At 35.6% G+C, this 72,089-nt stretch overlaps 1 non-coding gene across 1 annotated transcript; it reads left to right on the top strand.

Annotated features, from left to right (window-relative positions):
- The first annotated feature begins 40,590 nt into the window (after positions 1-40,590).
- LOC122119005 lies at positions 40,591-40,697 on the top strand. The gene has a single exon (XR_006149493.1). It is a non-coding gene; the product is annotated as a U6 spliceosomal RNA (small nuclear RNA).
- Positions 40,698-72,089: the final 31,392 nt, after the last annotated feature.

Here is a 72,089-nt window from a genome sequence, read left to right as displayed (position 1 = left end):
GGACATAATGAGGTTAGAACCATCAAAGACATGTAAAGATGCTACATTAGAAAATAAAACAACAACAACCCAGATTCTGAATTTCTGGAAAGAAGAAAAGCAAGTAAATGCTCTTTCCACTAAAATTATTTGAAAAATATTTTAGTTCTGTAGGTGGCTCGATTTTAATCTAGTGAGACTTCTTTTAAATTTCTGTCCTTTAGAACTGAAAAATGATAAATACAGATTATTCAAGCCAACTAACGTGTAGAAATATTTTACAGCAGATTTAGCTTAGTAAACTAATTCAACTACAGCCTTTTCCTGAAGAAACTACAGGGACACAACATTTCCTAGTTTTTGAGAATAAGAAAATGTTGCCACTGTGTATGTACACATGTATGATGTGCATAATGCTTACGGGCCTTACATAGAGAAGTCTTGAAATTCTAAATAATATTTAAATAAGAAGTTTCCTATCTTTATTTTCTCATTTGGAGATCACTAAATACCAAAATTATGTAGAAGGCTAGGGTAAGAATGTGGAAATGAAATGTCTCCTTATATTATAGAGATAATATATGTCATTTTGAGTTACAGTTTCTAAAGTAATAAAAATAAGATAAAACAGATTCAAAACTCACTTTTCTATCCTTCCTAACTTTCCAACAGCAATTAGAGAATCCAGTAAATGTCCAGCCATCCCAGGATGGTATAGGATGGTATAGGATCACTAGACGGTGAAAAAGAAGATAACAAAAATGGTTCCCCTGAAACAATGGGAAACAAAATCTACATCTACAGAGTGTGATATAGCTAGAAAATAGTTTCCACTATTCTAAGTCTTTGATATTTTAGGTTTGTTTACACAGCATCTTTCTACTCTTAGGAAATGACCCATTATTAATACCCAAGTGTTTGCAGCTTATAACCCAGAAACAAACAATGCTTCTAAATGTAAAGAAGAATGATATTAAGAGTAATCAAGGCTACTTTCATAGCTATAACTGATAAATAAGAATGATATTGGGGAATAGTCCAATAATCTTGAACTTTTTCACACCATTCTCTTCTCCAACACGAGAAGTCCTAGTCAAAATATGATAAACATTAATAAAGGATTTTTATATTTTTTATTGTTCACACCAAAGCAAATACACTTTCCTCTTTGCAAGCCTGACTTTAAAAGAGTCAGCCCCTCAAAATTATTTTATAGACAAAAGTTTACTGCTTTGACTTAGGTGTTTTCCTGCCTTTGGGTGTTGTTCTCTATTATTTTGACAACTGCATAGAAAAACAAGATAATTCCATTATGCTTGTGTTGAATTGTTCAAAGTCAAGCTGTCTTCAAACAAAGTTTTCTGTTCCCTTCTTCACTGCTAATTAAAGTTTAATTATTGCTCTTTAAATGCAACAAAAAGTGATACTTTAACGTACATTCTCATTGAAATTGATGAAAACAGGAGTGTCTGTGATTGCTTTTTTAATAGTTTTCAAGTATTTTCCTTGGCTGTTTTCATTATTGCCTTTGTTCCGGTCTTCTAATCAGGAACAGAAAGTTACCCAAAAATATCTTCTAAGATATAGGATGTTAGGTAGAAAAAATTAGACGTATAATTAAAGATTTTCATCTTCTTAAAGACTGAAAAGCTCAGAAGACATTTTGCTATTACTGGCATTGTTAAGGTGATTTGAATAATTTGGTTCTTAAACTAAGTGAAACGTTACTTGTTCCAACAATGATTATGGCTTATACTTTTCTGCTCCAATGAGATGAAAGGTCTGACTATGTTGGAGGGCATATTGATTTTAGGGTAGGAGGGTTAAATATAGAAACCAAGGAAGATTCCAAAAACATTATTGGCTTTCATGTATCACTTAATTATACTTAAGGTATATAAGTATAGAAATATATAAAAACGAATTGAGTGACAAATGTGTGATTTACAAAATTCATTCAATGACAACTAATCCAGAAAGCAATTCTCTATATTTATATAAACTAGTATACCAAGTAAGGATTTAAAAATTTTTAGAGTATAGTTTTTAACATTTATGTCAAAATATCTGTTTATTTCTAACTGTTTATTTTTTAATTTTTGTTGGTCGTGGGGCTTGAAATCTGGGCCTGAACACTGTCACTCAGCTCTTCAGCGCAAGACTAGTGCTCTACCACTTGAGCCATTGCCAGTTTTCTGGTGGCTCATTGGAAATAAGAGTCTCATGGACTTTCCTGCCTAGGCTGGCTTTGAACCATGAGTCTCAGCTCTCAGCCTTCTTAGTAGCTAGGGTTATAAGCATGAGCCACTGGCTTCTAGCTACACAATTATTTTTTACATAGCTATGAGATATTGATTGATAATCGCATTCATTTATATGTTGTGTAATGATAAAGCTACATCATATCCATTAATTTCTTCATGTAACATTTCTTTTTAGTGAGAATGCTCAAAAACATCTTCTGGCTAGGATGAAATATCTATTTTTAACTATAATCACTTTGCTTCTTGTAGTATACAATTAATATATTTAGTTTTAGTCCTGGAAGTCTGCTAAGTAAAGTTACATAAAACATGAATTGTAAAGTGAAAGAAATTCATGACTCCATTACTTGTTTTAAGAAACAATTATGCCTTTTGTTACCAATTATATTTTTGTGGGAATGTGGAATATTAATTGATTTACTGGTTAAAATTTATAACAGTTACATTATATCAAGTTGATTCCAACTTGTTTGGTCCCCGTGGCTTGAACTCAGGGTCCCTGAGATTTGTTGCAATTTTTTAACAATTTACCATTTCAGTCATGCCTCACTTCTTGCTTTTTTTCTGATTAATCAGAGATAAGATTATCAGGGAGTTTATTTGTGGGCTGCCTTCAAACAGCAATACTCAAATCACAGCCTCCCAAGTAGCTAGGATGAGATACATGAGCCACCTGCTCCCAACTTCTATTCACCACTTATATATGAGCTTTCATAGACTAAATTGTTTTACATTTTTATTGAGTTCAACTCTTTCATTTTCTTTTCCTATAGTTTTAATGCCAAATTTGACTGCTTCATCTCAAAATTGTCAAAACATCTTCCTTTGCTTTACATTTACATCTCTTTTTTGTTTTATATGCCACGTTTTAATCCTGCTTGAAGTTAACATTTGAATAAATTGCTATGTTTAAGTCAATGTTCACTTTTTAATTTTCCCAAATACTGCCTATACTATCACCTCTTATTAAGCATAACGTCATTCCACAAATGTTTGGATTTACCCCTTATTAAATATTCCTTGATAATATTTATGTGGATCTAATCTGGTACCCTACAGACCCATTGAGGTGTATAATCTTTCCTCTACAAATATAACAATTTTACACTAAAAACTTTAATATTTTACAGAGAAATATATTCCAGTTTATTTTTCTTTGTCAATGACTCAAAGAGTGCTAGTCAGGTGTTTTTAGAAATTGTCATAAACATAAATAAAACTGTGAAGCCGAGCGCTGTTGGCTCATGCTTGTAATCCTAGCTGCATAGAGGCTGAGATCTGAGGAGTGTGGTTAAAATCTAGCTGGAATGGGAATGTCCCTAAGACACTTATGTCTAATTAACCACCCGAAAACAGAAAGTTGCACAGTTGCTCAATGAGTAGAGCATTCACTTTGAACTGAAGAACAGAAGGAGAGCACTAGGACTAAAGATTTCAAGCCCCATGAATGACAAAGAAAAAAGGGGAAGAGACAATTTATATCTTTTCTCAATTGTATCCTCCAATCAACAAAAATTATGACTCCATTTATTTAGATTTTTGCTTTTATATTCAACATTGTATAATTTTCAATGATGGTGAGTAAATAGCACTTTAATACATTTTGACATTGTGTGAAGGTAGCACAAAGAAATTCACAGAAAACAGTTGAAATATAAAGGACAATATGCCTCGGACCGGCTCTGTAGGGACGAAGGAGGACACCAGTGGAGGTAAATAGAACAGGTGGGGAGATGGCAAACAGACAACTCACACACAAGAGGAGTGAATGTTGAGTGTGGTTATTGCAGAAGATAACAAGCTTTTATAGAAAAAGGCTCCAAGAGAAAGGGCAAAGGGTTACACAATCTTGGTGCAAGGCTTCGTTTTGGGTGGTCACCAGCTGGTCGCCTGATCTTGTTTTTTGGATGACAAGCTAGGATGATAGGCGCTTGTTTTCGGCTTTACCTCTATTTTTAAGAAATACAATTGGTTTAGATATTTATCACCTATTAACCATTAACCAGAGCATATGGGCAAGGTGCTGGACAGGAAGGCATGAACTCTAGTACATTATTGTTACTTTTGTTTAGTTTTGTACTTTATGCGTTTCAAATCTTTTCTAAGCAATTGTGCTTCTTTGCCATTCTTTCAAGGGTCCCCAATTTGTGGCCAAAAATCATGATATTCAGTATACTTAGTTAAATCTGGCCATATATCAAATTCAAGCTCATAGTGTCTTCTCTGTAACCCTTTCACAATCGATTACTCTTCTCCATAGAGGCCTTAACTCTCTCATAAGATCTTTCTTGTTCCTTCTTTGATAGTAAGCACCAAGGAGACCTAGATCTAGCAAGTCTCTCAGTAAATGGAAGAGAGTAATAGGAAGTTCTTTTTCATAAGTAGTTTTCCCAATGGTTGCCCTCCTTATCATACACACCTGTAAAAGGCTATGGATCTGGGAGAAGTCTTTGGGGTCCTCTAGATATTGGAGTATCCCACAATTTTCCTCTGATAAGCCATTGCCACCTTCCATCTACCAACCTTTAGGAATCTTATTTAGCTTTTGGTCTAAATATCCCTCTACATCTTTCTTATCTACAGGATATCTATATGAGTCTATTGTATATTCTTCAGGATTAAAGGGAAATCTCCAATAACCATACACACTTTCTCCTCTATCCGTGCCTACAGCTTCTTGTAAATCTCTTACAAACAATTCCTTCTGCTGAAGTGACGTCATGAAACTCCCAATACTTTTATATTTACTTATGACTTGTCTCATGGCCTCCATAAGAGGGACTTTTAGGGTAGCACTTAACTCTGGTGAGTTAGTCATATTCTCAGGACACTCATCGGATGTTGGAGTCGTCAACACTTCCAAGAAAGAGCCCTGAATAAGGGAACGTTGAGCATGAGTAAGTAGAACAAGCAGCAGGAACAGTAAAAGATTAATAGGCACTCCTATACAGCGAAGAAAAGAAAAACAGGAACACATCTTTCCCAGGGGCTTGCCCAGCCTTTCCAAGAGGTAGGCCTCTTTGAAGCCCCATTCTCAGATCTGAAAGCAGGTGTCCCAAGCTAAGCAGACTCCAATAGAGTAGGCGTGGCAGCAATGGGAATGGAGAAAGCCAGAAACAGGTTAATCAGGCCCTTCGTCCATATGTGAGAGTGTAAGATATTTCAATAAGATATCTTCATATAATGAATATACACAAATTAATAACTATCTTCCATAGGCTTTGGTATTCAAGTATGACATAAAGGATATAAAAATACACATTCTGTCGTGAAATGAAAATAAAGATGGATGAAAAAATGCATACTTATAATGATTGTGTAAATAAACTAAGAAATTCAGTCAACATTCTGAGGGCTCATGGCTCATTTGACTCTAAGATTGTTGGTATCTAAGATAATTCTAAAATGTTAGACTTGATCCTATCTTTAAGACTGCTTAATACTATTGCTTTTTGAGTCAGTATTCTTTTTCTTGTTGGTGGTTTTGGTGGTGGTTCTGGGCCTTGAACCTTGGACCCGGGCTCTGTCCCTCAGCTCTTCAACTCAAGGGGAGCTCTACCACTTGAGCCATTGTACCACCTCAGGCATACTGGTGGTTTATTGGAGATAAGAATTTCATGGACTTTTCCTGCACACGATAGCTTTGAACTATGATACTCAGATCTCAGGCTCCTGACTTCCTAAGATTACAGGTGTGAACCACCTGCGCCTGGCTCCTCTTTACAACATTTTAAACGTAAAATAAAGTAAAATCAATAAAGAGCATGTTTGGCAAATAAAGTAAAACAATAACTTACAGTCAAATGAAAATAATAATATATGTATATGTATATTTACATGTATGTACACATATTATATTTTATATATGTATGCATATATAAGAATATATACACATATAAGAATGAATATATGCATTTGCACATGTAGTGTGTACACATATACATTTATTTAAATAGACTTGAACCAGAAATATATTAATAGCATATAAATGCCAATGAAATACTATAATCATCCTGAATAACTTATCCAAAAATCCAAATACATATCTCTATAGTAATATAAAAGCAATCAAGGAACATATTGAAAAATCATAACATACCTAGACATTGCATACATATAGAGATTAGTGAAAATAGAAACAATAAGATAGCCCTGCACAACCATTATGTAGAAATTGCAATCCCTATACATTGGTTCTTGGCACTTAAAATGATATAGTCAGTTTCTTAAGCATACTGGAAATCTTTAAGACATTACACATAGAATTGTCTCTATGATCCAGCATTTTGAATTATAACTTTATATACAAAATAGATTTCGACACATGTACAAGATTATACATTGCAAAACCCTTCATAATAACACATAATAAAATATTGAAATGCCCACTGTGGATGTTATTCCAATATATGCATGCATACAAAACAACATGTTCTATCCATGAGAAAAATGTACATGGACTTACTTTGGAAACAGTGATATTACATGGGAGAAAAGGATAAAATAGACTACATTTTTTAATTATATGAGGTTTTTAAAATTGACACATCTGTAGAGGTAGAATATGAAATAATAGCTGCTTAAGGGGAGAGTAGGTGGAAATGATGACAGGAAATGACTATTAATAAATATTTGAGTATTTTGAGAGGGTAGTAATGATACAATATTCCTGATCTGAAGGTGATGTTCTTACTCCAACAATTTAACATTCTAGGAATCATTGTACTTTATCGAAGAATTACAGATTGCATTTGCATTAACCTTAGGAAAATTTTTATAATAGTAGTGGGTGAATCTGAGTGATAATTTAGAATTTAAAATCACAGAATTCTATAATGCACAACTTTAGTATGTTGATGAATAAGACTTTCAAGAAAATATAATCTGTGATATATCCTCTGAGTGACTATAAATAACATTAAGAGCCAGTGAATATTCTACAAATTCATGTAAATTGAGCTATTAAATAGGATTGAGAAGGATGAGGGATAATGATCATCAAGGTGCATTGTATTGCCCATGGAATGTGGCTAAGTGGTAGATGCTTGCCTTGCATGTGTGAAGCCCTGGGTTTGATTTCTCAGTACTACATAAAGAAAAAAGCAGGAATTGGCACTATGACACAAGTCATAGAGTACTAGCATGAGGAAAAGAAGCTCAAGGACATTGCCAAGGCATGAATTCAATCCCCAGGACTAGGCAAAAAAAAGGTGCATTTTATTAAGCTGTGCACTAGCTGCTCACGGTTGTATTCCTTGATAATCAGGAGGCAGACAATTGACGTTTGAAGCCAGACAAGGCAAGAAAGTTTGTCATATTCTTATCTCCAATTAAATCTCAGAAAAATCAGAAAGTGCTGCTGTGCCTCAAGTGATAGAGTTCTAGAATTCATCCAAAGGAGCTCAGGGACAGCCCCTAGATCCAGAGTTCAAACCTCAGGAGAGGAAAAAGAAAAAAGAAACTCTCTATACACTGTTAATATACTGCTTTGTCAAACAGCAAGTCCCACACAAGTACCTAAAATTATTTAAAAATATGATAAAATACAAGTCATTTTGGGAACCAGACAAAGATAGTATACATGGGACAAAGTAAATGTTATATCATGCAGTTTGAGTTAAAATTTGTTCTATAGTCTTATTACATCATTTATGAAATTGACAATACTGCCAATTATAGGTCAATTTCCTTGAGGAACAGATTGTATTCTGTTGTCTTTTATATGAAACCATAGCGGTGATTTTTTGCCAGGTATTGAACTATATCTGATATTATAAAGTAGATTTGTCCTAATATAATATTAATTTAATCAATCATTTCATTAGTGTGATGTTGGTTAGATTTTTTCCAGTAAATCTTATCCCCTATAATAAATGAGAGCATGCTGTGACAGTCTCCTATTAATATGAAAAAATACTTTATAAAATTAACTTAAAAGGGGGAAAGACTAAACTTGACTTCTGATTTTATATTTCTTATCCTCATTGACTTGGGTGGCACAGTACCCGATGTCAAGAATACGTGTTGGAATATGTGTATTCATGGAAGCCAGGAAGTAAAGAAGAAGAGGCATAAGAGTGGGAGAGGGAGAAGGAGGAGGAGGGAAGAGAGAGAGGGAGAAGGAAAAGAAGAAGGAGAAGGAGACAAAGAAGAAAAAGAAGGAAGAAGAGGAAAGGACTTTGAACTTAAAACCTTTGATCACAAGTTCTCAGTGACCAAAACTCTACAACTATGCCCACATGAAAGGATTCACCTCTTTATCGCAACTTAGTGAAAGCTAATTATTAATCTCAATCATTTATGTTTTCAGGTTTAATTTCTAGAGTGGTGGGTAGATATTTCTATACATTGTGATAACTTCTGTTCCTAAATATTTACTTGAATTAATCAGAGAAGCTATTTGGCATGGAGGTGGTTTGATTATACCATTGCTGGAGAAATATTTTGAGTGCAAATACATTTTATTTAACAGATAAGGAAGCTTCAGAGATTTCATCTTGTGACCTTCAAAAATGACTATTTCACCTAACTCATAATGACTTTAATTTTTCATAATTTTATGACATTTCTATTCAAGTTTTTGTCATCTATAGTTAGGTTCTTGCTTTCTAGTTGAAGGAAAAATAAATACTATCACAAACATTTCTTTCTTAATTATTCTATAGAGTAGGAATAATATGAATTTCCTATCATTCAAAAATAAGGTATTTTCAAGTCTATAAGAATAATTGATTCAATTATTGATTGATTCAATTTCTAAAAATCACTGTTGACATAAAATACATGAAATTCAGTGTTTCTCTGAAAAGTCTCGGTACTCAAACATCAGAAATAAATGACCAGTATTTAGACTTTTATATACTCAATAAATGTATAAATCTATATTTTATGTCAAAAAAGTTTAGGTTTAAAAGAAGAGAAAATCATGTGACCAGAGTAGATAATATAATTTAATGAAAAATTACTTCATTCACCCTGACACAGCCTATTGCTTATAGCTTACATGAGAAATTTGATTAATGGTCCCTTCATCGCTTTTGAATATTATAGTATATGAATTTGTGCAAAGATTCTGTCATTTAAACTTTTGAGTGTATATTTTTTCATAAAAATGAAAACTTTTTTTCACACTGCAGGTTCAGATTCAATAACTAAATAAATATCTAAATGTTAATTTGTTAAATTCAGCCTCTAAAATTCAAATAACAAGACATTTATTTTATTCTTACATATATTATATCATTGCTGAATATGGGTATCTCAAGCTTGTAATCCTCACTACTCAGGAAGCTGCGGTTCAAAGCCAGCCTTGACAACAAAGAAATCATCTTATAAATATGTTAGAAACAATTACAAGAAAAAAACATTTGAATATTTATTTTGGGGTCCATTTCACCTAACATCAACTTATCTGACCTTTGTTGCTTGTCTCAGACATGCCCCTTCCCCTCTGCTTTCATTGTATTTGATGTTGTTATAATTTGTGGAGGGGAAGGGAAAAAACAAATGGTTTAAATAAGGATAGAGGTGGACCCACTGCAAGTATGAGGTGTAAAAGTCGTTATGTTGAAAAAAGAGCTTCACAACTTTGGCCGGGTGAGGGGCGGAGGGGGGGTAGATGTGAAGGGTTGGGAAGGGGAAACAAAGGAGGAGGCAACAATGCTTGATAAGAAATGTACTAATTACCTTGCCCATGTAATTATAACCCCTCTGCACGGTATTTTCACAATAAAAAATAAAAATAAATTTAAAAAGCCAGACTTGACAAGAGTTTGTGAGTTGCACCTCAATTAATCAAACACACATCACAACACACGCAAACACACACAAAGCCAGAAGTTGAGTTGCGGCTCAAATGTTAGAGCAATGTCCTTGCTAGGAAAAAAATCAAGGGATAGGTCTGGAGTTCAAATCACAAGAACAACACAAGCAAAATATTATGTAAAAATTCTTATTTTAGTTTGAAGAAATAAACAATATTATGGAAAGTAATATTTGTTACATATCCTGAAATTTTGTGAAGTTGTTTTTATTACAATTTGTCTTAAGATATAACTTAGGTTATTAAGATTAATATCAATATAGTATATTTATAATTACTCATAACACCTTGGAGTATAACAGTTGCTATTTTTTCGATAGCCGTAAGAAATAGTCTGAGTAAAAGAAAAAAAGGAAGAAAGGAAGAAAATGAAGGAAAGAAAGAAGGAAAGAAAAGGAAGGAAGAGAGAAAGAGAGAGAGGTGTAGGGATGGAGGGAAGGAAGGAAGAGAGAAAGAGAGAGGTGTAGGGATGGAGGGAAGGGGGAAGGAAGGAAAGAAAAGAAGGAAGAAAGGAAAAAAGGAAGGAATTAAGGAATGAAGGAACAAAGAAACGAAAGAAGGGAGGGAGGAAGGAAGGGACAAAAGCAATTTAATTCATAAAATGTGCTATTTAGCCCAACATAAACTTGTAATTAACACTTTAGTAAATGCAAGTTTGCAATTTTCATTTCTCTACATCTTCCCCATAAATGAATGAAACCAACAAATGAAGGTTCAGAAATAACCAGGTGAATCTGTTTGCATCTGTAGAAAATATGTATGCAAATCTTTTTCTCATTTTCCATACATCATCAAATAATTATTTGCAAACAATTTACATTTATTTAGGTAACCAAGGGATGTCAATATATTATATAATGTGAATATTAGTAATTATAATGCTATTAATATTAGTATTTATGTTATATTAATTGTAACATTTTTATTATATATTTTATCAGAGAAATTAGCATATTCTGATTTTGGTGTTTGTGGGAGTCCTAATAGCGGACAGTAATTAAAATGAAAGGAGATCTGAATTTGTTGGCACAGACGCATATTTCTGAAAGCAATTAACACATTGGAGTTTGTTCAAATACATCAGAAGGGCCTTAGAAATGCTGTACCATGTTAATATGGTTACCTATGATGTGATTCAAGAGCCACTAAACAATCATACTTCACTTTGCCATCACTATAATTATTCCCATTGTAAGAAGAATCATTCACATAATTTACATGATATAATCTTGTCCTTAATTTATTATGTTCTATGAAATAATATCCAAATGTACACCACACTGAGTTAAAGCAAAAGTAGAAAAGTGTTTTGGGTGATGTAACTCCTTCTAGATACACATGTTAAAATTCTATTCTCTTGTCTGGTGACATTAGAATCAGCCTTTCAGAGATGACCCTGCAATAATGATCCTGACGAAAGAAGCCCAATATAATTACTCTGCCATGTGAACGTCCAGCAAATAGATTATAATGAATCAGAAAGTAGATCCCCCCAGAAGAAAATGAATTGCTTTGAATAACCATTTTTAAAATCAATGTTTAAGCTTCTACAATATGGATAATATACTCCTGATGTTTTTAGGCCCCTTACTTTGAAATATTTTAACAGTCCAATGGCTGACAAAAAGCAAAGTTTTGATTTAAATTTCACAAATTCTGATAAAAAAGATTCATAAGGTTTTATTGTTTGAATTTTATTCTCCAAGTCTCCGGTTTAAATATATTTTTAAATAGGAATTGAGGTGCAACATTCTATTAACTATCATAATTAATTTTTTGAATATTTTTATTTTCTTTAGTTGTACAAAGGAGTTGCCATTCACTGAAACAGTGTATGGATACAGTGCATCTTGATCAATGTCACCTCTTTCAATACTCTCATCCTCCCCTACCAATCAACCCCCATCCTTATGTATCTCAATATTATGTTATGGAATTTTTTGCCATTTAACAAAGCAGTTTATGTGTACAATGCACCTGGATTTCTGTTACCACTTCAACATCTTGAACCCCATTTCACAGTACCCCTTGCTTTGTATATTTCAATGCTGGGAAGTATACAATGGATTCTTGCCTGTATTCTATCCTTTTCCCCTTCAATTTCCTACCCCTCGCACATTGCCCCCCACTGTCCTCTCTTGCACTACACATTTACTGGTATTTATTTTGTTGGGCTTTGACTTAGCCTTTTAAGAGAATTATAGTATTTTCACTCTCCATGGACCCTGACACTTCAGTTACTTCCTTGCATACCATCCAGTGTGTTTACTTTTACATTTATAGACACTCCTATCTACCAAAAGTGAGGAAAGTCATGCAAACTAAGTTTCTCTGGGTCTGCTTTATTTCACTTAATATTATTTCTAAGTGTTTCATTTTTCCTTAAGAATGGTGCAATATTATTATTACTGATGGATGAACAGAATTCCATTATGTATGTATTTATATGTTTGTATACATATATGTATATATGTTTGTATACATACATTTATATACGTACATATATACTTGTAAATTGGGATCAATAAAATTAGATATATATGTATAAATATAACATATATACATATATAATTCTTGATCTCTTTTTAAAATGAGAGGCATCTGGGCTGATTTCATATTTTGGCTACAGAAAATAATGCAATAATGAACTTAATTATGCTGGTAGCTTCAGTGTGGCCTTGTTTCTGCTCTGTTGGATAAACGACCATAAGGGGAATTGCTGGATAATAGGTAGGTAGCTCTCTATTCAGTTCTGTGAGCAATTTCCATCGTGTTTTCCAAAGTGATTGAACAAGATTACATTCCCACCAACAGTTTCCTTTGGGCCACATCCCTATCAGTATCTGTGATTGTTAGTTTTTTCATAATGACATTGTAAGAGGGGTGAGATGAATCTCAGTGTTGTTGGGATTTGCATTTCTTTTAAGGAGAGAGATGCATCTATTTGTCATTCTTACTTCTTCTTCTAAGAAGTTATCTTTAAGTCTTTATCCCATATATTAATTGGGTTCTTGTTTATTTGAGGGGTTATTTTTGTTGGTTTTAACGTTTTGACCTCTAAATATGGGTTAGTTATGAAAACACTTGTCTAATGCTTAGCTAGTAAAAATCTTCTTCCATTCTGTTCTCTTTGTATATATCCTGCTAACTTTTTCCATTGCCATGTAGAAACTCTTCAGTATGATGCGATTCCATTGGTCCAGAAAGAATGATATTACACCATTCATAAGGAAATGGATAGACTTGGAGCAAACTTATATTAAGTGAAGAAAGACAGACTCAAATAAATATAGGTTGCCTAATTTCCCTCATTTGTTGTAGTAGAATGTGCCTCTAACTGTACATGTAAACACAGTTGGATGGTAAAAGAGAAAACATTACACTTGGACATGATAAATTTTATGGGATTCTAAACATTTATACAGTTATATCAAAGGAGGATGCCCTTTGGAAGGGATCCAAAGGATCAATAGCTGTACGAATATTGTCATATAAAATAATGTTCATTAAAATGATCTCCAAGAAATGATTATGAGTGTTTGTTTATTATTTTGCTTTTTCCTTCAGTGTTCTGATGCCATTTTTTTTTTAAATTTCTGCACCTTTGGTCTTATATGTACGTTTGGATAGGGCAAGGGGGAAAAGAGAAATGGTGGCACAAATGCTTAAATGCAGCAGTGCTACTCAATAGACACTACATTGTTAATGAACTATACAACTTACGCGAGAGGGAGGGTGAAAGGGAAAAACTGTGAGAACATGAGTGAAGAGGTGACACTGTTCAAAAAGAAATGTGCTCATTAACTCACTTATGTAATGGTAACCCCTCTGTACAACATCTTTACAAATTAAAAATGGACCTCATAATCAGATTAGAGGAGCTATACTAATATTAGATAAAATTGGCTTTAAAATAAAAGTGGTATAAAAGTAAAAAGAGACAAAGAAGGACATTAAATATTGACGAAGAAAACTCTCCATCAGAGTTTTATAACAATTCTAAATATCAGTATCCTGAATCCTAGAGCTCTCAAATTAATCAGAGAAATACTAATTACCCTAAAAACATGCATACATCCAAATAAATTGTTGGTTGCTTGAACAAAACATTCTTACCTCTAGACAGGCCATCAAGGTAAAAACTTAGCAAAAATCTTTAGAGCTAAATAACTGTATTGACAAGCTATACCTAACAGATATCTACAGAGTATTTCAACTACTATTGTCACAATATATATTCCACTCAGAAACCCATGGAATGTTCTCCAAAGTAGATCACATCTTAGATCACAAGGGAAATCTTTCAAAATTCAAAAATAAAAATGAAATTACTTTGTATCCTGTCAGACCATGATGGGACCAAATTAGATCTAGACATCAAAAGGCATCACATAACATTCTGAAACTCACAGAGACTGAATAACACATTGCTAAATCATCAGTGAGTCACTGAAGAGATATGCAGGGAAGTTCCAACGTTTATGGAATTCAGTGGAAGTGAACACACAAAATACTACCTCCTCTGGGACACAGCAGCAGCACAGACAATACTCAGAGGAATATTTATAGCTTTGAGTATGTACATCAACAAATTAGATCAATCTTAAATCAGCACTAATGGTGCACCACTAAGTATTTGACAAAACAGGAAAAACAAAACCAAAAATCAGTAGACAGAAATAATACAAATTAGATTAAAGAAATAAATTAATCAGTCTCAAAAACATACAATCATAATTGACTTTTATCTACTAGTTGCTCAAAAATTCGCCCAATGAATGTCAATGTCGCTATTTTCAGAGATAGACTCAACCAGCTCAAACCAGTGAACAAAACAAACTTCTAGGATTCTAAGAAACAACATTTTGTTTACCTTTTTAACAGAAATTTACTCTGTTGTTCTTATTAAGGAGATTTATAGATGGATTACAATTACAAGTGTCAGATTATGAGTACATTTCCTTTTGTGAAATGTCTTCAGTACCCACACTTGTTCCCAATCCCACCCTCCTGTCCCTACCCATGTGTTAAATAGTTCACTTTCATCAATGTTCAATGAACTCCACTGTTGGAATTTTTCACTCTTTTCCCTAAAGCTCTGTGCCCACCCCTCACCTTCCTGAAGACATACAATGAATATACCAGGCATAAGGTAAAAAAGACAGAATTATCACAAACTTTAAACAACAACAAACACAAAACACAAAAGAAGTTTTCTGTTTCCATAACTCATAGTTAGTTTGAGAATGTATATCTTGTTATATTAATCTAATTATTTTTTATCATTAAGTCAATTCAGGGGTTAATGTGTGATAACATAATTTTGCTTTCTATTTAATGATGCTTTTTATTTTAATATTAAATATGTAAGTAACACAATTCAAGTCCTAGTGAAATTTAAAAGTTCAGATTTAAATGTTCCAAATGTCTAATAATTCAATTTCGGCAACCAAAATGAAAAACAGTCATGTTTTATCCTCAAGAATGTCATTATTTCATGTGTAAAAAATAAAATAAATATAATGTTAATTCAGTGAACATAAGGAATCAAATACTTATGCAATTCATCAGTACCATAGATTATGACATCTATTAATAAAATTAATAGAACTTGTTTTAAGTAGATTACTTAAGACACGAAGAAAGTGATAATTTTCTTTTCTAAGTGAAGTTATATAGAAATCACAGTCCAAAGATTCCAGAATTCTGTGTGCTTTATACATGTCAATTTACACATATTCTAGGCTCATCTCAACATTATTTGAAGATAACTGAAAACAGAATTAGAATTAAAAAATCATGCAAACGGTTAGCTGTATTTTGTGACTAAATAGGTCTCTTTTATATCTCTTTATTTCATTTCAAAAGTCTGAAAAATTTATTTAAGTCACATCAAAAATAATGAGAAATAAACACCCTTAGCTCCTTAAAAGACAATCAATAAAAATAGGAAACAACAGGGCTGGGAAGGTAGCTCAGCGGTAGAGTGCATGCCTTGCAAGCATGAGGCCCTAGGTTCGATTACTCAGCACCACATAAACAGAAAAAGCCAGAAGTGGTGCTGTGGCTCCAGTGGTAGAGCGCTAGCCTTGAGCTGAAGAGCTGAGGGACAGCGCCCAGACCCAGAGTTCAGGCCCCATGACCGGCAAAAAAAAAAAAAAAATAGGAAACAACAAAGAAAAAATTGAATCTCATTTTGCATGTGGTCTTTGTATATTGTGGTGCTTTGTTTTTGTGGATTATGTGACTATCCCATGAATCTGGGCTCAAATCACAAGGGCTACAGGAAGAAAATTTCAAAATCTAGAGCAGCTAGTATAGCTGTGCAGTTGTTTGTTGGTTTCACTAAAGTCGCCGCTGGACATGAACATTACAAAGGAAATAATTCTACTGCTTTGCAGGCAAGAATGTGATGAAAAGCATACTGTTATCTTCTTAGATGAAATAAGAAGTCCACACTTTAAAAGCTGACTAAATAATCAGCCCTTTGAATAACAGTGCCATTTTTAATGCACTCTAGATAATTCAAATCCTTCATCCCTCCACAAACATTAATGACATTCACAAATCATTGCCGAGGGGAATTTCCAGTTCTATATGATATTTCATTTGGATTAGGAGTAACATAAACAATAATTCAAGTTGTTGAGAATATTTAATTTAGAATAAGCAAACAAATCAGATTCAACTCCATAGCATAACGTTTAGGAAAAATGAACTAAAATATGGCATGTCCTTTGTAATTTAATTATAGACATTAAGGCAAAATGTCCGAAACACTCTGCAAGAAGGAAACATAAGTTTTAATAAGATATAATAAGATTATGAGTAATTTTACCTACAATTTCTATTACATGATAGCATATTTTTTCTGCTAATCAGAGACAAAATATTTTTAATTATGATATGAAAAATGCATTATCATGAATGAATGAAATCAGGGTGTAGATGGCTCAAGTGCTGGTTGGTTCTGTTAAATATTCTCATTATTTTGAATGATCTGGTGTTTTTGTCTGTGTGGAATTATGAATGTATTTTATGTCTGGGCAGGAAAATTTGATTATTAGATCACTGCTGACACCCAATGTCAGGAATCTAACCTGAGTCAGAGTGGTAAATATATATGTGTGCGTGTGTGATTGTGTGGATGCCTGCAAGTCTGTAGTTAGACAGAAGTATCTCATTTTCCTCAGGGTATAAACTTAATTCTATTAGTTATACTTCATTAATGACAGCAGATAAACGTAACTAACATTTTGAGACATATGTTTATGTTCCTATGTTTGTATGAACAAAATAAAAAGTTATATTTTGGGTATGAGTTTTGTGAAACGTCAGTTGAAAGTATAAATATCATGACAAAGATGTCAATGGCAATTATTTCAGTGTAGATCAATTTCAGACAACACTTGGAAGAATATGTAATCATTTATGAAAATGCAACATTTATTGATTTTCAAAAGCTACACAATTCGAGAAATATTTTGGAAAACAATTAAATTATGGAAACATAAAAGTAATGTGATTATTTATTGCATACAGTTTTATATTTTAGTTTCGTCAAGTAAAAATGCCATTTATTTCTACTGTATAGGAAGGAAAATCCTAAATATTACAGTTTGTGCAATATTTCACATTGAGAAGCTTTGTCTATATCTTTGTCTATTTCTTTTGTTTCTGCTTTCCTATTCATAATTCTGTGTCTCATAGTCTTCTTCTAAGGACTTTTTCTTTCTGCCAGTTTGAAGCTTGAACATACATTATGCTCTGTTTTGTTTTTTTTTTTGTTTTTTGTTTTTGCAAACTGTAGTCAGTCTACTATTTGAACCATGTCCCAGCCCAGAAATTTTTGTAGTTAATTGGAGATAGAACCTCATGAACTTTCCTACCAGCCTGAAACCATTATCCCCCAAGTCTCGTACTTAATAATTGGGATTATAGAGATGAGTCTTGGATCTGAAGAGTCAATGACTTTTCGTGTCTTATAGCTTCTACATGTTTGCTAGTAATTGCAATAATAAATTAGCACAGATTGGGTAGCATTAACATTGTAAATACATTGTCTCTGAGTTGGTGGAATTAGAACTCCAGATTAGAGTTGGCTTCTGATTCCTCTTTCCTTGGCATATTCAAGACATTCTGCTTCTCTTGGAGTAGACTTCAACTTAAATGCTACCTTTGAGATTCTGTTTCCATATGCAGTCACTTTGTAAGACAATGGGTTTTTTTAACTTTAGTCTGATTTCAGTAGGACATAACATATTACTTAATAGAAGAAAATCTCTAATATGAAATTATTTGTTTGGGGCAGGGAAGTTATGGTTATACTTTTTAAAAATAGCAAAAGAGGTAAAGGTTTTATTAGAACTTGTAAGACAAGTATGAAGTCTTGATCTTAGATATGCCACATTTAAATTCCCAGCGCTACTGGATATTGAACTCAAAGCCTATACTTGTGAACCAGCATCTCTACTACTACCATACCTGCAGATTATAATTTGATTGCTTATTTTGAGGTAGTATCACTATTCCTGGACCTGCTTGGACTGAGGTCCTCCTAACACAAGCATAAAACATTTTGCCTGGAACTGGAACTCTCTAAGCTCTGTTTTCCAAGTAGATAATATTATAGATTTGAGCCACTTTATCCAGTAAAGGTATTCAATTTCAAAATATCTTGACATTGCCTATATTTGTGCTTAACATATATAGCTAACCTTAATTTTCTCCCTCTTTTGTTTAGTATTCTGAGTTGAAAACATTGGCTTTCTTGATATACATGGCTTTGTTTTGGATGGAATCACATCACAATCAAAAAAGTCTCACAAAAGTTTATGTCAAAAATCATGGAAAACAAGGCTTCAGGTTGGAAAAATCACTGATCTTTAAGTTATAATTGCAGTATTATTTATAGTGTTAGTCAATGCTTGCTTAAGTATCAGGAGGAAGCAGAAATGTGAAAGATGTCAGGTCTCTGTAGAAATTTTGTAGTTGTCACTTCATGTTGTCTTCCTTCCTTTAAGCTTGTTTCATTAAAACCCTCTGGGTGTATATTGGTTGGACTGATTGTTAATCATCTCTGGAAATAAAGCTAATTTTAAAAGGCTGATGGTGTTGTAATAAAGGAATGATCAGAATGAGCAGAGATATTGTCACAGATTGAGCCAACCAGATTAACTGCTGAACAGCAAAAAAAAAGCAAAGTTTCAAGTTTGATGATCCACATTGGAACATATACAGGTAGATATATATATACACATATACATATATACATATACATATACATACATATATGAAAAAATAAATCTCCAGTAGATTATAGAGAAACTTGGTGTGACAGATATTAAACTATATCAAACTGGTTGCAGGAAAGGTACAGTAAAATATAGATAGTTTAGCATAGATTTTGCATACATTTTGTAGAGGATGAAAATTCTTCCTTCATTATATACTTTACAAATATCCTTATTACGTTTTAAGTTTTTTTCTGAAAATACCATACAGAGGGGTTATAATTACAGGGACAATGTAATAAGTGCATTTCTTATCAAGCATTGTTACCCTTTCCATCTCCCTTTCCATCTCCCTTTCCTGACCCTCTCTCCCATCTTGAGCCAAAGTTGTAAATCTCATTTTTCTACATAACATCTTGTACATCTCATTGTTGCACTGGGTCCACCTGTATCCCTAGTTAAACAATTTGGTTTTTTCTTCCCCTCCACAAATTATACCAACATCAAATACAATAAAATCTAGGTTAAGATTTTTCTTATATTGTAGTAGGAGCATCTATAAAATGCTGAAAACTTGAATTACACAAAATATTCAACATGGGTAGGCACTGGTGGCTCAAGGATGTAATCTTCGCTAGTTAAGTGGCTAAGATGTGAAGATCACAGTTCAAATCCAGCCTGCATAGGAAAGTTCATTAGATTCTTATCTCCAATTAACCACCAGGGCAAATGGAGTTCCAGTTCAGATTGTATGTGGAGCACTGGCTTAGGACACAAAAACATCATCCAGGCCCTGAGTTTAAGCCCTGGGATCAACAGAAACAAAAATATAAAATAAAACATGGAGTTAGATATTTTATAATGAAGCATAATTTAATATACTCTACATTGTTAGAAAGACTAGATTTCTGGATTAGCTTTATAACCTACCATAATAAGTGATGTTGTCGACTTATTGAACAGAAATGTTGATTCAGATTTACAAATTTGAATGTTTCAGTGTATGTTCAGTTGGTTTTATTGCTTTGGGAGCCTGTGACAAGACAATGGCAAGGTGGCGAGTATGTCAAAGAGAAAAGCTTTTGACCTAGACTGATTAAAAGATAAAATAAGAAAGTAGTTGAGAGTCTATGTACTCATAGCTTACACGCTGAAGAACTTAATCTCCAGAACTATTCAGATATTCTCCACAGTCTGGGAGGAAATAGAAAATCATTTTTCTTTAACACATAGATCTTTCTGGGGCATTCTAATACCAATTGGCAACACCTTCACAAATATTTCTGTAAATTCTAAACAGAACTCAGCAGACTAAATATTTTATGGAATTCCTATTAAAATATTTTCTTGCAGACGAGGTGGGTCTTTATACTACAAATGTGTGTATCTGTGTGTTTGTATGTGTGTTGTGTGTGTTTGGATAAACTAATAAAACAATGTAGCAGAGAAAAGTAGCTGGGAAGGTGGCTTAGTTGTGGAGCCCTTGCCTTGCATGCATGAGGCCCTTGGTTAGATTCCTCAGCACTACATAAACAAAAAGAAAAAAGCCAGAAGTGGCGCTGTGGCTCAAGTGGTAGAGCGCTAACCTTGAGCTGAATAGCTGAGCGACAACGCCCAGGCCCAGAGTTCAGGCCCCACAACCGGACCCCCCAAAAAATATTAGTATGGCCTTTTGTTTTTCTTCTTATACTATGAAAGTGTGCCACAATTCCCAATCAAATCCTATCCAAGATTCAAACATTAATACTGTCCCAAAAGTTTTGCATGCATGAAGGGCTGGGAAGGTGGCTCAGTGGTAGAGCACTTACCTTACTTACCAAAAGTTTTGCATGCCAATCCAAGTATATCTACCTCATTTAAGATGGCCATGGTATATAAAATTTTAAGTCCTCCAATTACGTTTCACCAAGGAAACAACATATAATATTTCTTTAAAAATACCTAGATTGTAGAACACTTTACCCAGAAAATTGAAGGAATATACTTTATGGAATTTAATTTAAATATTTAGTCACTGAAATGGATGTTCTATATCCACAACTCAGAGCCCTATTAAACTACATAATTGCAAAACTCATCTATTACCATTTTCCATGAACACAGTCCCTCATGAAAACAAACCAGATGTGGTACGCCATTGTCAAATGCAGCTGTTCTAAAGCATGGAACTGACAGAGCAATTAATGCCTGTAAACAGCTGTTTCTAAGGAGTACGGAAAGTGATTTTTCCACTATAAGTGGAAAAGTCCACAGCTGTTTCAGATTGTGTTTCATTGTTGGCATTTGTGAGATATATTTTGGAAAACACAATGAATTAAAACACACTGTTTTGTAAAATTTTGCTGGCTGACACAGCAGGGAAGGAAAACTTTTGACATGTTTCAAATGAAAAGCCAGACAATAGGGTGGGTAAGTTGTGGTATGCAGTTTAAATACAGACTGAAGCAAACCAAAGAATGGGAAAAATTCCTTTTCCTTAAGAAATGCTCTCTGGGTATATTGTGCTATACATTATAATGGTGAAATAATCATTTCTCTGGAAAACTAAGGAAAAAACACTCACCTGTTGAAATTCTTTTTAAAGTGAATCTTAAATGACAAGGATGAAGAAATTTAAATGGGTTCATATTATCCAGTATTACTTTAATTTTTGATTAAAAGTTTAAAACAAACTGACAAACTATTAGTCCATGAAGATTTACAGAGTAAGTTTCTGGCATATATTTTATTTTGTTCCTCTTCTTTGGGGGGGTGATATAAATATTTTATTTCAAAAAGGCAACTGGTTTTAACCATTACCCACAAAATTTGTGCAGTCATAGAATAAGATTTTTTTTGATTAATTTAAGACAATAGTAGGCTCATTTTATGCCATCAGAAATATAAAAACCAATGACATTATCACTGAACAACCACTAATAAAAAATCATGAAATAATATAGTAAAACTCCGTGTCAATTTTTTTTTGTTGGTTGTGGGCCTTGATCTCTGGGCCTGGGCACTGTCCCTCAGCTCTTCAGCTCAAGGCTACCACTGTACCATTTGAGCCACAGTGCCATTTCTGGTTTTAAGGCAGATTATTGGAGATAAGAGTCTCACAGACTTTTCTGCCCAGGCTGGCTTTCAACAACGATGCTCAGATCTCATACTCCTGTGTAGCGAGGATTACAGGCATGAACCACCAAAGTCCAGATCCAGGTGAATTTTTAAAAAACAAGCTTATTGAAACTTCTAGCTTTTTCCAGTAAACAATCTTATTTTTTTTCAGAATTAGCTTATAACTGAGTAATTTTTAGATGTAACCGTGAATTTTTTGTTTGTTTGTTTTTGGTCCGGTCATGGGGCCTAAACTCTGGGACTGAGCACTGTCCCTCAGCTCTTCAGCTCAAGGCTAGTGCCATACCACTTGAGCCACCTTCGCCACTTCCGGCTTTTTACTTTTTGCTTATGTGGTGCTGAGGAGTCGAACCCAGGGCCTCAGGCATGCAAGGCAAGCGCTCTACCACTGAGCCAACTTCCCAGCCCATAACGCTGGGAATCAAATATAATTCTATAATATAATTTATAGAATCAAATATAATTCTATTACTCAGTATTTCACAAAAATCCACTGTAATTGACTTTCCCCAAAAGAAATTATTACATACTATCTCACATACTATAATCATTACATTCTAAATAGTTTGGACCATTTCATATAAATTCTAGGTGCGATTTTACATTATAAATTCACATCTGTGGTTTTAAACTAAGGAGAAAAGATTTTAGAGGTAAAATCACATATGAATATGTAGTGTGGCTCAATTGAACCAAAAATTGTGAATTCATACAGACAAAATTATTTTCTTTCCACTAAATACGTTGAAGTAATACCATTGGAAATATTGAGGCAGGAAGTGGCAGAATTCAAATCTCATCAAACAATGTCTCTCTTATTCTGCTAACCCCAGCACTAAGAAGATGTCCCTTTTCCCAGTTGTCACAAAACTTGCAGTGTCTCTCTTAGAATTCTATTTGGAAAAGTTCTAAATCACTGATTCTTTTTTTTTGTATTTTCTGTTATATAAAACAAAATATAGGCACAAAACAATTGAAATAAAATGCACACATATGTTGAAGTCATCACAGCTGGAAAAACAACCAACAAATTGGAACTTCCCCAGAACAAAAACATGTTGTGCCCAGTTTATTTTTTAAATTACAAAACCTTCAAACATATGTTAATTTAAGTAGAGCTATAACTGTCTCTCAGAAATAAGGTTGTGTTAATTTGTAATTAAATTCATCTGGATCAACCTAATATAGAAAATCCCTTGAATGGATCAAATTGTTTAAAACAAATGAAGGTGTATATAAAGTAAGATCTGCACATATTTAAAAGAAAAAATGCTACAGTATTAAATCCCAAAAATCATAACATTCTTAAAAATTCGGAAATGCAATTAGTAATTCCAAAATATCCATAATGAGAGCTAAATACTACTGACTTAACAAGAAAAAAATGTGCAAATAATAGAATCTGAGCAGTGTACATGAGTGTACATAATTTAAAAATACTCCAAATTATACTGTTTTTAGAAGATTGAATGTGGATTATCTAAAGGAAAACAGTAGCACATTATATAAAAGAAATTAAAAATCTCATGAAAAGAGAGAAGAGTAGTAGTTTCTGGAAAATAATATTTTAATAAATGGTGGTCAAAATCTAGTACTGACTAAATTGTATACCTAATTAATTAGATCCAAAGAAGACCCAAGTTACTCGAGCTGATTTGAAACTGTGGCAAAGTAGTAGAATACAACTGTAACATTATTATGGATGTTGACTCTGGCATGGAATTCAGTTCCTCTTTGATCTGACAAATGAATATATGAAAGAACATAACTTCTCCAACTAAATATCAAGACCTAACTATACATATAACTAGAAAAGTCATCATGCAATCCGTATTGCAACTCGAATAAAAAGAAAAATCAGTCATACTGATTTTGTATTTATTTTATAAGTTGGCTTTTTTCCTTTTTTTTATATCCTTTGTCTTGCATTTTTTAAACATTGTGTTAAATGATTTATATCTTGGTAACTAATTTTGGATGCCTCCTTAATATTTGTTCTGGGTTTAATATCTCACTTCAGTTCCTAACCCATGAAATCTTGTTGTTTACAAAACAAATGCTAATAACCACTGTTTTTAATACACAAAATCTCATAAGCATGATTTCAGGAAGCATAGGTTAACATTTTGATATCATGGTCTCATGACTGATGAGGCCTATTGCATGAGTAAAGTTGTACCTACATTCCTCAGCCTAAATTTAGCCACTTTTAAAAAATGTTTATACCTTTATCTGTCACCCATCAGAGGTTAAACCAGAATATAGACTCTAAGGAAAATCATAAGGTAAGAATTGAGCTCTTCTGGATATAAAGTAAACCAAAATGCAGGATAGAGTAACTCATTCGACTAAAGTCAACTTATTTCTCTAAAACATGTTAAGCATTCCCTTACAATGTGTATTATTCTCAAGAAGGGAGTGAAGAATGTGAGAAGAGGACTAAACAAGTATTGTCTTCAAATATACATAATTTAGATTTACCTCTTTATTTCGTTACAGAAATTTTTGATAAAAACTGTTTGAATAATTGGTTTCCTGGTCAGGTATAATATACTCTAGTTACATATACCAAACCGCATTCAGAAAATGGTATATAGTAATTGAGTAGAAAAATATTCTATAAATAACAAAAAGTATATACCTATAGGATAATATTTTGAAGAGTCAATTGGAAATATTCTAATATAATAATTTGAACAATTTCACATTGACAGTAATTATCTAGAATACTTTAATGCTAATTGGACAAGATTGTCCTTCTAAATGAGCAAAACCTATTTCTCCTTTCACTTTATCAGGGAAATATCTAAGCTAAAAATGGAAAATAACATGAATCTATAACAACTGGAATGAATTTTACTTTTTATTAGCAAATATTAATTTCACAATAGTATTTTATTGTGTTATACACATATGTCCACATAATGTAGCTTGTTAAATTTTATTTCTTTTATTAATTTTATTATCCTATTTTTATACTTGTATTTTATTATGTCATCATACTAACTTATGAAATATTTGAACATATTTACTCCACAATATTTCTCTTCATCTCATCTCTTACTTTTTTCCAAACTTAATCAGTTCCATCTTTACACGTGGGTCATTCATTTTATTTTCTGGGTCTAGAGTCTGCATATGAGAAATCTAATATTTGTTTTCCACAGTATCACTATTTGCTTTAATATGAAGGTTTCCAATTCTATTTTCTTGAAGATGATATGATTTCATAATTATGTGTGGCTAAATAGTATATCATTGTGTGTGTGTGTGTATATATATATACATATATATATACATATATATATATATATATATATATGTTACAGTTTCTCTCTTCAATGAGTGATTAAGAAACATGTAGTTAATTCTGTAGTTATTTATGCTTTTTTATGTGGGAGAAGGAAGGATGGAAATAATGATGTTTGGAATAAGAAACATGCTCTTTAGACAGGCACTCTACTATAAGGATACAAGTGGACCCGTTGCAACAATGAGAAGTACAAGTTGTCATGTTGAAAACGAACTTCACAACATTGGTGCAGGGTGGGGAGGACTGGGTGAGGGGTGGGGAGAGGTGGGAAGGGATGAGAAGGGGAAACAAAGGAAGAGGCTACAATGCTTGATAAGAATTATATTCATTATCTTGCCCATCTACGTGTAACCCCTCTATACAGCATTTTCACAATAAAAAATAAATAAAAATTTAAAAAAAAGAAACATCTGTCATCTGCTCTTTCATCAGTATTTCAATAATGCATTGTATTTAAAAATAAAATATAATTACATTTGCAAAGGTTTTCTTTTTCAGTATATATATATTATTTTTATTACAATGTTACCTTTAGTATGTCATTTGAGTATGGGGATGTATGTGAGCATGAAAATCTAGGCATGTTTGTACATGCAGCTGACTCAAAGGAAACTGAGTGTATGTGAGATACAGGATTCAAATGAAAGTTTGAGACCTGTAAGTTGCTAAATTGATGTATATGTCCAATTTGTGGAGTGTGATTTCAAGATCACATTTGGGTAGGTTTTATACCAAGTAAGTAGATGTTTCTAATCCAAAATCGTAAGGAATAAAACAACAACTCTGTTTCATAATCATTCAGTCTTAGTACTCCAGACATTGTAATAAGTTGATAAAATGATTGAAAGTATGGTGGGTCAGCAGTAAGCCTTTAGACACTCTACATTTTCCCCAAAATCTTCAGATGTACTCTTTGGATATAAATTAAAAGTATATTTATCAACATACAGATATAATATGATCTTATATATGTAAATATATGTATATATTATAAATACATCATATATTTACTTATATTTTAAATGTTTATCACAAATATTGATTTATATCTAAATGTAATTCATCTCATCATAGACACATAGACAGACAGACAGACAGACTGACAGGCAGACAGACAGACAGACAGATAGACAGATAGATAGATAGATAGATAGATAGATAGATAGATAGATAGATAGATAGATAGATAGATAGATAGATTGATAGACAGGCAGACAGACAGACAGACAGACAGACAGACAGACAGACAGACAGACAGACAGACAGACAGACAGACAGACAGACAGATAGATAGATAGATAGATAGATAGATAGATAGATAGATAGATAGATAGATAGATAGATAGATAGATAGATAGATAGATAGATAGATAGATAGATAGATACTTTTTTTTGGTCAGTCGTGGGGCTTGAACTCTGGGCTTAGGTGCTGTCAAGGACTCTTCAGATCAAGGCAAGAGCTCTACCGCTTGAGACGTAGCTCTATTTCCAGTTTTCTGGTAGTTTATTGGAGATAAGAATCTCATGGATTTTCCTGCCTGAGCTGGCATTGAACTATGATCCTCAGATCTCAGCCTCCTGAATAGCTAGGATTATAGACATGAGCCACGGGCACCCGACTACACTTATATCTGAGATTTGTTAGTGGAACAAAAGGTACAGAAACTATTATTCTTATCATGAAAGGACTTCACACTGACAGGTATAATTACAAGAAGAAAAACAATAACTATTCACAGTTGCACAAAAATACCTTAGGTGCCTAGCAAGACAGCATGCGTTTCCAGAAAATGCATGTGGTGTGAGCAGTCTGCAACCCAAGCGACAGTGGAAGATATTGGACCCTAAACAAACCTGACAATTGCATAAACACAATCCTCTATGACAGATTTAGCAAGGCCTATCTTAGAGATTCTTTTTAGGGACATGATGAAAAAATTTATATTTTAGTTGTGATTACAGAACTCTTTTACACATATCACTCAACCATTAACTATATTTAACATAGTTCCTATTGCTCTAACTTATATTTTCTTGGCTCAGTAAATTGTTTTTTGTTTGTGACAAATTAGCTGTTCAAAAACATAGACATGGGTTTTTAATATTTTTGAAATTACTGTCTGTATAGTGTTGTATGAGATGAGCTTCTCTTTACCATATCAGGAATAAACTTAATCTGATTCAAACTTGGAAAAAGGTAGCTTGTTCTCTCTCCTAGAAAACCATCTATATAAACTTCTTTACATGTAAACAGACCCTCATTTACTTGCAAAAGTCTGTCAGTGAGTCAAACCTAACTCACCCAAGTGAGGTGAATTCTTCTCTCATGCTTCCTTTACATTAAAAATGGTAAGAACTGTTCAGTAATGTGCATACTTTGTAGTATGAAGTGTGACTCCCATTTTAAATAATATAAATCAATTAGAGGAATTAGTTTAAGATGTGAAAGAGTCTTGGGCCTTGAAAATTTTCCTGGGTATGAATTTTTGGAGAAATATCCCTTTTCAAAGACAAAGGACCCATTTAAAAAAAAATATTGTTCTGGTACTGGGGTTTCAACTCCTGGCCTTGACCTCTATCTGGGCTTTAATTCTCAATGTTTGCTCTACACCACCTGAGCCACACCTTCACTTCTTCCATTTACCACAAGTGGAGAAAAGAATCTCTTAGTTTTATCTACTTGGAATAGCTTCGAATTGCAATTGTCAAATTTGAACCTACCAGCTATCTAGGTGTAAGCCCCTGGTGCTGTGCTAGAACTCACTTCTTAAGAATAAAAAAAAATCACAAAAAGAGGAGAAAAAAACATTTGTTCAATTATTTATGTGTTGTCTGATAAACCTAATCACTTGCTACTGGAAGAGAAAAAGAGAAAAGTTAGAGATGAATATGCAGGAGAGAGACACAAAGAAAGAAGAAAGGAAGGAGATTAAATGAGGGGAGGGGAGTGGAAGGGAGGATACGAGAGGACCAGGTAGCTGAGTAGAATTGTCTACTCCTCACTTAGGTTTTGTTGGACAATCAGTACCTTTGCTTTTATGTAGCCAAAGCTTTTTATTTTTGGTATTAGTAAGCTGGGATATAAAATACCAATTTACGGGTAATAACCTGTAAGTGTGCTTCCTTCTGCACCAAGGAAGCCACAGTTAGGTTACTGTCAGAGAGAAGGCAAGAGGAAGCAATTTAAGTGATTCTGAGAAACAATAATTGACATGCCAGGAATGCTACCTTGTATGGTGTAGTCAAGCATAAATCTTGTTCCCTGCTCCAGTCTTCCTCTCAACAAGAAAAGCAGAAACAGAAGAAGAAGGAGATATCTGAGTAATGATCATCACTCTGTTTACCCTCATCCCTTGGTTTCAAAAAATATAAAGTGAAAGGAGACTTAACCTGAACTTGTGGAGAACATGGGAGGAAAAATTTCAGTCTAACTTATTGTGAAACTTTTAAAATAATTGGAGCAGCATTTCAAATACTGAAATAAAACTTTGTAAATTATTAACAGAAAGTAATTTGAAATTTAACGAAAATTTAGAGGACTACAGGGCTCACTACATAGTGTAAACTGAAAATTAAAACTGATTCCTGCTTCTATCATCAGAAATTGAAGATCGTCCCTAAACTTCCAATACTAGGTAAATTACCCTTGATATTCACTTATACTGTGTGAATATAATTCAGAAAATATGACTTTAAATTTAGACTTCTGAAATGATAAGCGATGGGAATTCAGGACAGATAACATAATGCTAAGAGCATGGAAATTATTTCCCTTCCAACTTCAGTGTGTAGAGAATAAAAATGCTCTATTGGATGGCCCTGAAAGTCCAATTCTAAATTTAGGACAGAAGGTGAATAGTAAAGGAGATCTATCTTAGCCATTCTGAGATTAGTTTTGTGGAGAAATATACTCATTTATGTTGGTCAAACCTGGAAGAGAGGATGTGGCAAGCCCATAGCCAAATGCCAAAGTAGAGATATCTAACAAAATACCGTGAATTTGAAACAAGTCTTAAAAGGGGATCTGGGCTAAAAGGGAGTAGAGTAGAAGAATGGAGAGGCAAATGGTGGACTAATACATTCATAACATTCAATGTACACGTCAGAATATAAGTAGGAAACATGAAGGGATAGGTGGGGTTGGGGTAAGGGAAGGAAGAAAAATGTGAAGTTTGACAATAATCCAGATGCACTGTATATTGAAATGCACATACACTCTATTCAACACTGACATGATGAAGCAAAACCCCTCTGCACAACTAGCTAAACATAAATTTTTTGAGGTTTTAATATTCAGAGACCAGAGCATAAACCTTTAGAGATTAATAAGAAGAGAATTGGCATATTGTTGAGGCTTGTTTCCCTTTCAATATACAAAATTTAGCGTATCAAGTCTGCTGAAAATGTAAATTTTATTTTGCCTATTCTTTTATGCAAATTGCTTAAAATGTAGAGAACCAAATTCCAATATCCCTTCATTTCCAATAAAAAAAATCTTATGCAGCTTTAAGTTTCTCAGTTATTTCTAAATACCTTAATGCAATGCATTATTGGAACTAATTTGATTCCATATTTAAATTTATTGTTTTGCTGTTGTTGTGAAAGTACTGTACAAAGGGGTTTCAATTACATGGGCAAGATAATGACTACATTTCTTATCAAGCATGGTAGCTTCCTCCTTTGTTTCCCCTTCCCATAACTTCCTGTCCTCTCCCCACTCCCCAACCAATCCTCCCCCCCCCACCAAAATTTTAAAGTTTGTTTTCTACATAATGACTTGTACATCTCATTGTTGTAATGGTCAAACTGTATCCCTATTAGTTAAACGATTTGCTTTTTCCCTTCCCCTCCACAAATTATAACAACATCAAGTACAGTGAAAGCAGGGTTTTTTACAGTGGAGGAGGGACATACAAAGCAAAAAAGAAATAATCTTATAAATGTGTTAGAAACAATCGCATTACAGGAAAAATAAACAATTGAATATATATGTTAGGTTTCATTTCCCTAACATCAACTTGTCTGACAGTTTCTGTTTGTCTCAGACATATACTAGTTATTGCAAATAAGGGAAAACATGGCACTTAATGTTTCTTTGGGCCTGGCTTACATCACTTAATATATTTTTTTTCCTAATCTTTCCATTTCCTAACAAATGGAGCAATGTCATTCTTTCTGATGGAGACATAGAATTCCAGTGTGTACATTTACCACATTTTCGTGATCTACTCATCTACTAAGGGTCATCTGGGTTGATTCCATATATTAGCTATGGTAAATAATGATGCAATAAACATAGTTGTGCTAGAAGCTCTAGTGTGGTCTTGTTTGTGAACATTTGGGTAAATACCCAAAGTGGGATTGGTGGGTCATAGGGGAGCTCTATGTGAAGACTTTTGAGGAACCTCAATAATTAATTCCAAACTGGCTGAACAAGTTTAGACTCCCATCAACAATACATTCATGTTCCTTTCTTTCCACATCCCCTCCAGCATCTGTTGTTATTAGAGTTCTTGAATTTTGCTATTCTAACTGGCATGAAGTGGTATCTCAATGTTGTTTTGATTTATATTTCTTATATGACTAGGGAGGTTGAGCATTTCTTCATTTGTCTACTGGCCATCCTTCTTTCTTCTTTAGAGAACATTCTCTTTAAGTCTTTAGCCCACTTATTTATCTTCTTTGAAGATTTTTTTGGGGGGGATTTAATTTTTGAGTTACAGGTATATTTTAGATAAGAGACCCTTGTCCATTTTATGGCTAGTGAAGACCTTCTCCCAATCCGTAGGCTTTCTATTAATCTTGCTAGCTATGTCCTTTGCCATGCAGAAGCTCTGCAATTTTATGCAATCCCATTTGTCCAACTTTTCTTTGATTTGTTGTGTTTCCAGGTCTCTACTAAGAAAATGTCAGCCTGTGCCAACAAGACCTAGGGTTTCTCCTATTCCATCCTGTAATGTTTTCAGAGTGTCTGCTTTGACTCTGAGGTCTATGATCCATTTGGAGTTGATTCTGGTTCAGGGTGATACATATGTATCTTGCTTTAGTGTTCTACAAGTTGTTTACCAATTTTGCCAGCACCAATTACTGAAGAAGCTGTCTTTCTTCCATTCTATTTTTTAGCTCCCTTATCGAAGATTAGATGGCTATAGTTCTGTAGGTTCATTTCTGGGTTTTCAATTCTATTCCATTGGTCCTGAGGTCTTTCTTGTGCCAGTACCAAGCTGTTTTGATTACTATGGCTATGTAGTTGAATTTGAATTCGTATTGATATTCTTCCAGCACTGTTCTTTCTGTTAAGGATCATTTTTTGCTATTCAGGGTCTTTTATTGTTCCATATGAATTTTTTGAGTGCCTGTTCTATTTCCTTGAAGAATGAGGTTGGAATATTGATAGGAATCACCTTGAATTTGTAGATAGTCTTCGGAAATATTGCCATTTTCACGATGTTGATCTTTCCAATCCAGAAGCATGGGAGTTTTTGCCACTCTCTAAGTTCAGTTTTGATTTCTTTTTTCAGTTTTTTAAACTTTTCATCATAGATACCCTTCACTTCTTTGGCTAATTCCTAGGTATTTTACTTTTTGTGGAGCTATTACGAATGGAGTTGCTTTCCTAATTTCAGCCACACTTTTCTTATTGTTGGCATACACAAAAGCTATTGATTTTTGAGGATTAATTTTACACCCTGCTACTTTGCCAAAGTTTTGAATCAGCTTGAGTAATTTTGGAGTGGACTCTGTGCGATTCTTTAATTACAAGAACATTTCATCTGCAAAGAGGGAGAGTTTTACTTCTTCTTAACGTATTTGGATCCCTTTTATATTTTCACCTTGTCTTATTGTTGTAGTTAGTCATTCAAATACTAGATTGAAGAGAAGTGGAGAGAGTGGGCATCCTTGTCTCATTCCTGAGTAAGAGGAAATAGCTTTAGTATTTCACCATTAAGTAAAATGATGGCTATAGGTTTGTCATATACAGCCTTTATTGTATTGAGGAATGTTCCATGGATTCCTAATTTTTCCAGAACCTTCATAATAAAGGGGTGTTGGATCTTGTCGAATGCTTTTTCTGCATCTATTGAGACAACCGTGTGGTTCTTATCCTTGCTGCTGTTGATGTGATGAATTATATTAATTGATTTGCATATATTAAACCAGCTTTGCATCCCTGAAAGGAATCCTGTTTGACCCTGATGTATGATTTTTTGGATGAATTGTTGAAGTCAAGTGGCCAAAATTTTGTTGAGAAACTTTGCATCAATGTTCATAAACGAAATGGGTCTATAGTTCTCTTTCCTTGATGAGGCCCTTCATGGTTTTGGGATGTGTGTTATGATGGCCTCATAGAATGAGTTCATTAGTGAACTTTCTCTTTCAGTTTCATTGAAGAGTTGGAGGCGTATTGGTGTGATCTCTGCTTTGAAGGCCTTATAGAATTCTGCTGTAAAACCATTTGGTCCTGGGCTTTTCTTACATGGGAGGTCTCTTATTGCTGGTTCTATTTCAATGCTTGGTATAGGCCTTTTAAGATAGTTTGACTCATCTTGGCTTAGTTTCGGCATGTCAGTATTTGCTAGGATAAGGTCCATTTCTGCCAAGTTCTCAAACTTAATAGTTTAAAGGTTTTAGAAGCATTCCCTTATAATGTTCTGAATCTTAGTTGTTTCTCTGATATTTCCATTCTTATCTCTGAGTTTATTTGGGTGTGTTCTCTTCTTTTTCTGTTAAGTTTGCTAAACGTCTGTCAATTTTGTTAAATGTTTTGAAGACTCAATTCTTTGGTTTCTTAATTCTTTCTATTTTTTTTTTTACATTCCAATTCATTTAATTATGATTTAATTTTAATTATTTATTTGCATCTACTGGATTGTATTTATCTTGCTGCTCTTTTTCAAGGAGGCTCGGATGTCTCATTAAATTGGTTTCACATCTCTCCAATTTGTTGATGTAGGAACGCAGAGGTATAAACTTGCCTTTGAATACTGTGTTTGCTGTGTCCCAGCGGACACAGCAAATTGGTGTGTTCATTTTTGTTGAATATCATGAACATTTGAATTTCCTTTCTAATCTCTTCCATGACCCACTCGTGATTCAGTAGTGTGTTGTTCAGGATCCATGTACTACATGACTTTTTTTGGTGGCTTTTGGTGTTGAGCTCTAATTTTATTCCCTTGCGGTCTGAGAGAATGCAAGGTATAACTTCAATGTTTCTGAATTTGGACAAGTTTGCTTTGTGGCCTAAAATGTGGTCTATTTTGGAAAATGTTCCATGTGCTGTGGAGAAAAACGTATTGTCTAATGCTGCTGGGTGAAATATTCAGTAGATGTTTGTTAAATCTACTTGGTTTATGCAGTTTTTTATATCTGTGGTTTCTCTATTGAGTTTTTGCGAAATTCAGCTATCTAGTGGGGAAAGTTCTGTGTTAAAGTCCCCAACAATTAATGTCTTTGGATCTATGTGGGATTTGAGGGAAAATAGTGTTTCTTGGATAAATTTGGGTGCTCCGTTGTTTGGCAAATAGATATTTAGAATTGTAATATCCTCCTGAAGGGGTAATCCCTTAATTAGTATGTACCGAACTTTTCACTAATTTTAATTAAAAGTCTATTTTATCTGATATTAGGATTGCAACTCCTTCTTGTTTATGGGGACCATTTGCTTGGTAGATTTTGTTCTAGCCTTTATAATTGAAAATGTTTGTATTTGTGGCCAAGAAGTGAATCTTGAAGGCAGTAGATAGAAGGATCTTGCTTTTTAATCCAAGTAGACACACTTTGTTGCTTAATTGGAGAATTAAGTCCGTTAATGTTGAGAGATAGAACTCAGAGGTATTTAGGAGTTCCTGCCATTTTATCCAACTTGTTAGGGGCTGCCGAAACTGTATTCTTCTTATGGTTCTTGGATTCTAGTTTGGGTGCTGTTTCTTGGCCTTTATTGTGGTCTTGTTGGTTTTCTCTGTGTAGGTCATCTTTAAGATTCTTTTGTAGGGCTGGTTTGGTAGAGATATATAGTTTCAATTTTTCTTTGCCATGGAAGTGTTTTATTTGACCTCCGATTATTAAGGAGAGTATAGCTGGGTAAATTATTCTTGGTTGACTCGTGTTTGTCTTTATGGCATGGCTTACATCATTCTAGGCTCTTCTTGCTTTGATTGTCTCTGCTGAGAAATCTGAGGTGATTCTAATTGGTTTCCCTTTACAGGTGATTGATCTTTTCTCCATGACAACTTTAAGGATCTTTTCCTGGGTCTGAATTGATCCTGTGCATATTATAATGTGACAATGGGATATCCTGTTCTGGTCTGGTCTATTGGGAGTTCTAAAAGCTTCTTGTATCTGAATAGGCCTATCTTTTTGCATGTTTGGGATGTTCTCTCCTAGGATCTTGTTAAACAAATTTCTTAGACCATTGACTTCTGGCTCTAGGTGCTCCTCTACACACATTTTCCTCAGATTAGGCCTTGTAATGGTGTCTTCCAAGGGTTGAATGTTGAATAGATCTATCATATTTCTTGGATTTGTCTTGGATGGTTGTATGTTCTTTCTCTATAATATCTAGGCTGTCTTCTATCCTCAGGATTCAGTCTTCTGCATGGTCTATCCCACTATCCAGACTTTCTACTTTTTTTTATTTCCTTATAGTTGTTGGGCTTTTATGGATTCAAATTCTTTGTGGGATCTTTGTTTTAGATCTTGTATGAAATTCTTTACTTCCTTAATTTAGTGTTCAGTGTTTATTCTCAAATCACTTAGTTGATTAGTTATGGTTTCCTTGGACTCCCATTTCTTCTGTTGGGATCCATTCAGCATTCCCTTTGTGGACTCCCTGACTTCTTTCAGCTCTCTGTTTATGGATTGCATGAATGCCTCTAGTGATCTCTGTCTATTCTCATCCCGCTCTCTCATTTTCTGTATTACTCTTTGATTAGCTTCCTCACGTCCATGCAATTCTTGTAGTTCTCTTTGTTTGATCTCAGCCTGCTCACACAATTCCTTTATTTCTTTTTGAGTGTAGTCAAACTGCTCAGGCAATTCCTTTATGTATCTTTGAGTAGCTTCCTCATGCCCATGAGCTTCCTGTTTTGATCTTTGGTTTGCCTCCTCTCTCTCCCTATCATGATCACACAGAGTCCATTGCAGGTTTTCAATCTTTTCATTTACCATAATTACCATTAGTATTTGTAGAGCTTTTTGGGAGCTCTCTTCTGGATTATTCATTATCTGTTCTGTCCACTGATTATCATGAGTGGAGTTGAGATACCCGGACTTGCCAGTTTTCTTGTGATTTTCCAGCTTATACTGCCCATTTGGGATGAGAGTAACACCAATTTGGTCCTAGAAAACTATCTTAAGGCAAGCATCAACAAAGTCTTTAGTTGCACAGTCCAAAGCCTGCAGATATAATCTAGTTCAACAGATATACTTTTCAACATCAAACAACTATGTATTAATAGGCTACGAACCACAAAGAAGAATTTGGCAAACAAGAAGTTATTAGGTTTAGTGAGAGATATGGGTATAAATAGGAATAGGTGGATGTGGAAAGGTAGAAGGAGAGCTAACTTAGTCCTAATCTCAAAGCAGGAAGTAGGTTGGATAGATTGATAGTAGAGACGAGGGAAAAAAGAAAGAGAAAAAAAGACAAGGAAAATTAGTAAAAAAAAATTAAAAATTAAAAAGTGAAACACTTAAAAATTATGCAAATTAAAAACGTAATGTTCAGCGACGGACGGGAATAGGATAAGAGAAGGGGAGGAATAGAAAGGAGACGTGAAAAATTAAAAAATAAAAATGTGTAAATTTTATATATGTATATAGAGGTAATACGGCTATTAAGGAATTTAAGTCTAAAAGGTTTTGAATTCAGTAATAATTTTCTGGATTAAGTGTGTATACAATGGGGGATAAGGTCTAATAATTGACTACAGGTATATCTGAGAATGAGCAGAAAAGCGATTAAATCATGCAAAGAAGAACAAAAGAGAAGAAAAAGTGAAAAGAATGAGAAAGAAAGGAAAAAACGATCCAAAGGTCAGTAGAGCTAAACAAATATGAAAAAAAGCACACACACACACACATACCCCTAAAATAAAAATTATAAGAAGAAGAAAAAAAAGTTAATAGAAAACAATTTTTTAAAGTTAAAAATTAAAAATGTTTAAAAATTTTTAAATAAAATGTACCAAAAAAAGAGTTCTTTCCTTTTTGGGGGTGAGATGGGAAGATCCTGTATCTCCCTTGTGTCCATTACCAGTCTCTTGTTGGAGTCTCTGGTCTGATTGTGGTGCTTGATTTTCCTGTAGCTTGGTTGTTTTCTTAAGTCAGTTTGTTTGAGCAGGCAGAAAAATGCTTTGCTTTACCTAGGATTTTGTCATCTGCCTCCCAGGCTACTTCAATGGGAGGGAGATCTGCTTTGAATATCACAAAAGAGGGTGATGGCTGTTTCTTCTAGGTTGGAGATTCTGTGGTGGGGCTAGGTACTGGGTAGAGTTGAGGTCTTTTAGCAAACAGTAGCTTTTCCCTGAGGGGCTAGCATCTGAGGCAGTCACAGAGCCCAGTCCAGGAGCCATCCTCAATGTTTAATGTTACTGAATTTCAATTGATTATCTAGGCTGCTGGAGGGAGGGGCAGCCTCTGGCTCTGTTTACCCAGTGATGAAAGCCACTCCTGGGGCTGGCACAGGCCCAGGCTGGGTGACTTTCTTCTGGGTGGAGCTGAGCCTGGCAGGTCAGGTTAGTTTCCTGTGACCTGCTAAATGACTTTTTGTTTTCATCCAAGGACTGATTTGGAGGTAGATTCTCAGCCACGCCTTTGCCAGTATCAAAGATGGAGATCTCCAGTAGTGGGCAGGTAGGGGTGGCCTTCCCTTCTCTGCTCTCTGAGAAGGAATGAGGAAGTCAGGCTTCTACTCAAACAGGAGTCTGATTCCTGGGTCATCTCTGGTCGGCGATCTGAAGGATGAAGATATCTGCTCTTGTCAGTTCTTGCTGGTGTTGAGTAGAATCCTCTCTCCTGCTGCATCTGGTGCCTTTGTCCTAGACTCTCTGTGTTGCAGGTATGGTGGCTACAGACACCACCGCCCCCACCATAGCAGCTCCGGCTACTGGCAAGTGCTCAGATTTGTCTCCTTGGCTGGATTTTCCCTCTCTGGCCTAACTCTCTGTACTGTGTTGGCACACTTGGTGTGATTCTCTGGCTTAGGACTCTTCACTGGAGCACTAATACTGCTTTCTATATGAGAGCTTGTTTAGCTTCCAGCTTCTCCTCTGCTATCTTCCCGGAACCCTAAATTTAAATTTAAATGATAAATTCTTTTAAAATCGTTTCACTAGGGCACACGTATGGATAGATAAGTGATGTGGGCAGAATCAGAATTATTCAGAAGGTTGTAAATGGATGCTTACGTAGTTTTCTCTCAGCTGGATCATAGAATAGAGACTGTCCTAATTGGAACAAGTTAGCCTTCCGAGGTTTTCTGCATATAAACACGGCATCAACATTTTATTAGAGGATTATTCAAGATTAGCTATATGTTGATTGATAATGACTGATCATGACAGAAAGTTGACAGAAAACCATCTATACTTCAGTGAGGTTCTGATTTGTGCTTCACAAACTGTTATGAAAGCTCTACATGAGAAATCTAGCAGCCACATTTCTAAAAAGTCCTTGGGTTGTTACACTTTCTGATATTGTCTCAATCCAAGTACTTCTCCTTGGAGTTCCATACTGTTCAATGATGCTGTATTAGCTCCTTGTTACAATTTGCAGGCTGGGGGCTGGCAAGGTGGCTCAGTGGTAGAGTGCTTGCCTTGCATGCATGAGGCCCTGGGTTCGATTCCTCAGCATCACATAAGCAAAAAGAAAAAAGCCAGAAGTGGCACTGTGGCTCAAGTGGTAGAGCACTTCCCTTGAGCTGAAGAGCTGAGGGACAGCGCCCATGCCCAGAGTTCAGGCCCCACGACCAGACCTCCCCCCCAAAAATAAATAATTTGCAGACTGGTCTTTTTAATGAAATTTGTGCTTATCAAAATTGCTCTCCAAATTCCATCCACAAACTGCATACAAAATTTATCTGAAAAAATTTGTATCTGTTGATAGTGCATATACTTTTAGTTTCATTACAAATATAGAATGTAGTAAAAATTCTCATAGCAATTATACTGCACTAGCTTGTGGGCAGGCTCTAATGTAAATAATATACTGTGTTCATGTAGAGATTTTGAGTATCCAAAGTAATAAGCCTGTGGTCCTAAAACCAATACCTTACTTATATTGAGTGACAAATACCACTTCATATATGGACACGTTTTCCTTGTATCTTTTTAATACATATTTTTATTATAAATACTGTACAAAGGGGTTACAGTTACATAAGTAAGGTAATGAGTACATTTCTTATTGAGCATTGTTACCCCCTCCTTTGTTTTTACCCTACCATCCCTTCCCTTCACTCCTCCCCACCTCCCGCCTTCACCCATCCTCTGATAGAGTGTCTTGTATATCTCATTGTTACAATGGGTCAACCAGTATCCTTTCCTCATATCTTAAATGAAGAAATGCTGGCTTGATTTATGCTGATTCTACTTTTGTAGACACATCTAAAATCACTGGCCAAGTCCAAGAGCACATAAATGAAATGGCATCATTTTTTTGTCAGTTGGTATAATTGTGTTCTACACATTTATTGACAGGTTACAAATTACTCTCAAACTTTAAAACATTAAAAATACTTTCTTTTTTTTTCTTATTTTCTTGGCCAGGAAATCAGCAAGACCTCAGTCAGCATTTCTCTCATAGGAATTTTCACATAGGTTAGTTAAATGTATATGTAGAGTCCAGTTTTCTGAGGATTCACTCATCTGCCTAGGAAATCATGCTGGCTGTTGGAAAAAGAGCTCAAGTAATGATGCCATTTAAAGCCTTATAACTTTACTCTTTACCAGGGTATTCTCTTGCTACTTTGGTTGTTGAGAGTGTCTACAAGACTAAGAATTCCGTGAGAAGAAGGGAGACACCATATGACTTATACCCAATTGACTTGCTATCACTTGTACAGCATTTTGTAAGTCAAATCTCTCTAAAACTACCAGTTTTAAGAGATAAGAGGAGTGGTAAAAGAACTCTTAGAGACAAATACATCTTCAACACATATTGTTCCAAGTATTCCGTTTAGGCATATTCAACAAATGGTGAAACTTATGTTGGCTGTAATTATGTGTCTTTCTCCATGTGTGCATGTATACATGTGCATATGTATGTGTGTGAATAGTAACATACATGTGTACATTATGGCTTATATCATCATTCATTCCTTGCTAACAAATAAAGTAAGGAATCCCTAAAGTTTTAACAGAAACTGTGTAGTTAAAGTCTTAACTCTTCACTCTGCTTCTTTACACAAAGACTTTGCAACTCCTCATTAATAAAGTTTCCATAAACTCTGAAATGTACATACTTAATGCTTAATGTCGGCTAGCATAAATCTTAAATACTTTATAGAAAAGTTTTATACTTGCCAAATAGTCCTTTTTTTGGCATATATAAGCAAAATCCCCAAAGTAAGCATATTTAAAACATTAAAACTTTTAACAAACCTTAACACTTTCTGCAATGTTCATTTTGACAGGTGACTTGTATAGAATAATTGAATTCCTCCTCATACACATCTCTTGAACAATAAATATCCAGAATTATTTTGTTTTTGGTATGTCTATCTTGATTTTATTCTTAAATGTGTGCTTATGTAAGAAATACATGATTCTAAAATTTCACAACAATTCTTTTGAACTTACTTTTTGTTGAATTGTCTAGTTTACTAAAATCAATAAAAATTATACTTTATATAAAAAATGTTTTATGCTCAATTTAGCATCACATACACTAACATTGGAACAATACAGAGAAGATTAGCACACCCCAGGCGCAAGGATGACATGAAAATTCGTGGAGCGTTCCATAGTTTTTACAACAGATGCTGAAAGGTATGTGGCCACAAGGGAACTCTACTGCATTCTTGGTGGGAGTGTAAACTTGTTCAACTACTTTGGAAAGTAGTATGGAGTTTCCTCAAAAGACTCCACATAAACTCCTCTATGACACAGTAATCCCACTTCTGGGGATTTACCCAAATGATCATAATCAAGACCATACTAAAACTACCAGCGCAACTATGGTTATTGCAACATTATTTACGATAGCTAAGATATGGAATCAACCCAGATGCTCCATTAGATGAATGGATCAAGAAAATGTGGTATATATACACAATGGAATTCTATGTCTCCATCAGAAAGAATGACATCTCCCAATTTGATAGGAAATGGAAAGACTTGGAAAAAAAATTATTGTGTAAAGTAAGCCAAGTCCAAATAAATACAGGTCCCATGATTTCCCTTATTTTCAATAACGAATATATGTCTTGGATAAGCAGAAAAGTTCAAAAGATATGTGCATATATCCAGATAAGATGATGTTAAAGAAATTGAACGCCAAGGTAGGGACACAAGTGGTTTTTTTTGTTTCTTGCTATTGTTTCTAACGTACTTATAATGTGCGATGTCATTTTTTTTGTTTCTTTGTATGTTTCTCCCCATGCTATAACCCCTGTTTTCTCTGTATTTGAAGTTGGTGCACTTACATCTTGTATGTATGCTTCTCTAATTTGGGGAGGGGAAGGGAAAAAATGCTCATATAGGGATACAGGTTGACCCATTGTAACAATGAGATGCACAAGACACTATGTTGAAAAATGAACTTTACAATTTAGGCGTAGGAAGGAAGGGTGAGGGGAGTGTACTTGTGGAGGTGGGAGGGAAGGGATGGTAGGGGAAATACAAAGGAGGAGTTAACAATGATTGTTAGGAAATATACTAGTTTCCTTGTTCATGTAAATGTGACCCCTCTGCACAGTATTATTACAATAAAAAACATATAAAATGCTCTGAGATGGAAGAGTTTATTTCCTCTATTTTACCCATATAATATCGTTAACAAAGAAATTAATGCAGAACACTGATATGAAGGTAATTTGAATAAATGTGTGTGTGTGTGTGTGTGTGTGTGTGAGTGAGGGGGCACCGCACAATCAAACACATGCGTGCGTGCAAACACACGCCATGCATGTATATTGGCGTGCTGAGAGTTTAAAATCAGGTCTTCAAGGTCTTGCTAGGCTTTTACTATCTAGCTACAATATAAGCTACATTTCAATTCCTGGCTTTTTGCTAATTCATTAAACTTTTTGAAAAATAATTTCATGACGTGTTTTTTTTTTGGCCCTGATTGGCGCCCAAGTGTTATCCACAGATCTCAGTCTCCTGAGCAAATATTCAGAGTAGATAGGATTATAGGTGTGACCAGCCAGAACAAGGCTTTTAGAATAATTTTTAAAATAAAAGAAAATTTACTTCAAGGGAGCCTGTTTTATCATCTCCTAATTTGAAAGCCTTTTGGAGTGATTTTATGATAATTTAATTTGTTTGGGGATTGTTAAAAGATAGAAAGTGATGATATTTAAAAGTTTTAGTACTTTTTAAAAAAGAAACTGGAACTGTGGGACAGAAGAAATTTGGCTGTCTTCGGACATCAATTTATAAGCTCAGCTCTGTGCATGATATCCCAATGTCACCAACGCAGTCTGTGTTGAAGACAAAATGTGACAGAAAACAATCACCATGGGCAAAATTTGCTACGCTCTTATTTCTTGGGCAATATGAATATTGAATTGAGAGTATAAAGAATGGAGAGATTTTACCCACCTTTTTGGTATTGCTGAAAGACTTTTGGAAACTTTGACTCATTTCCTTCCTCACTGTGTGTGTCTTTGGGCCATGCACTTACTGTCTTTAACTACAATTTTTCCCAATACTACAATGGTAATAACATTAGCATTATAGCAAATGTTATCTTAAGAATTAAGAGAATAAAACTTGTGAAACACTTAACATAAACCTATGAATGATCTTTGAGTTTAGCCACCATTCTTTTTAAAATACTAAAAAGAATGTGAAAAGTAGTACAGAAACCATTACATGTAGTGTGAGCAACCAGAAGTAATATCTACTGACCATGCTCTGTGTCCAAGGAAGCCAGGTGTATAACTTCTTATGCTGTAAATAAAACTGGTTATCTTATGTCATGATAGTGTAAAAATATCAGGGACAGAACGATGAGGGAATGTTGTAGACTGAGGTGAAATCCATATGAAAATGTGCAAAACTGATAAAACATGGAAGTATCTGAGCAGTATGTTGTGTTTTACATCATTTAAGTTACATCGCAAAGATAAGGAAGACCTAGAAGAATAAAATGTCTTTTTGATAGTCTATCATAGGTCCTTAGAAGGATGAACACTTTCCTCATTCTTGTAGAGGCATCGTCAGATGAGGGGAACTATATTTTTTGTTTGCTTCCTTCCATTTATTCTTCAGTTTGAAATCTGAAGAACATGAGACTGAAAGAAACCAAGTGAAATTAGCCATGTAGCCTTTAGAAAGAACAATCAAAGAAAAATAAATAAAATATATATAGCCTTGTAAAAGTTCTAACTACATTGAGTTATATAGTCTCAAGCGTTAACAGAAAATGATTTAAAAAATATCATGTTAATAAAAATTTAAAACTGTTTGGAGCTGCTTAATCTTTTTCCTTTCTACTACTATGAATTAATTATTGATTTTCTACAGAGAGATTAAAGATCAGATTAATAAGAAACTTGATTAAAAATGGACAAAAGTTCTGAATAGACATGTTTTCCAAAAAGCCCTGAAAATCGCCTGTGGATTTACAAATTTGTATTTAATACAACTTCTATGCTGGCTTAATGCTTTGTGAGCAGAAGTCATTAGAGAAATGCAATTCAAAATTGTTATGATATTACTTCTTAACTATTATAACTCTCATCAAAAATATCCAAGGAACCAGGTGTGGTGGTAAAGGCTCGTAATTCCAAGTGATTGGAGGATGGAGTAAAAGGATTTGAGTCTAAGGCCAGTCTTGGGTACTGCACACAGTAAAAACCTGCCATTTAAATAAACTCAAAAGGTAATAATGTTGGCTGGCGACACTGTGGAGAAAAGGAAATTTTCTACACTCTTGGTCAAAATACAGGTTACTGTTCTCATTGTAGAAAGTAGTATTCAGTTTTCGAAAGACATCCAAAGTTGAAATATCATCTGACCCACCAATCGCGTGATTATTTCTCTCTGGGTAACTCATAAATATATCTGTAGTTCATTGTTATTCACATTATTCACAACAACAGCCAAGATATAAATCGAAGTCCAGTGTTCAACTACAAACTAATAAAGCAACTGTGGTACTTGCATAAATACCTTTTTCTGTTGATCCCAAAGTATTTTTTATTATTTTCCTGTTTCCATTTGATTAACCTCCAAATTGGAAATCCAGATATATGATTTAATTTAACCAAAACTACTTATTGAGTATAAGGAACTTCTACTCTCTACATTCTTCCCACTAAGATCACCAAATATGGTGAGTCTGAAATAGTCTATTTTTGATCTATGTTAATATTCTTTACAATATGAGTGAAATGTTTAAAAAGTAGTATTTGTTTTAGCTTAATTGCTCTGAAGAGACAATAAATGATATTATCAAAGCTTAAAAATGATTTGATTTAAAATTTAGAATTCCGGAAATGGTTTTGACCACTCTGGTTACTGGAGCTTTCACTACAACCTCATGAGACAATTTATACTGATAAAGCAAAAATCTGAGGTTAGACATTTATGAATAAAAAAATCATGTCATTCTGAATATGTAGAGCTACATAAAAAACATAAAAAATTCAGCTTTTAAATACCTGAATATGCTAGTACATTTAATTGCAGGGTAAGTACTAGTTCTGAAATGAGATAAAATTGCACTTATTTTGAAATATAAACCTAAGTATTTATTAGAATAAAAGAAAATGTTTAAAATATCACTCATTCAAGAAATAAGATGTAGAGTTAGTTGTTTTTCATGCCAATTAAGTTCTCTAAACTTACTACAAATATAGATTAGTAAAACTAATTCATTGCATTGTAGGGAAATAGCAATCCCATTTCCTAAAACTCATGAAAATAACTTTTTCTGAAACAATTGCTAAGTAACTGTTTTATATTGTTTTGTCATGGAATCTTATTCGATAAATTTTTATTCATTAAGTTAAATAATTGGACAAAAATATAAATTATGCATAAAAAATGTTTATCTAACACGAGTTTATTTTTTCAGAAGACAGATCATGGCTCTCTTAAAGAACACTAGAAGGCAGTGTTCTTTATTAATTTTTAGTTATTTTGTTAATGGATATTAATTGTCAGAAGTGACAATTCCATAATATATTTAACATATTTGATTATACTCCCTCTATTTCCTTCTCATTACTCGTTCCTCCAAAGATCTTCTGTTATTCACATAAAATTACATCTTCATATATGCACATATAAACTAAATTGGAAGATTTAAGCTAAACTGCAAGTTAATTCAAGATGTACGGCGAATTAATAGGATTAACAAAAACCTGAATATCTTTTTGTTAACTTTTGAATTGAGCTATTATTATTATTATGGTTAAGGTTAGGATCCCAGACAGAATTAGAATTAGGATTAGAGAAATAGAAAATTTAGGTTCATCAAATGATGACCCATTGCAACAATGATACTCACAAGACACTATGTTGAAAATGAAGTTTACACCAAGGGGAGGGAGGAGAAAAGGAATTGGGGAGGTATGGGGTAGTGGGAGAACAAGAAAGAAGTGGGTTACAATGCTCAACAAAAAACGTAATCCTTACCTTATACATGTAACTAATCCCTCTTTAAAGCATCTTTGCAACAAAATAAAATTTTTAAAAAATAATAAAAAATAAAACCTGACAGGAAATAGAAAAACATTTAAAAATTTATGTTCAAAATGCAAGTAAAATTTAGACCTACACGCTGAGCAAGAGTTAGGATAAATATGAAAAAAGTGGCTTGCTATTAACACGATGATTCGGTTATATGTAGGCTTAGGATTAGGCAAGGTGTGCCAGTTAGAGTGGGGTTAGGATGAGAAAAACATGTAAGACATTGTGTAAAACTGCCACATATTTTAAGAAGAATGAATGGCAAGAATGATTGAAAACCAGTCTCTGTTACTTTAAACGTTCAGATATAATTTGGTTTAAAGTGTGAGATACTTTTTTGTTCCAGTTAGGGTTAGGGAAGGATAAGCTTTAAGGTAAATTTTAGTTTTCCAATTAGAAGTAGAAGCCAAAAAAATGTGCAATTGAATAGAATCTAAACAATTTTCCTTACATTAACCATTTGGTGTTAAATTCCGAATGTGATTTGGATTAGGTTTCTGGTTAACCGGTGTTGAGGATAGAGAAATGGGTTAAACTAGTGGCTCGCACCTATTATCCTAGCCACTCAGGAAGCTGTTTTCTGAGGACCGCAGCTCAAAAGTAGCCCAGGCAGGAAAGTCCATGAGACTTTTATCTGAAATTAACCACCATAAAACACAAAAGTGGTGCTATGGCTCAATTGGTTGAACGCAGACCTTGAGCTAAAAAACTCAGGAATCATGCCCTGGCCCAGAGTGCAAGCCCCATGACCGACAAAAAGAAAAAAAAAGAAATGTTAAATATTAAGTAAAGGTGAACCTATTTTTCAGATTCCAGGAATTCAGGAAAAGCTGGGATAATGGACGTACAATGTATTTCTTAATATCAGGATTTGAGATCAATGGGTATAATGATTCCTGTTATGGAACAAAATACATTCAAAGTTAAGAGTGAAAAAATCCGTAGGGTTTACCAAAAACCTGCAATTTATTTCAAGAATTACCAGTGGAATTTCAGTTAGGCTTGCACAAAACGAGCATTTTTCATACATTTTAGAATTGGGATATGATTAGTGTCAAGGTTATGGTTAGGATTCCAGCCATGGTTAGGCTTGGAGTGAAGGAGAAAATAAATGAGGGTCAAATTGAAGGTAAATTTTAATATAAGCCTGATAAGAATTAGAATGAATGTAAACTAAAGTATTGCTTTTAATATTAGAATCTACTTACAATTAGGCTGATGGTTATTCTCAATGTTCCAGTTAAGAAAAATTAAGTTTTGGGTTAGAAAATGACTAAGATATTGGAAAAATTGTAACCTATGTTTGGAAGGATGAATGAAAACTAGTGTACTTGTGTGTTAGTATTGTCATATAATTTGGATTAAGATTAGGGTCAGTATTTTCTTTTGATTATATTTACTGATTATATTTACTGTTATGAATAAGAAAGCTTTTAATATAAAATTGTGTTCACTAACAAGTAAAAGCAAATATGTGAGGCTGAATAGTAACTAGAACATTATCATTATATTTATTCCTCAGTGATCATTCTTGTAGTGATTAATGAGAGTTTTCCAGTCAGGTTTATGTTGAGAGTTAGCGTTAAGTAATGGACTAGATGGTAAGAAAATCTGAAACTGTTTTCAGATACAGTGGTTTAGGAAAAGGTAGAATCAATGGAAACTACAGTATTTTCCTGGTAAGAGAATTTGAAGACAAGTAATGTAATGGTTCATGTTAGGGAACAACATAACTTTCGAGGTAGAGTCAGAAAATTTGCGTGAATTAGGGCAAACTGAAACTCATTTCCAGAGTGAAAACTGGAATATTCATTAGAATGATTAAAAACTAGAGTATTTTTCTTAAACATTAGAATTGGATTATCATTAAGGTGAAAGTTAGGTTTTTAATTCCAGCTAGGCTTACTGTAAACATTAGGGAAATGGAAAATTTAGGGTCAAAGTGAAAGTAAATCTTAGAATAACAAGTAGAGTTAGAATTAGGATGAATGTGAAATAGAAAACTGCTAATAATATTACGATTAGAGTATGATTTGGGTGAGGGTTAACATCAATATTCCAGTTAGGGTTAGGGTTACAATAAAGACAAGATAATGAGTGAAACTACAAACTATTTTTAGAAAGATGAGTTGAAGTTAGGATGAATAAAAACAAATGTATTTGTGTGGCTTTTAGACTCTAAAGGCCATTAGTTCTAGGTTTAGGTTTACTTTCCTAATTCCGCTTAGGCTTAGGGTTAGGGAACGGTAAGCTTTAAGGTAAAACTGAGTTTCTACTAACACTTTCAAGTAAAGTAAGTGCGAAATTTAACAAAAACTACAGAGTTTCCCTAATTTTCCTATTCAGGGTTCAATAGGGTTAAATTTAGAGTTAGGTTTCTAGTAAGGTTTAGATATATCATTAGGGTTTGGAAGGAGAGTAGATTTTAAGTAAACCCACAGCTTCTTTTTGGATATACAGGAGTTCAGTAAAAGTTAAGATCAATGGAAACTATGGTATTTTTCATGATATGAGAATTTGAGGTTAATGATTCCTAATAGGGAACAAGATAGATTTCAGAGTCCAGGTTAGGAAATCTGTAGGATTTGGAGCAAATTGCAAATCATTTCAAAGACAATGGGTATCTGTAAGGATGTATCTAAACTGGAGTAATTTCCATTAATTTTAGGATTGGGTTACTATTATCAGCACGGTAACTCTTAGGGTTTTGACCAGGATTAGAGTTAAGATTAGGGAAATTGAAGGTTGAGAACTTGAGAGACTTACTTCATTTGTGTATATATATGAACTATTCTAAGGCTTTAACTCAAGGCTTGGGTTCTGTTCTTGAGCTTTATTCTGTAGGCTACGAGCCACGAATCCACTTCCAGCTTTCTTTGGCAGTGAATTGGAGACCAGAATCGCACAGACTTCCCTATCCAAGCTGATACTGAACTGAGATCCCCAGACCTCTGACTTCTGATTAAAGTAAGAATTAAAGGCATGAGCTACTATTGCCGGGGAAAGTGCTTGACTTTTATTGATTGTTTTTACTTATGTTCAAGATCAAGTCTTGAATTCAATATCTGAGAGCGTTGGTCACGAGGTAGCCAATGCCACTTGAACCATATCAACTAAAATGATTATGTTAAATAGCTGGAAATCATTAAATTTTCTTCAGATGATAGGCATCATTACTGTTGTTATAAAACTCATCCTAACGAAAAAATATTTATAGACCCTAGAGTTGATCTGTGCACATTCTCATGCTTTGCCTCTAATTGCATAACATTTTAGGGACATGATTTTTAATCATTATTTTGAGTTATCATTAAATAAAGCAGTTAATGCATACATTATACTTTGATCAATGCCAATCCTTTCAACATTCTCATCCATCCCACCTCTATGAAAATCTTCCTTCACTTTTCTTAATTTTGTAGGAAATTTACTGCATTCCTCTCTACTGTTCCTCCAATTCCTCTTCTTCATTCTATCTTTTCTCCCTTTACTTCTCTTTTGACTACCCACTTCCATATTTTCCATCAACTCTACTCCTAGGCATTTACCTGAAAGTTTACAAACCAGGATATAGTTAAAGTTTCAGCACAATCATGCTTACTGAATCAGCCCAGATACCCTTCAAGTGAGAAATGAATGAAGAAAATGTAATACACACACACACACACACACACACACACATTGGAAATTCTACTTACCCATCAGAAAGAATATTGTACCATTTGTATCTCTCATCTCTCATTTCTCTTATTTCTTCTGCCTGATATCACATTGTTGCCTTACTGTCCCTGTACTGCAGTAACTGACAAATGCAAACTGATGTAAAAGATTTTCAGGGTTATTGTCTAACCATAGATTTCTGAATACAAGTTCTTTGCTCCTTCTCTTTGTATATTCATGCCTTTGAGTAGTGATTGTGCAGATTCATTTGTACCATTTGCTACACAGAAAAGAGATGAACTACTTGCACATATATTTACATACATGTATATACATACATACATGGATATATGCATTTTATGTTTTCAAGAATTATGGAGCTAACAAAAATCACATACATTTTCCTTTCTTTTCAATTATTTCAAGCCTAAATAACTTTGTCTCTTTTGAATACCTGATTTTAAAGAAATGTCACCATCTCTGATCTGTCAGTGGCCTTGAAATTAGATGCTTAAATAGGACAAACTTATTTAGGCTTTTTGGTGGAAGAGAGGAGTATTACTAGGGTTCTATCCAGGAGTTCTCTGCTTGCTAGACAGGACTTTTGTTGTATAGCACCAAGAAGCTCAACCACTGTTGCCATACTTCTAGTCCATATTATTTGCTTGAGTTCTTGAATTTTTGCATCGTCAGGACTAGCTGAAAAATCAAAAACAGGCACAAATCCTTCTCTGTGACTGAGCCCAGCTGGAGGCAGGAACTTTTATTTCCGCAGATATGTTCAAAATCACATTTGTTATAAAAATTACTAGATGAGACCTTCATGGGTGAGGTGATATTGGGTTTCTGGTGGAGCTCTGTCTGGTTTAAGGGAGGAGTTGGTATTGGTACAGCCTGTATGGTGGAACAGGACAGGGCTTTGAGGGTGAAGGCCAGTGTGTGTAGGGCTTTGAGACATCAGGGAGGGAAAAGGAAGGACTAGACTTGTTAGGGGAGGGGTCTCTTGTGGAGTAGGTGGGACTTAGGACGGACGCTGCCAGGTGGACAGGTTTTCACTGGAAGTAGGTTGGGTCACTGGGGAGGAGGCTGTTTGGGGAGGGGCTTTGAGAAGGAAGAATGAGGCTACAAAGGAGGAGGTTACTTAGACGAGGGGATTTGGTGGAACACTGTGAGCCCTTGTGGGATATGTAGGGTGAGGTTTCCCATAAGGCAGGGCAGGGAATGGAGGCAAGAGGTTGACAGAAAGTGGGGATACTGGAGCAGGAATGCAGAGCTATGAGGGAGTGGCTTTTCAGGGTGTGGCTTTGAGAGGGCAGGGTGGTACTCAGAAGACATAGGTTAGCAAGGGGCAGGGTTTCTCATGGAGAATGGCAGGCCTTTGGGAAAGTGTGTTAGGGTGGAGGTGGGGTTTCCAGCAGGGCAGGATGTAGTCACAATGTATGGAGGCGTTATTAAGGACCAGGGCTTTGTGAGAGCAGTGATAAGATCCAGTGCACTAGACTAGGTAGGATGGGGTTTCTGGTGTAGCCAGTCACCACTTCGTAAAGAAGAGTAAGATTGGATGGGTATTTCAGTATTGTAAGGCAGGACATGGATTATGGACAGGATTTCCAGCAGGGCAAAACAACCTTCCAAAAGGGAGTATGGAGGGACTGGGATTTACAGTTGAGTCTAGTGAGCCTTTCAGAGGGAGGCCAACTGGTGCAGTGGTTTCCAGTGGAGCAATGTGGGTGTCCAGAAATGGCATAGTGTGGTGGGGGTTTTCTAGTGGGGTTTTTCAGGAGCAGGGCAGGGTTTGGAGCCATGGGGCTAGTTGGAGGAGGGGCTTTGAGAAAGAGTGGAAGAGCTACAATGGTGTAGGGTAATTTTGGGCAGTGTATCTGGTGGAGTAAGATGTGTATCTGGAGAGCAAGGCAGGGCATTGAGAGAGTAGATGTGGGAGGTAGAGAGGCTTCTGGTGGAGCAGGGCTGTCTTTTTTTTAATTTAATTTAATTTTATTTGAGAACATATTGTACAGAGGGGTTACAATTACATAGGCAGGATAATGCATACATTTCTTACCAAGCATTGCATCCTCCTCCTTTGTTTACCCTTCACCTCCCTTCCCAGCCCCCCTCTCTCCCCCACCCAATCCTTCCCTGCCTCCCCTGCCCCACACTGACATTGTAAAGCTCGTTTTTGACATGACATTTTGTAATTTCAAGGCAGGAAATGGTCTGTGTGAGAAGCTTCTGGCCAAGCAAGGCAGGGCTTCAAGGGCAGTTATAGGGAGCTGAAGGGTTTTTGGTATAGCATGATGGGCTTTGTGGGAAGAGGTAGGTTCAGGTCTGTGTCTGAGGGATTATGTCTCTTACAAGTAGGCTAGTTATAGGCTGAGTATCTGATGAAACCGGGTGGGGGGGGCGCTGGAGTGAGAAGGCTGGTCGGGGGTGGGGTATAAAAGGGAAGGGAGGAGTTTGGAAGTACTAGGATATGGGAGCAATGCGACTATGAGGGACTAGAATAGTTAGGGGCAGACTTCATCTGGTGGATGAGGTGGGGATTTGAGGGAGGAGCCTGGTGTAGGCGGGGTTCTATTGCAGCAAGGTGGGACATAGAAGGAGATATTGATGTGGCCTGGTTTCTGGTGGTGCAGAGCAGGGATTCCAGGAAGGGGTGGAGTATAAGAGGGATTTCCCTAAAGCAGAGGAGGGCTATCAGGAAGGAGTCTGGTTTCAGTCAGGCCTTTGAAAGTTTTTAGCAGGGCTTCCAGGGGGTAGGTTAGTTAAGGTTGAGCTTTTTAAGGATAAGGCTTACTAGAAGTGGGTTTCCAGTTGATCTAGTCAAGTTTTATGGGAAGGAGGGATAGCAAATGGGCAAGACTTAGTGAAGAGTGGGGCTACAAAAAATAAAAAGTTACTACTAATAAATAAAATATAAGAACAACATTTTCTTTCAGTGTAGAATTATATTATTTTTATGTGTGTGAGAGATACTGGAGAAAGTAACCAAGTTTTAATTCCTTCCTAGGGAAATTTTGCTTTATTCCAGTTGATTGAAAATAAAACCATAGGTCAAATCAGGCTCAGAGGCACACAGTAGACTAAGACACATGAACCAAGAACTTGATTCCCCAGCACCACCATTAAGGACCACAAATAAAAAGTTTAAAATATCTCACTTGGTCATAATGGACAATATTGTCTTAAAATTGTGAATGAATAGAACTTTTATTCTAACCATTTTAGAAATCCTAAAACTAAGTAAGTAGTAATGTTTTAACTTTATACAATATTGAAAAGTATACTAAAAATAATTAGGAAAATATAAAATTGTACACCGAATGTTCGTTCTCCAGCATCAATTCTAATCTGAAAGAATTTAAAACCAGAAAATTGCGATATAGTGAGATTGCAGCATCGTTTCTTTTCAATCATCAAAATGGTTACTTAAGCAATGTGTCTTTATCATCCGATGCATCGATGTTAAAAACATATCTAAGAATGTGAAGCATTACTATACAGACCCTGAAGAAACTCAGAAGGATCTGTGAAATGTTGTTGGAATAAAATTAATGACTAATTACAGTAGGATCTTCACTAGGCCGATAAATACTTTCCAGAAGAAAAGGGCTACATTGAAAAATAAACAGTGAAAAGGAAGCAGGCAGGTAGACCTTGAAGTAAAACTTATCCAATTAACAACATATATGGAGGCATGATTGCAATCTTCTTTTACCTAAGTTATAGTTACTGACCTATGTTCTTCCCTAATGCCAAATAGCAAAGCCATGAAAATGCAGTAATCATTTTCAAGACATTAGACTTTACAGAAAGAATTCAATGAATGCATTGCTAGAAAGTAAAGATTGATATTTGAGCTAAAGGGTGAAGAAAATATCCCCAATCTCTGACCCTCTGCGGTGAGAGGGGTACAAGACGAAGCACAAGGAGAATGGACAGAATTACAGTAGTGCATACCATTATTTCCCAAGATGCAATGATGAATGTAACAGGGGAGAAAATCAACATGATCATCACAGGACTTAGCATGGGAGAGTAGAGAGAAGAACAGTGAAAATGCAAGGAGATTTACAAAGGATGTCCTTGCATATTTGGCAGAAGAGTGCATGGCATTGATGTCTAAACTATGTGGAGGTATTATAGGAAAATACCTGTGCTCATATGATGCCACAAGAAGTGATGAACTTATGATTTACAGGACATTGAATAATCATAAAGGTGCTGCTTCAGTAGTGCAGAGTTAAACCTTGGTAAATTCTGTTTTGAAACACCTAACACACTGTAAAACTAAGAAAGGAAGATTCAAATTATATATGTGACTTGACCTTTTGCAACAATAGAGTTCAAAAAATCAAATCACAAAATGTGCATGTAAAAGGATAACATTAATAAAATAATATTTAAACAACACCCATTTTATGTGAATATTCTTGGTTATAAGTGATTTGTTTTCCATACAGATTTCGGATGCACAAAACAACAAAAAACAAAAACAAATCAAAGCAAAAATCACTTGTCAATAAAGCTGGATGCCAGTGCCTCATCCCTATTCCTAGATAGTCACGAGGCTGAGCTTGGAAGATCATGGTTCACAGATGGCTGAGGTAGCAATCCATGAGATATTTATGTTCAATTGTTCAATCAAAGACAGATTGAAACCTTGGTTTAAATAGTACAGACTCAGTCAGTCATGAATGAAGAAACCAAGCAAGAGTTTTGAGGCTCCGAGTCAAGTTTCATTACTGTCTGCGTACACACACACACACACACACACACACACACACACACACACACACACACACACACACACACACAAATGGCATGAAAGAAGAAGAACAAGAGAAAAAAAGGGAATATTAAGAGTTTAAAAAGTTAACCTGTCTGTCAGGACTATCCTAAGCATATATTAATTAATAAAAATGAGGCAAACCTTGGAACCTATTTTTCTTTGAGTCTGGCTTCCTTCACATAATATGATTGTTTTCCAAGACTTTCCATTTTCTTAAGAAAGGAACTATCATTCTATCATTCTTTCTGATAGAAGAATAACATTACCACATTTTCTTGATCCATTCATCTATTGAGGGACATCTTGATTGGTTCCATATCTTAGCTACAATAATAATGCTGCAAAAAATATAGTTGTAGATTTAGTGTGTTTTATCTTGAGATCATTTCTACAAGTGCCCATGAGTGGGATTTCTGGCTCCAGATTTATATACATTTGACCTTACAAAATGATGCTAATTGAAACGAACTCGAAGACATGGAAACAACAAATCTTTTTTTTTTTTTTTTCTGATATCAACCTTGATGTCGGTAGAGTATCTAGATTTTATTTTATTTCATTTGTTTTTTCTATTGGTTTATCCCTAGCAAACTCTGTGTTGATTTTGATACCTTCCATCTTGTATACACATTTATCTGATTTGGAGATGGAAGGAGAAAAAATAAAGTGATGAAAGAAGTACAAGAGTGACCCATTGCAACAATGATATTCCCAAGCCACTTTCAGAAATGAACTTTACAACTATGGGGTGGGGAGGAGGTGTGGAAAGTGGGAAGAGAAATGAGAACAAAAATGGAGTGGGTAACAATATTCAACAAGGAATGTATCTTACTCATGTAACTGTAACCACTCTGTGCAGTATTTTTTGAAGTAAAATAAAATTTAAAAATTGAACCTATCCTAGAAAAAATATATTTTTCAAAATAATACATCTGTCACAGTACTTGTGAGGGATTCCAGGGTCAAACTGTTATACCTGGAAAGGGATAGAGTGGGAAGACATCTCAAACAGCAATCAAAAGGCTGAGAGCTCTGCTCTGGAAAGGTCAATCAAGGGAAGACAGGGGTATGAGTTATTACCTCAAGAGTATTCAAATTCGAGCTGGGGGACACTAAAAGATTAAGACTTTGGAGACAAGATGGATGTCTGTGTTATGGATGTAATGACTATTGCTCCCTACTGCTCCCTAAAAATAAGGCATTCAATTATCACTATGTATACAAACAATACCTCATGTTAATAGTTGTAACCAAAGCTAGGTTAATGCCTTAGTTTATGGACATACCTATAGCCACTGACCACCAATCCCCTTGTAGTAGAAGGAATATAAATTGTTAAGCAGGATTTGGTGATCCAGAAGCTGGCAATGAGGCTGGGGGTCCTCTGGTGTCTTCTTTCCTATCACTTCCTGTGATTTCTCAGTTCTTTGGCCAGGTATCCCATCATCTTTCCTGTCCCATGGTTGTGGTTAGTGACAGTAATGATTTTCTGAACACCTCAAAAAAAAACTATGGAAAAACACTTCCTCCAAAAAGATTGAGGAAGATTGAGCACCTGGAAAGATACCAAACGTTAGCAGTGACCCTGTGATCTTCCAGCAAGTAAGTACAATTCAGGAGTATCTTTACTTCTGATAATATGAGATGGATAATTGTCCTTTTTGTATATTTGGTATTTGGTATTGTATGCATTTTCAGAAACACATCTGCATTGTGAAATTATGTCATTTATTTCACATGTCACAGACCATGTCACTGGAGTGATGACCCTAATGTCTTATCTCAGTTGCCTGAGTCAGACTTAGATGAGTGTGAATTGCCTAATTATGAACATTTCTCCATGAAACTCAACAACAAAGAATGAAGTGTCAGGGTCAGGCCATTCTATACCTGTAAGGATTTTTACATATATTAGAGTAATATACACCTACACTGCTCAGCCCTCATGGCACAGTGGTATGTTATAATTGTCCTCAAATCAGAAATATGCTAGAGCTTAAAGTAGAATGATGGGCTATTCATTTTCAACACAAGAGTAATGATCACCCCCTGAAATTATTCTCAGTGGAGAATCCTTCCTATAAATTTTAATGACTTAGCTTCTACTCTCTGTTTATCATTCTCAGGAAGGGTCACACTGTATCGTGCTACAATACTGCAGCAACGTATCTGCCTTGAATTTTACCTCCAATCTTGATACCAAGGTCAACTCTGCAACTCTAATCACATAGTTACTGGACACCCGAACTTTTCAAGCGTGGTTAAAAATTCAGCTATCCCTGCTCATTGCCAGTGTTAAAGAACTCACTCCTTTAGATGTATTATGTTTCTTCTTGTATTTCCAACACTGCCTTAGATGTTGGTTTTTGAAGTAGAGCTTTTAGTTTACTTTTGATTTATGGAGGTGTTAGTGATGCCAGTTGTTAGTAATTTGATGTTTTGACATTGTGGCTATTGAGGAAGTGAATACACATCACTCACAAAAGTTTCTTTACGTGTATAGGTATTGCTATATTGTGAACTTCCTAAAAGCTAGCCATGGGAACACATATCCCTAATCCCATCACTTATGTCACTAAGACAAGCCTTGAAAGGTCCAGACCACTTGGAACATTGTAGTGAGAACCTTTCTACAAAGAAAGGAGAGAGAATAGCAAAAAACAAATGAATCTTCCAACAGTTTTATTACATATTCTTTACACTTAGCCATTAAGAGCACCATAATAGTATTGTAATTTTTATGACTTCTTACCTACTCTTTTCCTGTTCTCATTTGTTTTATTTATGGATCTCTAAGAAGTCATATGAGAACCACATAAGAAATCGATATAAATCATAAAAGAAATCATAAAAAAATAGTTTGTTAGGGATATATAATCCAAAGGTAATAATTTCAGGAAAATACTAAGCACATAAAATGTAATGCATTGACTATTGAAAACTTCAGCAGTTGTAGTTTATTTATTCCCTATAAAGATTATAAACGAAGTTACAATAGTATTCCAAATGGAACACAGAACTAGAAATATGAAGGGTAGCACTAAAGAATACTTCTGCTATCACTAATAGGGTAAGAATGAAATTTAGGCAAAACTCCTTCAGAATAAAAGCCACAGGACAACCCCAACATTGCTTTCATTGTTTCATATGAAGATAAGACTTTTTTTAGTAAAGACAAATTTTCACAGATATTAACATCAACTGGGTATATATTTCTTAAGGCCTTCAGGAAGGATGCTGTGACCATGTTGATGGAAGCTGACTTTTTTGGGACCTACTACACAATTTGCAGACACCATTCCAAGCACTGAACCTACAATAGGGTAATTTAAGTGCTCATGAGTGTTCTTCAAGTTAGGAAATGAATTAAGTATTTTATTAAAACCAAAAGTAGGCAAGAAGCCCAAACAAATTTCCCAAGTTCTTAAGACTGATCAGTTGAGACCCATAATTCAACTCCAGAATTCCACCAGCCATATCTGAAGATATTCTTTGTCACATTCATTAATTTTCAAGAGCTATGGACCAGATGAATCCACATTATCTCCCTAATTATGGTAATAAGGGCAATAACATTGATACAGAATATAAATATTTTTAAATGAAAAGGGTGTGGATAATGACAGCATAAGTGATCTTCATACCAAATGTAGATCAGTTTAATTTCTAAAGAAATACCTGAATGAACATCATTCAGCTTCCACTGTTTTTTTTATTATTCCTGGTGTCAAAGACACCTGTGCTGATGAACACAGGTTTTTATCAATCAGTACCCTCAATACACAAGGAATAGATTGCTATGGATATACAATCCAAAACGAATAATTTTTGTGACAACTTACTTCCTTGTTGTACCAAAAAAAAATCTATTCCCTATTCTAAAACATATATCAATTTAATGGATATTAGTGTTATCAGTATAAATTAGGTGTGCATAATATATGTAATGTATTTTATTACATAACATAGAAGTTATATATTTATATATCATATATATGCATATATATGTATCATTATTGATAGTCTACCACTACTATAAATAATATATGCATTAAACATTTTAGTATTATACTGTGAAGGATACAAGGAATGACAACTTTATTTAAATAAATATATATGTATGTTTTAGTCACATAATTTATTTTTCTGCCATTACTCAGACTGGGTGTTGTCCCTGAGCCATTTCACTCAGACTGGCTTCATATAGCTACCTTCAGATCTCAGCTCCTAAGTAGCTGGAATTACATACATGAGTCAGGTAATAGTTTTTTAACTCCATCCTTGGCATGTTTTTACATAATGATTTTTGAAAGCTCAATTATATTCTGATATTCCATTTCTAAACCAATTCAGAATAAATAACTTCTAATTGGGTAAAACTCTATGTTGCAATCGAAATTGTAAGGACCCTACTTTCTATCCATTTTCAAAGATATTGCTAGTTTAATTCCTGGACAGACAAGTAGAAAAATTAAATTATGTGTGCATAATATATGTAATATACCATATTACATAACATATAAATGATATATTTATAATATATGCATAATTAGTGATATTCTATAATTACTATAAATACTACATGTATAAACCTGGTTTTAATATTATACTGTGAACGATACAATGAATGACAACATCCCTATCGTAACTGTCTCATTTTTAACAGTATACAAACTATGCTATAAATATAAATCTTCAAGAAAGTACACCTCTGTAATCACCTTAAATATTCCCCTCATCATTATGATCATCCTCTAAGATTGACTACACTTATCCACAGCAAACACTTTGTGATACTTTCTGGATAAAGTTGCTTGTCCTAATCCTTACCAGCCTTTCAGCAACTTCAGTGAAGAGCTTTTTCTCTTGTTTTCCCTGTAGACGATATAATCCTTTGTTATTTCCCAGCAAAGAAATTGTGGCTAGCAGGTTTGAGCATTGGTACATACAAAGGTTCTTTGGTTATGAATTTTTCCATTCCTTTCTTGATAAGTGATAACAAGTTCCTCTGTGTGTCAGGGTGGATACTTTTTCCTGTAACAAGTATTGTTGTTGAACACATGACATCTGGCTACTAAGAGAACAAAGGATGTGAAGCTACAGTAGCCAGATAAAGAACTCCCAGGACAATTCATGGGCAACTCATGTACTCCCTGTGTAGGTGCATAGGGAACATAGAAAAGACATTATTTTTTTTGGTGGGGGGGGGTCCGGAGGTGGGGCCTGAACTCTGGGCCTGGGTGCTGTCCCTCAGCTCTTCAGCTCAAGGCTAGCGCTCTACCACTTGAGCCACTGTGCCACTTCCGGCTTTTTTCCTTTTGCTTATGTAGTGCTGAGGAATCGAACCCAGGGCCTCATGCATGCAAGGCAAGAGCTCTACCACGGAGCCATTTTCCCAGCCTGAAAAGAAATTATTATACTTGAAATTTGATTGAGTGTGTGTGCACATAGATGTTGACTTAATTATCTGCTGTTATAGTTTTACACATTCACTAGTATAAAACAATATTTCATATATATATATATGCTGATCACAGTTTCCAGAATCCAGAGGTCCACCTCCATGGGCACTGCTTGCCTATGTTGCTCTTTGGGTAATAAGAATGAAACCTGGAATTGTCCAGTGGTAGAGAAATTACTCAGAGATTCAAGCATTCGTCTTTCAATATGTTGCTTGTTCCTAACTCTAAAATTAGGAAATCTGTTCATATATAATACATGTTACATTATAATATATTTATTATACTATAAAATGTATAATATATTGTACAATATACATTATATATAATACCTGACAGAATTATATATTTATAAGGAAAAAATAATAAACACATCAATGTCCATACTTTCCTAGTCATGATTAAGTTCAGCAGAGTTAGGTGCATTATATCTCAACAGGAAAACTCTACTGAAGTTCTGATGACCTTGAACTAGATAAGAATCCCTGTTAAAATAAAAACTCTCTCCTCAATTATGAGAAAAGATAAGTTTGGAAGGTTTTTTTTGTTTTTTGGGGTTTTTTTTGGCAGGTCATGGGGCCTGAACTCTGGGCCTGGGTCCTGTCCCTCACCTCTTCATCTCAAGGCTAGTGCTCTACCACTCGAGCCATAGCACCACTTCTGGGTGAGGAATTGAACCCAGGGCGTCAAGCCTGCAAGGCAATCACTTAACCAAGGAGCCCAGGTTTGGAAGTTTTTGAGAAGAGGAATTTGGCATTTGCTTTGCATCCTTGATTAGTAATGAATAGGTATCATTTTGCTCCAAATTTTGTCTCCTGTTATGTTACCTAGACAGTTACACAGGATCATCATTCCATCGCATATCTTTAAGTCCTTCTTTTATTTCTTTTCATCATTATTGTTTTTTGTTGTTGTTTTGATGATCCTGAAGCTTGAACTCAGGGCCTAGGTAGTGTCCCTGAGCTCCAGACTAGCGCTCTACCACTTGAGCCACAGCATTACTTCTGGCTTTTTCTGCCTGGGCTTGCTTTGAATCATAACATTCAGATCTCACCCTCCTGGGTAGCTAGGATTACAGGTGTGAGCCACTAGTGCCCAGCAAGTCCCTCTCTTTTAGATATTATTCTAAAAGCCTCCTATCCAAGGTCACTCCTCAGATAGTAAATAGACCTCTGCCAACAGTTCCTTCACACTCTCATCTCCTGTTATGGCTATGTGTCTTTTCCATGTTATCATGAACCTACTTCACTGTTTTCTTCCTAATCCATGATTGTATATGCGTTACTAATAATTACCTAAATTTAGTGGCTATACACCCTAAATTACTCAACCATTAATTTCATTTATTTTTTTTCAATATGATTGTTCTTCCGTACCAATCTGAGCTTATACTCACCTTCTCTACCTCTTGGCATATGCAGAGCCTTGGTCTTTTCTACCTCCAAAACAAGAGGTTTGCCAAAGAATAGCCTACAATATTCCTGCTTAGGATTCAGGACAAGTAGTTGAGTGTCTGAAAGAATCAATGCATTCTTGGCATGGGAAGGGGTGGGAGAGACAACAGCCTAGAGGGCGAACTGGTAGACACAACATTTAACAACTTCTTTGGGGAAACTGACCTCCCACACGGTGGCAGTGAGATAACTCACCTATTGAATTTTCATATATAAAGGAAGTTGTCATGTCTCACTGCACAACTCACTTTTAGTCAAAGAGAGGATCATTCTTTTGTGTACTCCTTAGGCCCAGTCTCACTTTATCTCCATCGTAGACTTTGCCCAGACTCTGTTTCTACTAGAAGGTGCCTGATGAGGAGGAAAATATGATCTTTTGGCTTCTGACTGGCCCTGTGAGGACTGAGATCACTTTTAGTATTGAACCTATTCCTCCTGACAAAGCTGTGGTGAGTGGTGGGAAAGTTCATTCTCTGAATTATGCCCTAGGACCAAATCTCTTCAGAGAAAGTCAAGGAAGGATGAATCCTGCCTGAGGGATTGAGATTCTCTATTTCCAAAGAGGTCAATTAATATCTGATTCTGAGTCCTAGGTGGAGGTTTTTTACCAGATCCTCCAAGCTAGAGTGGATGTTCCTCAGATTCCAGACAATCCTCATATTTCTCTAGCTCTTTCTCATAAACCAAAAGGACACAGGAGTTGAGTTCAGAAACAAGGTGAAATGAGAGTAGCAGAAGAATTATTGGCAGGGGAAAGAATTAGTCATTTTTGGTGAAAAAAAGGGCTCAGAAAATCTAGGATCACTCACATCATTTGGGAATCACATCATAAGATTAGGGAATAAAAGTAATAAATTACTGCCTAAATTAGTAACTCCACTGCTCTGACTACATTACGAATACTCTGTCAAAAGGTAGCTGTCCTAGCTCAATGTTGATGAGCAAAATGGAGCACATTTTTTCCTCACAATGTTCTACTGAGTATCTTCATCCATGCCCCAGGTTGTTCTTACTCTCTACTTCTCTGTTACTTTCTTTTGCTGGATTCAATCAATGATACTTGAATGTGTTATCATCTTCAGACATGTAATCACATTTTCTTTTAATCCATTTGTTATAAATTAAAACAAATTATGGGGAAATATATGTCTATTGTACATTTTCTTCCATGGCATACTTATTTGATGTTATTAAGTATTATTTTAATTGTTTCATTTTTAAAACTTGAGGAAAATATTTTGTTAGTATTAGAACTAATCAGTTGCACATTTCTAAAATTTTTCCATGTCTGTTTTTTTTTGTTATTAAGCTTCTAACATTGTCTTGTCCCCCAATTGTTGCCTTCTTAAAATTGGATCAAATTACAAACTGTATATGATGGTCCTTTATGTGTTCATTGATATATTTAAATTTCTTCTAATATCCACATACTATAGGATATCTTCAACATCTAAAAATCAATATGGAGGTCGCTTTTAAAGAAAAACAAGAAGCCACGAAACCTGTGAAATTAGGATTAGGTATACATCCAAAAATATATAGCAGTGATATTGGAAAAATTCACTTTTCTTATATACCAGAACATGTTTATAGTTATGAATAGCATATTTCCTTTATTCCCTCTTTTTGTGCATCTCGTTTGAATGCACAACTTTCTTTCTTGCTGCCATGCACATGGATATTGATGTTGATATATATTCCTTCTTTATATATCAAGGTTGCAGTAAAGGTCATCAACACATGTTTCTTTTTGGTATTGTCTAAACTTCCATTATGATCATTATAGGTTGCACTAGTTTACAATACCACAAAACCAAATACAGTTCCTAATTTATTTCTACCTCTCCAGATGTTTATTTATTTGAGTTGTGATAGCTATTCTGGTGTGTAAGATGGGATTTCAGAGACTTTCCTATTTATTTTCCTTTGTATTTACTATGTGGATAAGAATCCCAAACATTTCATTTATTTATTAAGCACTTACATTTGTACTGCATTCCTGATCAGTGTCTTTCTTTTTCTTTTGTTATTTGATCAGTTTTTAAGTTCTATAATATTTGATTTTTTTCCACATTCTAAATAATCACTTCAGTAAGAAGATTTTTTTCATTGCTGTGGTGCACAATTAACTAAAATCAACAGACTGTACATTTATACCACTGGAATTTTTTGTTGGTTTTACAGCCAGGAAAATGTTTCAATAAAGATTCTGAACTTTTTTCACTAGACAGACTGAAATGATAGTATCTCATATTAGCCTAAACTAATCTCAGAACTAACAGTCACAGCCTGGGCCACAACAGTCTGGGCTAAGTAAAACCACTAACACAGCACATGCTGCATTTAAAAAGAGCAAAGGGCTTCATAAAAGTTAGAAGAAAAGCACCCCATTTATGAAGCAAATTCTGAAGTTCACAAGCAGATATTAGGAATCTGAATATTAAGATCTAAAGATAAAAGTGTATAGAAGAACAAATTTAGAGTTCAGAATCCGGGAGAGGGAACAACCACTAGATACCAAACTCAATGCTGAAGGGAAGAAGTGTTTTGCACCAAAGCTCAGCTGTGTCTGATTTTCTCACACCAAACACACACACACACACACACACACACACCAAGTGGGAGACCTTAGCCAAAGTATAGCCATTTTGGACTTAGTCCATTATGAAGGCCTATACTGAAAGTATACATTGTGAAGGCATTTACTGAAAGTACCCATTGTAAAGACTTTTACCGAAAGTTAGGACTCAGGTTCCTGGAAACACCATGAAATGTCCCAATAACATTCTTCCCATAACTCCCCTAGCAATAGCCATCAGCAGATGACAGGAAGGTACCTAAAGCTACACATGTTTCTTAAGATTCCATATTTAACATAATTTGCTTTTTACTGCTAAGCTTACACATATTAGCCAAAAATATTGTTACAATATTAACTCATTAAATGTCAACCAATCATGTAACTGACAAGCTATGAACCCACTTACCTCAGCCCTATGCCCTATAAAAAACCTAACTGAAGATTCGGAGTTCTCAACTCTGACTCACTGTGATGCTGACAGTTGTGAGTCCATGCTCGAGCTTGCAATAAATGACCCTCCTGTGCTCACATCGGAAATGGCTCCTTGGTGGTCTTTGGGGTTCGTTATCTCAGCACAAGACTAGTGTACACAGAGAACCCCAAGGGCAGCTGTATCTGGGACAATGAAGCTTTTCCCTCTTCTAAGCTGAAATTGGGGTATGCTTTGCCTGGAGGATAGCACCCTGTGAGCCCTGCATGCATGGTGAACCAGACATGGGAAGCCCTGTGAGCATCTCCGGGATGGCCTCTTAGAGGCCTGGAGAAGTTTACTCCTGTAGTTGGACATGGCACGAGGCAGGAGGACAGTGGGAATCCAGAAGATGGGAGAGGCACAGGAGCAAATGTGCCTAGCTGTGGAGACTCCTTGGCCATATTAAGGTATTTCCCAGCCCACACATAGCAGCCAACACGCAAATCCTCAGAGGCCACTTCTCTGGGGGACAGTCCCTGGTCCTGATCCAGAGCCAGAACTTCCCCAGTGGATCTGTACCTGGCTAGGGTGGAGCAGTACCCACCAGCCATTCTCCTCTTTCCTGCTGCACCTAACCTCCCAGCAGCTGCCCAGTCCCCAGCACTCATGACAGGCCATCTCTGTGAGGCAGGCTGAAGCTGTGCCTGTGATTCCTGGTGCCTGCTTCAAGGCGAGAGTGAGGCCTAGTGAACAGCAGCGCTGGCCCTCACTCACTTCAAGTGCCTCCAGAGAGGCATGACCATCACTGGTTCAGCACTGCTGCCCTCCCCACCCCCAGAGTTTACCTACAAGTCTCTGTCTTTTTTCTTGAAATTCTTCAGCCACTGGTTGTCTCATTTCTCATTGCCTATTTGGGTGGGATTTGAGACTCCTTCCTCTCCTCACCCAGCCACGAGGCCCCAGGGGCCAAACTCCACACCTCACAGACACTCTCCAGAACCCAGCTGCCTTTGGGGCTGCTGCTTCCTGAGTCATTTGCCTATTGCCTCCTTCCTCCCTTCACCAGCCTCTGCCAGGGCCTCCCATACTCTCCCTACTACCCCCATCCCCAATCCCAGCTTGGCCGCCTCTGAGACCTCCCCTCTTCTCCACACAGCTCCCAGTGCCAACCCCAGCAGGGCCACTGCTCTGGGGAAGACAACTGTGGGCCTGGCCCAGTAGAATCAAAGGTTCCACAATGTGCATCCGGCTTAGAAATGGAGGCAGCATAGGTCACTGATCAGTGTCTTTCACTTCGCTTACACAAATATTAGTTGTATTAATTTGATATTTAATTTTGGATTTTGCAAGCTCTTATTAAGCCTTTGAAGAATAGCTGGTAGAAATATAGTCCCAAAATTCGGATTGTCTCTTGTTTAATTCTTTTGAGATTCAAAGATGTTTAAGTAGTTATAACCATCTTGAACTCTCATTTCTATAGCAGAGTCTATTCAGAAAATAATTGCTTAAGCATCTGTTATCAATTACTTAAAAGACTTGAAACTTTTAAAGTTTCAAATATTACAGGAAGATCTTTGATTCATGTTGAATGGAAGTGAGTAGGTTGAGCTGTTGCATACATTCTTGTGTGTTCGTGTGTGTGTGTGTGTGTGTGTGTGTGTGTGTGTTTATGTGTGTGATTGTGCGTCTGTGTGTAGGGGGGTATATGTGTATCATTGAAATAAAGGATAAGGATGTTGAGCCCTGGTCTGCACTTGTTTCCTTTTTCTGAGGTATACATTATGGCGTTTTTGTTGGTGGTATGCTCTGATTGCTTGCCTTTGCCTGATGTGAACATTCCAGCTCAAGTTTTCAATTAAAGCTTCTTTTTTTATAATTCAGCATAAAGGGCTCTGATAGTGTTTTGTCTTTAGTCTGCCATCTAATATCTTCCTTTCCTCTTCAAAAATTAACATTCAATATAAATTTTATCTCCTGACTGATTTTCCCTTTAATTTGCGTTTTGAAATAAGTATTATAAGTCCTTTAATCTCTGTATTTATGAAGAAAAGTCATTTTGAATTCTCTGTTTAGTGTAATAACACCTGGACACATTTGTTAGCATCAAGACCTTAAAATTACTTTTTTAGTTTTAGTTTAAAATACGTCCTCCATGTTTACAGCATGGGGAGACAAACAATTCCTAGTAACAATGATAAAAGTTTTATTCATTAAAATATCAGATAATTCATAATTTTGATTATGTCTAGTGGCGAATGAATACATTTGCTCAGTGATTTGCTTGATAGACCTTAGCACAAAAATACCGCTTATGGGAGCTGAGAAGGTGGATAAGTGGTAGACAGCTTATCTTGAATGTAAGAGACCCTGGGTTTGATTCCATAGCACCACCTAAGCAGAAACAGCTAGAAGAGGTACTTTGGCTCAAGTGCTAGAGCAGTCTTGAGCTGAAGAGCTGAAGGACAGCGACAGTTCACCATCATCAGCAAATTAAATAAATAAAACTCATACTTAAGTACATGAATTTCAAAAGTTGATTACCATTTTAGTTAGGGGCAGGGTGCCAAGACACAGCAGAACTCTGTTGCAAATCTTTAAGAAGGATTTCAACACCTAACAAATATTAAAACCAGAAAGTAAAACATTAGCTCTGCCAACAACATATAGAATTTCTACTCAAAGAGAAACCAGTACTAAGAATGAAATACTTGTTATAACATTTTTTAAGAGATTATGGCTTTATATTAATTATCATATATATTGACTTTCAAAAACTCCATTGGTGGGCCTGAGTCTTAAGGGCACCTACAAAAACTGGAGGAGAGAATCATCAACCTCGATTTTTATAATTGTTATTATATTTTTAAAATTGTTATATGGATAACCATTTTGTAAGTCAGGTAATGAGTTAATTTCTTGTTTGACAATCCCATCCCTCCTGTCCCTGTCCACAGTGGTATAGCTCATTGTGAACACAATAGCTACAGTGTACAAGTGCTGCATTTGTTTCCCTGTTCTCCTTGACTATCTCTGGTTCCCTCAATGCCATAAAAGATTAAACTAGAACAGAAAAATCCCTCTTGTTTCCAATTCCTGGAATACATTTCAATATAAACATCAATAGTTTTATGAGAGTGTCAGGCTCTGTACACACATCCCAAACACGTATACTTCCTACACCCAGTCATAAATCCCACCTGATTCTAAGGTCCACACAGTAATTCTTTTCACTTTCCACACAGGAAGAAACTGAGATTCAGAAAGATTATGTAAGTCACTGGAAATACTGGGCTGACCATACTGGCTCACTCTTATACATTACCTATTCCAGAGAGTAAGATCTGAATATCATCATTTGAAACCAACCCAGATTGACATATCCACTACATGTTTATCTCCATTTAACCAGAAGAAAGCGAGAATTGTGTTTCATGTGGTAGAGCTAGAATGCCACCAGACATGAATGGGAAATCTAAAGAATATTGACAGTATGATGATTTTAAGAACTAATGCTCACCCATACATAATCTCAGACACCACACACACACACACACACACACCAAAATCACACTCCTTAAAACGGATGTTAGTACTGAAATCCAAATAGTTTTTTCTTAATTTTATAAGTTTTATTTTTAGCTTTAGTGAGTTTTGACTTGATAGTTTCTACTGATGAGCCATAACCTAGAACTTTGTTATAATTATACCCATATCTGTATTCAGAGGGACATTCTCCTAGTTAATTCTTCCTCCTTTTTCAGCAATGATAAGTTTTCTCTTCTTGATCCAGTTTCTTTTTGGGATCTAAATCTCTTAGATTTTTCTGTCTTGCATGGTCTGTAAGTTCATTGATCCAGTAGATCTCAGCCATCCCAATAACCTGGACAGAACCTGCCTTGGGAAAAGTGTTCTAAGCTCACCATTCAGTGGAGGTTGTTAGTACTCACACATAATCACGTTCTCTTCAGAATTTGGAACTTGTTAGGTCCAGGAATTCAGGGAAATCACTCATTGTGTGCTATTTCATGCTTTTTAAATTTAATGGCAGCTTCCCACCTATTGTCTACTTTAAGCATTGTGTGAATAGAAGGATTGCCCCTAAGAGACAGAAGCACTACTAACTGTTGCTCTCAAAACACAGAAGGAAGGAAAGAAGTTCTGAAGGAACAATAGAGCCTAGAAACTGATTTCGTAGAAACTCAAACTTCCTTTTATCTTACCTTCAAAATAGAAAGTCAGAGATTGCAGTTACTTTTAAGCTCCATTTATATTCCTGAGCAGGGGTCACCCTTCCCCTTTGCCCTTCTGACAATTTACATCAGGAGCTGGTGGGACGATGTAACAAGAACACATAGAGTTTGGGCCCGGGATTAAAAACTCTTTTTTGTGATCATAAACATTCCACCACTTCCTGAATTGGGTCTGAGTGGCAGAAGGAAATAAGGTTAGACATTCAGAAACTTATAATTACTTCTAGGTTTCCTATCTAAACTCATCCCTTCCCACCCCTCAGAATCCTAATTCCCAACTGTGTAGACACCCTTACACTCTGTTTTCCTGGAGCATTTGAGTGTGGGGCATCATCTCCTTCTTATGTGTACTGCTTTACAAATGGAGATTTTCTCCTAGGCTCAAAATTATTTCATTGATTGGGGCATTGTGCAATATGCTAAACAGAGAGTTACCTGGAAGGAAGGTCCTAGAAGACAAAACATCTTCTAGGACAATGGAAACCCCTGGTTTGGCATGGTTAATGTTTAACTTGTAAACTGAAGTAACAGGAGAAAATGACACACTAAGAAATCTGCCAATTATGCCAAATAAAGAGATATGATGAAGGTCAGAGAAAGGACATTGATTTCATGGTGGTCATGACAAGACAAAACCTTACCACACCTTCAAAATACTAATCCATACTCCCTTACTTTTTTGTTCACCCATGTCATTAGGTCTGAGTTGTATGTTGGAGACCTCAGGACTTGCAGAACAGGAAGATCTCGGGGAGAGCCTAACATTGGTCTGCCATTTTGGACATAAAATAACTAGTTTGATGAAAGCCCTTAGTAATATACACAAATATGTGCATTTGTCCTACTACTCTTGATAAGTACCCCTCACTATATTGTCTTTAGTTTGGTCACTTGCTGACATAGCAGCTGTCTGGTAGGTCCGTTGTGACTTCACTTTATTCACCAGAAATGGAGAAGGAGAGACTGACCAGAACACATTTGCATCTTTCTCAATGAGCAGTGAATGGCAGGGGAGTATTTAGGAAGCTCCCCATGTTCTCAGTTAGCTAGTACCTCCTAGATTCCAGCTCAAATCTTGATAAACAGATACAGAAGTTACTTGTTGTACCAGATTCACAGCTAGAGAGGTAGATGAGAAAGTGGAAGGGCTTGGTGTTAAAGCCACAGGTTGATATAAAGCAGAATTCAAAGGATGTGGAGATGAAGCGAGCTACGTGGAAGGGAAAGGAGAGGCAGCTGAAGCAGAAGAGCATCTAGAGAGAGAAGATAGAGCACATTTGAGGCCACCTGGACATCAAAGTATCCCATCTGAGGTACAACAGTCTGGTTGTGCTGAGCCACAGAAAAAAGTTGGAAGAACATCAACAAGTGCTCTTGCCCATTTCTAGGGAGTTCCCAGAAAGACAGGGCGAATTGGTAGCTTCCCAGAGCACTGCGTCTGAGCACATCTCAGATTCCTTGCTACCATGATCATTGACATTGGAGAGTAGAAGCAAGAGTTGTATGAGGTGATTGCAACTCATTATTTGGAGGCTGTTCTGCAGCATTGTGGAGTGTGGCTCTCAGGATGCTTAGGGCAAAGATCCTATAGCTGGTGTCAAAGAATGCAATCTACTTGGAGTAGACATTTATAGATGGCACATGCCTGAACACAACAAGCTGATAATGAGCTGCTAGAAGTAGTTTCCCTAAAGATCTAACAGCCAAAACTGGACAAGCACACCCAGAGCTCTGCACCACATCAGGACACCATGCCAATTGCTTCTACATAGTACTGGCTACCCAGTTTGCACACCCATGACCTTGTTACCCTGGTCGTGCCCCACAATCCCTCACAACTTTTACTCTTTCACTTTGTCTATGCTTCCTAGTCCCTGCTAAACAGTTCTGGATACCTGTGTTAGCTACCCCAACCCCTGCAAAGCTGTTGCTGCTAAACAATTTCCTGACACTGGACCTCAGCAATTACAGTCACAGTTAACCTTTACCTGGTATCCTAGTTTCTACTACTCTTTTCTGCTACCCATAATTCATAACACCAGGGTTCCAGCCACCTGAACCCTGAAACCCGTTTCTCCCCTGTCTATGATACTGCATTCCCAAACAAAGTAAGGGAAGAGTGGGTACAGACAGTTGCCTTGGATACTCCTCTTGCAGGCATATTGGAACAAGTTATTCCTCAGGTATTTAACGTGAGGGACTAACTAGTTGTGGAAAGAAAACAGCTTACTCAAAGTTGACTAAAATCCAAGGACATAACTTATAACTTATTGCTAGGGAAAGAAGGCCCTGCAGTGAAAGTTAATGAGAAAGAAAATTTTGCAAATAGTATTGGGAACAATGCAAAAGGTTGAGCTTAGTCTCTTCTATCAGTGGTCTGAATTATTTTATGACATATGATATGTAACTACATTGTATTTTAAAAATTATATGAAGATGCACACTTTGTGGTATTTATATTAATTGATGGAATAGTTGTATAGGATCACGTTAATGATATTCAATAGTTTATGCTCTATTATTTGCCTATGGGTCTGCCTTTGGCAATATGTATTGAGCTCTCTAACAACAAATGGAATTTCATTGTCAAATACTACAAGGAGATTATTCGTGCTAGTACCAAAATGAAAGTGGGAACAAGAAAACTGAATAAAGCTACAAGTTTGAAGGGAGGGGATCAGTGGTAAGGGCTATGATAAAAGACAAATTCTTCACTATGGAATCTTGGAAGAATAGAATGTGTTTTCTTGAATTACTAGCTTTTAAAACATTAATGAATAGTTTAACAAAAAATTATAAATACGACTTTGATAATTCAATGATGTGAATTATGAGATTAACATTATACTCAAAGTTTCCTTGAGATGAAGGCAGGCTGCATTCCTTTTCTATTAAATTAATGGAATACGCTTCCTTTTGAATGGTTAAACAGTCCATGACATTTGTTCCAAAACAAGAAAATATACTGGAGAGAAAAAAAAAGAGGAGTAGTTCCAGGAAGATGGCAGAGCAGAACCTGGAGGCTAAACAAGCTCTCACCTAGAAAGCAGTATTGGTGTTTCAGTGAACAGTCCTAGGCGGGAGAATAACACCAAGTGTGCCATCCCAGTACAAAGAGTTTTGCCAGAAAGGGGAAATCCAGGCAAGGAAACAGATTTGAGCACTTGCCGGTAGCAGTGGCGGTGGTAGCAGTGGCCATTGCTTCCACACTACAACACAGAGAGTCCTGGACAAATGTGCCAGACACAGCAAATGATCAGATTCTACCCAACACCAGCAAGAACTGACAAGGAGCAGGTATTTTCATCCTGCAGATCACAGACCAGAGACGACCCAGGAACCAAGACACTGGCATGAGTAGAAGCCTTACATAATAACACCTTCTCAGGGAGCAGAGGAGGCATGGCTCCCCTCCCCCTTCCTCTCCCCACTGTGCGACTACCTGAGATCTCCATCTTTGATACTGTCAAAGGCCCAGCTGAGAATATAGCTCCAACCCAGGCCTTGGGGGAAAACAAAAGAGTCATTTAGCTGGTCAGAGGAACCTGACATGACCTGCCAGGCTCAGCTCCACCCAGGAGAAAGTCACCCAGCCCAAGCAGTGAAAACTTGCCCCCAGAGGAATGTCTTTCTTCACTGGGTAAACAGAGCCAGAGGCTTCCCCTCCCTATAGCAGCCTAGACAATCAATTGAATTTCAGTAAACATAAACCCTGAGAATGGCTCCATGCTGGGCTCTGTAAGTGTCTCAGAAGCTAGCCCCTCAGGGAAAAGCTACTGTTTGCTGAAAGGCCTCAACTCTACCCAGAACCTAGCCTCATCACAGCATCTCCAATCAAGAGGAAACCGCCAACTCCCTCTTTTGTGAGAAACAAAGCAGATCTCCCTCCCA

The sequence above is a fragment of the Dipodomys spectabilis genome, unplaced genomic scaffold (genome assembly GCF_019054845.1).
Source record: "Dipodomys spectabilis isolate Male_0828 unplaced genomic scaffold, ASM1905484v1 ptg000159l, whole genome shotgun sequence".
In the NCBI taxonomy this organism is placed as follows: domain Eukaryota; kingdom Metazoa; phylum Chordata; class Mammalia; order Rodentia; family Heteromyidae; genus Dipodomys; species Dipodomys spectabilis.
Note: the sequence above shows the minus strand (reverse complement) of the source record. Positions and strands in the feature narration are given on the sequence as shown.